The 72,089-nt window shown below is 44.7% G+C and overlaps 2 protein-coding genes across 2 annotated transcripts; both read left to right on the forward strand.

Moving 5' to 3' along the window:
* The first annotated feature begins 16,614 nt into the window (after positions 1 to 16,614).
* On the forward strand, positions 16,615 to 22,767 carry LOC119285459 (pentatricopeptide repeat-containing protein At5g50990-like). Its single transcript, XM_037564735.1, has 6 exons — positions 16,615 to 16,949; positions 17,999 to 19,758; positions 20,604 to 20,670; positions 20,916 to 21,178; positions 21,760 to 21,965; positions 22,537 to 22,767. Exons 2-6 carry the CDS (start codon positions 18,095 to 18,097, stop codon positions 22,674 to 22,676), a joined length of 2,340 nt encoding a protein of 779 aa, XP_037420632.1. The 5' UTR covers positions 16,615 to 16,949; positions 17,999 to 18,094; the 3' UTR covers positions 22,677 to 22,767.
* Positions 22,768 to 27,617: 4,850 nt separating this feature from the next.
* Positions 27,618 to 30,633, forward strand: LOC119285458 (putative zinc finger CCCH domain-containing protein 21). The gene is made up of 2 exons (XM_037564733.1): positions 27,618 to 28,933; positions 29,852 to 30,633. Exons 1-2 carry the CDS (start codon positions 28,319 to 28,321, stop codon positions 30,134 to 30,136), a joined length of 900 nt encoding a protein of 299 aa, XP_037420630.1. The 5' UTR covers positions 27,618 to 28,318; the 3' UTR covers positions 30,137 to 30,633.
* Positions 30,634 to 72,089: the final 41,456 nt, after the last annotated feature.

The following is a 72,089-nucleotide window of genomic DNA, read 5'->3' on the forward strand; positions in this document are numbered from 1 at the left end:
TATTTTCCATCATACAAGTTTCCAATATACTTTATTTTGCAATCTTTACTTTCAATCTATATCATAAAAATACCAAAAATATTTATCTTACTATTATCATGTCTATCAGATCTCACTCTTGCAAGTGGTCATGAAGGGATTGACAACCCCTTTATCGCGTTGGTTGCGAGGTTCTTATTTGTGTGTGTAGGTATGAGGTGACTCGCGCGTGGTCTCCTACTGGATTGATACCTTGGTTCTCAAAAACTGAGGGAAATACTTACGCTGCTTTACTACATCACCCTTTCCTATTCAAGGGAAGACCAACGCAGTGCTCAAGAGGTAGCAAGAAGGATTTCTGGCGCCGTTGTCGGGGAGGCTCACGCCAAGTCAAGTCAAGATTTTATCTCCCGCCAACATGCGATTTCTGGCGCCGTTGCCAGGGAGATCTACGCCAAGTCAAGACATACCAAGTACCCATCACAACTCTTATCCTTCGCATTACATTATTTGACATTTGCCTCTCATTTTCCTATCCCCCACTTCACCCTTGCCGTTTTATTCGCCCTCTTTTCCTTTCGCCCTCTCTTTCCGTTCGCCTCTTTTCGCTTGCTTCTTGTTTGCTTGTGTGTTGGATTGCTTGCTTGTCACGATAGCTCAAGATAATACTAAATTGTGTGACTTTGCCAATACCAACAATAATGATTTTATTAGCACTCCGATTGCTCCTCTTACCGATGTTGAATCTTGTGAGATTAATATTGCCTTGCTGAATCTTATCATGAAAGATCCGTTTTCTGGCCTTCTTAGTGAAGATGCCGCTACCCATCTAAACAACTTTGTTGATTTGTGTGATATGCAAAAGAAGAAAGATGTGGAAAATGATATTGTTAAGCTGAAGCTATTTCCATTTTCGCTTAGAGATCGTGCTAAAGCTTGGTTTTCGTCTTTGCCTAAAAATAGTATTGATTCATGGAATAAGTGCAAAGATGCTTTTATCTCTAAGTATTTTCCTCTCGCTAAGATCATCTCTCTTAGAAATGATATTATGAATTTTAAGCAACTTGATCATGAACTTGTTGCACAAGCTTGGGAGAGGATGAAATTAATGACACGTAATTGCCCTACACATGGATTGAATTTATGGATGATTATACAAAAAATTTATGCCGGATTGAATTTTCCTTCTAGAAATCTTTTAGATTCGGCCGCGGGAGGCACTTTTATGAAAATCACTTTAGGAGAAGCTACCAAACTCCTAGATAATATTATGGTTAATTATTCTCAATGGCACACTGAAAGATCTACTAGTAAAAAGGTGCATGCAATTGAAGAGATTAATGTTTTGAGTGGAAAGTTGGATGAACTTATGAAATTGTTTGCTAATAAGAGTGCTCCTACTGATCCTAATGATATGCCTTTGTCTACTTTGATTGAGAATAATAATGAATCTATGGATATGAATTTTGTTGGTAGGAACAATTTTGGTAATAACGCGTATAGAGGTAATTTTAATTCTAGGACGTTTCCTAGTAATTCCTCTAATAATTATGGTAATTCCTACAACAATTCTTATGGAAATTATAATAAGATGCCCTCTGATTTTTAATCTAGTATTAAAGAATTTATTACTTTGCAAAAGAGTTTCAATGCTCTGATTGAAGAAAAATTGCTTAAGATTGATGAGTTGGCTAGGAACATGGATAGAATTTCTCTTGATGTTGATTCTTTGAAACTTAGATCTATTCCACCTAAGCATGATATCAATGAGTCTCTCAAAGCCATGATAATTTCCACTGATGAGTGCAAAGAAAGAACCGCTAGGATGCGTGCTAAGAAAGATTGCTTTGTGAAAGCGTGTTCTTCTAGTTTTCATGATAATAAGGATGAAGATCTAAAAGTGATTGATGTGTCCCCTATTAAATCTTTGTTTTGCAATATGAATCTTGATAATGATGGGACTGGATATGAGTCAACTTTACTTAGAAGGCGTCCCAAAAATTCAGAGTTTTTAGATCTTGATGCAAAAATTGTTAAAAGTGGTATTGAAGAGGTTAAAACTTTAAATAGCAACGAACCCACTATCTTGGATTTCAAGGAATTTAATTATGATAATTGCTCTTTGATAGATTGTATTTCTTTGTTGCAATCTGTGCTAAATTCTCCTCATGCTTATAGTCAAAATAAAGCTTTTACTAAACATATCGTTGATGCTTTGGTGCAATCTTATGAAGAAAAACTTGAGTTGGAAGTTTCTATCCCTAGAAAACTTTATGATGAATGGGAACCTACAATTAAAATTAAAGTTAAAGATCATGAATGCTATGCTTTGCGTGATTTGGGTGCTAGTGGTTCCATGATTCCAAAAACTTTGTGTGATTTGCTAGGTTTCCGTGAATTTGATGATTGTTCTCTAAACTTGCACCTTGCGGATTCCACTATTAAGAAACCTATGGGAAAGATTAATGATGTTCTTATTGTTGCAAATAGGAATTATGTGCTCGTAGATTTCATTGTTCTTAATATAGATTGCAATCCTTCATGTCCTATTATTCTTGGTAGACCTTTCCTCAGAACGATTGGTGCAATTATTGATATGAAGGAAGGGAATATTAAATTCTAATTTCCATTAAGGAAAGGCATGGAACTCTTCCCTAGAAAGAAAGTTAAATTATATTAATCTATTATGAGAGCCACTTATCGATTGCCTACCAAAGATGGCAATACCTAGATCTATTTTCGCTTTTATGCTTACCTAGGGGCGTTAAACGATAGCGCTTGTTGGGAGGCAACCCAATTTTATTTTTATTCCTTGCTTTTTGCTCCTGTTTAGTAATAAATAATTTATATAGCCTTTGTTTTGGTTGTGTTTTTTGTGTTTAATTAGTGTTTGTGCCAAGTAGTACCATTGGGAAGACTTGGGGAAAGTCTTTTTGATCTTGCTGTAGAAAACAGAAACTTTAGTGTTCACGAGCATTGCTGCCATTTTTTATTGGAGAGTGCTATTTAGTCAATTATTTTTGCAGATGATTAATAGATAAATTACTCACGTCCAGAAATTTATTTTAGAATTTTTGGGGTTCCAGAAGTTTGTGTTAGTTACAGATTACTACAGATTGTTCCGTTTTTGACAGATTCTGTTTTTCGTGTGTTGTTTGCTTATTTTGATGAATCTATGGCTAGTAAAAGAGTTTATAAACCATATAGAAGTTGGAGTACAGTAGGTTAACACCAATATAAATAAAGAATGAGTTCATTACAGTACCTTAAAGTGGTGTTTTGTTTTCTTTCGCTAACGGAGCTCACGAGATTTTTCTGTTAAGTTTTGTGTTGTGAAGTTTTCAAGTTTTGGGTAAAGATTTGATGGATTATGGAACAAGGAGTGGCAAGAGCCTAAGCTTGGGGATGCCCATGGCACCCCAAGGTAAAATACAAGGACACTAGAAAGCCTAATATTGGGGATGCCCCGGAAGGCATCCCCTCTTTTGTCTTCGTTCATCGGTAACTTTACTTGGAGCTATATTTTTATTCGCCACATGATATGTGTTTTGCTTGGAGCGTCTTGTATGGTATGAGTCTTTGTTTTTTAGTTTACCACAATCATCCTTGTTGTACACACCTTTTGAGAGAGACACACATGAATTAGAATTTATTAGAATACTCTATGTGCTCCACTTATATCTTTTGAGTTATATAGTTTTTGCTCTAGTGCTTCACTTATATCTTTTAGAGCACGGCGGTGGTTCTATTTTATAGAAATAATTGATCTATCATGCTTCACTTATATTATTTTGAGAGTCCTTTAGAACAACATGGCAATTTTCTTTTAGGCATAATAAAAACTTTCATATAAGTGCATTGAATACCAAGAAAAGTTTGATACTTGATGATTGTTTTGAGATACGGAGATGGTGATATTAGAGTCATGCTAGTTGAGTAGTTGTGAATTTGAGAAATACTTTTGTTGAATTTTGTGATTCCCGTAGCATGCACGTATGGTGAACCGTTATGTGATGAAGTCGGAGCATGATTTATTTATTGATTGCCTTCCTTATGAGTGGCGGTCGGGGACGAGCAATGGTCTTTTCCTACCAATCTATCCCCCTAGGAGCATGCATGTAGTACTTTGTTTTGATAACTAATAGATTGTTGCAATAAGTATGTGAGTTCTTTATGACTAATGTTGAGTCCATGGATTATACGCACCCTCACCCTTCCACATTTGCTAGCCTCTCTAGTACCGCGCAACTTTCGCCGGTACCATAAACCCACCATATACCTTCCTCAAAACAGCCACCATACCTACCTATTATGGCATTTCCATAGCCATTCCGAGATATATTGCCATGCAACTTTCCACCGTTCCGTTATTATGACATGCTTCATCATTGTCATATTGCTTTTGCATGATCATGTAGTTGACATCGTATTTGTGGCAAAGCCACCGTTCATAATTCTTTCATACATGTCACTCTTGATTCATTGCATATCCCGGTACACCGCCGGAGGCATTCACATAGAGTCATATTTTGTTCTAAGTATCGAGTTGTAATTCTTGAGTTGTAAGAAAATAAAAGTGTGATGATCATCATTAGAGCATTATCCCATGTGAGGAAAGGATGATGGATACTATGATTCCCCCACAAGTCGGGATGAGACTCCGGACGAAAAAAAGAGGCCAAAACAAGAAGGAGGCCCAAAAAAGAGAAGAAAAAAATGAGAGAAAAAGAGAGAAGGGACAATGTTACTATCCTTTTCCACACTTGTGCTTCAAAGTAGCACCATGATCTTCATGATAGAGAGTCTCCTATGTTGTCACCTTCATAAACTAGTGGGAATTTTACATTGTAGAACTTGGCATGTAACATCTAATGATGGGCTTCCTCAAATTGCCCTAGGTCTTCGTGAGCAAGCAAGTTGGATGCACACCCACTTAGTTTCTTTTGTTGAGCTTTCATACACTTATAGCTCTAGTGCATCCATTGCATGGCAATCCCTACTCACTCACGTTGATATCTATTAATGGGCATCTCCATAGCCTGTTGATACGCCTAGTTGATGTGAGACTATCTTCTCCTTTTTTGTCTTCTCCACACCCCCTGGGCGCGCCCTCCACCCTTGTGGGCCCCTTGTTGCTCCACCGACCTACTTCTTCCTCCTATATATATATCCATATACCCCGCAAACATCCAGGAGCACCACGAAAACCTAATTCCACCACCGCAACCTTCTGTACCCAAGAGATCCCATCTTGGGGCCTTTTCCGGAGCTCCGCCGGAGGGGGCATCGATCATGGAGGGCCTCTACATCAACTCCATGGCCCCTCTGATGATGTGTGAGTAGTTTACCTCAGACCTTTGGGTCCATAGCTAGTAGCTAGATGGCTTCTTCTCTCTCTTTGGATCTCAATACGAAGTTCTCCTCGATTCTCTTGGAGATCTATTCGATGTAATCTTCTTTTGCGGTGTGTTTGTCGAGATCCGATGAATTGTGGGTTTATGATCAAGTTTATCAATGAACAATATTTGAATCTTCTCTGAATTCTTTTATGTATGATTGGTTTATCTTTGCAAGTCTCTTCGAATTATCAGTTTGGTTTGACCTACTAGATTGATCTTTCTTGCAATGGGAGAAGTGCTTAGCTTTGGGTTCAATCTTGCGGTGCTCGATCCCAGTGACAGAAACGGAACCGACACATATTGTATTGTTTCCATCGAGGATAAAAACATGGGGTTTACATCATATTGCATGAGTTTATCCCTCTACATCATGTCATCTTGCTTAAGGCGTTACTCTGTTCTTATGAACTTAATACTCTAGATGCATGCTGGATAGCGGTCGATGTGTGGAGTAATAGTAGTAGATGCAGAATCGTTTCGGTCTACTTGTCTCGGACGTGATGCCTATATACATGATCATGCCTAGATATTCTCATAATTATTCGCTTTTCTATCAATTGCTTGACAGTAATTTGTTCACCCACCGTAATACTTATGCTATATTGAGAGAAGCCACTAGTGAAACCTATGGCCCACGGGTCTATTTTCCATCATACAAGTTTCCATTCTACTTTATTTTGCAATCTTTACTTTCAATCTATATCATAAAAATACCAAAAATATTTATCTTATTATTATCATCTCTATCAGATCTCACTCTTGCAAGTGGCCGTGAAGGGATTGACAACCCCTTTATCGTGTTGGTTGCGAGGTTCTTATTTGTGTGTGTAGGTACGAGGTGACTCGCGTGTGGTCTCCTACTGGATTGATACCTTGGTTCTCAAAAACCGAGGGAAATACTTACGCTGCTTTACTGCATCACCCTTTCCTCTTCAAGGGAAAACCAACGCAGTGCTCAAGAGGTAGCATCGATCCATCCAAGAGTTCGTACTAAAATAACATCAAATAATTTCAGATTCATAATACTCAATCCAACACAAAGAACCTCAAAGAGTGCCCCAAGATTTCTACCGGAAAAACAAGGACAAGAACGTGCATCAACCCCTATGCATAGATTACCCCAATATCACCTCAAGAATCCGCAAGTTGAGTGCCAAAACATACATCAAGTGAATCAATATGATACCCCATTGTCACCACGAGTATTCATTTGCAAGACATATATCAAGTGCTCTCAAATCCATAAAAGTATTCAATCTGATAAAATGAAATCTCAAAGGGAAAACTCAATTCATCACAACAAGATAGAGAGGGGAAAACACCATATGATCCGACTATATTAACAAAGCCCGCGATACATCAAGATCATGACATCTCAAGAACACGAGAGAGAGAGAGAGAGATTAAACACATAGCTACTGGTACAAACACTCAGCCCCAAGGGTGGACTACTCCCTCCTCATCATGGTGGTTGCCGGGATGATGAAGATGGCCACCTGATGACCCACAAGTATAAGGGATCAATTGTAGCTCTTTTCGATAAGTAAGAGTGTCGAACCAAACGAGGAGCGGAAGGAAATGACAAGTAGTTTCCGGTAAGGTATTGTGTGCAAGTGCTGAAATTGTAAGTAGCGAGTAGTTTGATAGCAAGATAATTTGTAATGAGCAAGTAACGATAATAGTAACAAAAGTGCAGCAAGGTAGCCCAATCCTTTTGAGGCAAAGGACAGGCCAAAACAGTCTCTTATGATAAGCAAAGTGTTCTTGAGGGTACACGGGAATTCCATCTAGTCACTTTCATCATGTTGGTTTGATTTGTGTTCACTACTTTGATAATTTGGTATGTGGGTGGACCGGTGCTTTGGTGTCGTTCTTACTTGAACAAACCTCCTACTTACGATTAACCCTCCCGCAAGCATCCGCAACTACGAGAAAAGTATTAAGAATAAATTCTAACCATAACATTAAACTTTTGGATCCAATCGGTCCCTTACGGAATAGCGCATAAACTAGGGTTTAAGCTTGATTTGTGTTCACTACTTTGATAATTTGATATGTGGGTGGACCGGTGCTTAGATTATGTTCTTACTTGAACAAACCTCCTACTTATGATTAACCCTCCCGCAAGCATCCGCAACTACGAGAAAAGTATTAAGAATAAATTATAACCATAACATTAAACTTTTGGATCCAATCGGTCCCTTACGGAATAGCGCATAAACTGGGGTTTAAGCTTCTGTCACTCTCGCAACCCACCATCTAATTGCTACTCCACAATGCATTCCCTTAGGCCCAAATGTGGTGAAGTGTCATGTAGTCGACGTTCACATTACACCACTAAGGGAATAACAACATACATACTATCAAAATATCGAACACATATCAAGTTCACATGATTACTTGCAACATGATTTCTCCCGTGACCTCAGGAACAAAAGTGACTACTCACAAATGATAAACATGTTCATGATCAGAGGAGTATTAAATAGCATAATGGATCTGAACATATAATCTTCCACCAAATAAACCATATAGTAATCAACACTACTAGTCACCCACAAGTACCAATCTATAGTTCTGGTAACAAGATTGAACACAAGAGATGAACTAGGGTTTGAGAGGAGATGGTGCTGTTGAAGATGTTGATGGAGACTGCCCTCCCCAAGATGGGAGAGTTGTTGGTGATGATGATGATGATGATTTCCCCCTCCGTGAGGGAAGTTCCCCCGACGGAAACGCTCCGCCGGAGGGAAAAAGTGCTCCTGCCCAAGTTCCGCCTCGAGGCGGCGACGCTTCGTCCCGAAAGTCCTCCTCTTATTTTTTCTAGGTCAAAACCACTTATATACCAGAAGATGGGCACCGAAGGTGGGCCGAGGAGGCCACAACCCACCAGGGCGCGCCCAGGTGGGTTGTGCCCACCTGGTGGCCCCCCTCCGGTGTTTATTGGCTCTAGTATTTCTCAAATTATTCATAAAAATCTCCGTAAAGTTTCAGCTCATTTGGAGTTGTATAGAATAGGTGGCCTGACGTAGCTTTTCTAGGTCCAGATTTCCAACTGCCGGAATTCTCCCTCTTGGTGTGTTCCTTGCAATTTATGAGAGAAAAGGCATTAGAATTACTCCAAAAAGTATTATTATGGATAAAAACATTATAAATAATAGTAAGAAAACATGATGCAGAATGGACGTATCACCACCGGTGATGATTTCCCCCTCCGGCAGAGTGCCGGAACGGGGTCTAGATTGGTTTTCAGTGGCTACAGAGCCTTGCGGCGGCGGAACTACTGATCTAGGTTAACCCCGAGGGTTTTTGGAATATTTCTGAATTTATAGGGTAAAGAGGGGGTGTGGGAGGCCATCGAGGTGGGCACAACCCACCTGGGCGCGCCTGGGCCCCCAGGCACACCCTCGTGGGTTGTGCCCCCCTCGGGGCACTCCCCAGGTGCTTCTTTAGCCCACTGTTGGTCTTCTGGTCCATGAAAAATTCACAAAATGTTTCGTGGTGTTTGGACTCCATTTGATATTGATTTCCTGCGATGTAAAAAACAAGCAAAAAACAACAACTCGCACTGGGCACTGGGTCAATAGGTTAGTCCTAAAAAATGATATAAAGTTGCTATAAAATGATTGTAAAACATCCAAGAATGATAAAATAACAGCATGACTACTTCATAAATCATAGATACGTTGGAGACATATCAGCATCCCCAAGCTTAATTCCTACTCGTCCTCGAGTAGGTAAATGATAAAAGAAATAATTTATGAAGTGTGAATGCTAGCAAAGTGCAGAAGTTTGAGCAATGACAATTTAGATCACTTTTCCTAGCATCATAACAACAATTCTTTCTCATAAATTTTCTCATGTTAAAGTAGCAACCAATTCACATGTTAAGGTTCAAACAAAATTCTCTTGAAACTCAACAACCTATGTTCTCAGTCACCAAGCAATTGCAATTCAACTTATTCGACAGAGTTTAAGTAAGAGCTCCACATACTCAACCATCATATAGTCTTCTACGATTGCTAACACTCACCTCGTACACATGAGCAAAATGTTTTAACCGGACACATAGAAAGATAGAGGCTTATTGTTTTGCCTCCCAACGTATTCACCTCATGGGTGATGTCAACAATAATAACTCATGCTACCCATATCCAACTGGATATATGTGCCTAGATCTTTCCTCACCACATGATGCTTGCCAAAAGAGAAAAATAAAAAGGAATAGAGAGAAGAACTTTGACTCTTTGCATAAAATTAAATACATAAAATTAAAAGATAGGCCCTTCGCAAAGGGAAGCAGAGGTTGCCATGCGCTTATTTATTTGTATGCTCAACCCTTTAGTGCAAAAAACGTCACGGTATATTTCCCCTTATGATAGCAACCTTTATTATGCAGTCTGTCGCTTTTATTCTTTGCCATCACAAGTTCATGCAATGCTCAATTTTCTCTTACACTAAATGATCTCACACTTTTAGAAACAAATTTTATTGCCTTATTGCACCAATGACAACTTACTTGAAGGATCTTGCTCAATCCTTATGTAGGTATGGTGGGCTCTTGAAAATAATATTTGGGTTTAAGGGTTTTTGGATGCACAAGTAGTATCTCTATTTGATGCGGAATTTTTGGCTAGCAAAGATGGGGGGCAAGCACCACATGTTGAAGGATCTACGACAATATAACTTCTATGTAAATATGAACAAACATAAACCATTACGTTGTCTTCCTTGTCTAATGTCAACAATTTTGGCATATAATATTTTGATGGGGGCTCACAATCACAAAATATTTCCATGATAGTGTATTTATATGTGAAAGTTCTCTTCCTTATACTAATTATTCGTGAATTGCTTGTATGACCAATATTGTGATTGTCAAGCCTCAAAAGATTTCACTTTATAAACCCAATGTGAAGCTATCACTAGGGATGATATGATTTCAACTTCATGACATTCAATTTATTCAACAATTTACTCATAGGATATAAGTTAAGCACAAGAGTAATTCCATAGAAAAGAGCTTCGTTGATGGGATGTGAATGCCACTTACCTAGCCTCCCTGGTAACTATTTGAGGACTCTATTTTATTTAAAAACTTTTAGATCTAAGTATTTTATTAAAACAGCAAGCAAAACAAAACAAAATGACATTCTAAGAATAGTACACATCATGTGAAGAAGCAAAAACTTAGGTTCAACTGATACTAACCGATAATTGTTGAAGAAGAAAGGTGGGATGCCTAGAGGGGCATCCCCAGGCTTAGATGCTCGAGACTTATTGAAATATTATCTTGGGATACCTTGGGCATCCCCAAGCTTGAGCTTTTGTGTCTCCTTAATTCTTCTCATATCACGGTTTCCTAAATCTCAAAAGCTTCATCCACACAAAACTCAACAAGGACTCGTGAGATAAGTTAGTATAAACCAATGCAAAAACCTTATCATTCTCTACTATAGCAAATCACTAAAATTATTTTTCTACATTGCATACTAAATGCCTCTGCATATTTAATACTCATATCCTCAAATAGAATCAGTAAACAAGCAAACATACGCAAACAATGCAAACATAACAGCAATCTGCCAAAACAGTACAATTTGTAAAGAATGCAAGAGTATCAATACTTCCCTAACTCCAAAAGTTATGAAAATTTACCACACCGTAGAAAATTTATCAGAGCTTATTTTGCAAAAAGGTTTAACATTTTATCACATTCTGACTTTTTACGGAATTTTTTGCAACATCGATAAACTTTCTGTTTTGAAACAGCAACATGTAGACTTGCAAAATAAGCATGGCAAACTATAATTTATATTTTTATTGAAAAGAAAGATGCAAAATATTATTCTAAATAACAGCAAGCAAATCCAAACAAAATAAAATGACGCTCCAAGCAAAACTCATATCATGTGATGAATGAAAACATAGCTCCAAGAGAGGTTATCGATAATGTTGAAGACGAAAGAGGGCATCCCCAAGCTTAGTTGCTTAGATCTTCCTTGAATATTACCTTGGGGTGCCTTGGCATCCCCAAGCTTAGGGTCTTCTCACTTTTTATTTTCCTCATATCGACATCTCACCCAAAACTTGAAAACTTCAATCACACAAAACTTAACGGAACTTTGTGAGATAGGTTATTATGATAAAGAGCAAACCATTTCACTTTTGGTACTGTCAAAGACAAGATTCATAATTGTTCTCACAGATTCCTACTGTAGAATATCATTTCCATAATTTATATTGAGCATTATAAGCCATGGGAATTAGAAAACAAGCAAACTATGCATTGAAAACAGAATCTGTCAAAAACAGAACAATCTGTAGTGATCTGTACTACAATCATACTTCTGCTACTCCAAAAATTATGAAAAATTAGAACAGTCTGGGAAATTTGTCTATTAATCTTCTGCAAAAAGAATCAACATTTTATCATGCTTTTGTTAAAAATTAGAATTACTTTCCTAAGCACAAAAGTTTCTGTTTTTCAGCAAGATCAAATCAACTATCACTGTAAGCCATCCCAAAGGTCTTACTTGGAACTTTATTGAAACAAAAGCTATAAAAAATGATTAATACAGTAGCATAATCATGTGAACACACAAAACAGTAGGTAAAAGTGTTGGGTTGTCTCCCAACAAGCGCTTTTGTTTAATGCCTTTTAGCTAGGCATGATGAGTTCAATGATGCTCACATAAAAGATAAGAATTGAAACATGAAGAGAACATTACGAATCACATGGGAAGCACATTTAAGTCTAACCCACTTCCTATGCATAGGGATTTTGTGAGCAAACAATTTATGGGAAAAAGAATCAACTAGCATAGGAAGGCAAAACAAGTGCAACCTCAAAACTTTCAACATAAAGAGAGGAAACTTGGTATTATTGAGATATGTAAAAGCATAAGTTCCCCTCTCATAATAATTTTCAGTAGCATCATGAATGAATTCAACAAAATAGCTATCACATAAAGCATTCTTTTCATGATACATAAGCATAGAAATTTTCTCACTCTCCACATAACCAAATTTATTCTCAGGAATAGTAGTGGGAGCAAATCAACAAAATAACTATCATGCGATTGAAAATTAAAATCATGATGACAAGTTTCATGGTTATCATTATTCAATATAGGATACATGTCATCACCATAATCATCATAGATAGCAACTTTGTTGTCATAATCAATTGCAACCTCTTCTAAAATAGTGGATTCATCATTAAATAAAGTCATGACCTCTCCGAATCCACTTTCATCAATATAATCATCATAAATATGAGGTGTGCAATCATCATAATAATTTTTCTCATCAAAACTTGGGGACTAAAAATACCATCTTCATCAAATATAGCATCCCCAAGCTTATGGATTTGCATATCATTAGCATCATGGATATTCAAAGAATTCATACTAGCAACATTGCAATCATGCTCATCATTCAAAGATTTTTTGTAAAACATTTTATAGAATTCTTCTTCTATCAATTGAGCACAATTTTCCTTTCCATCATTTTCACTAAAGACATTATAAAGATTAACAATATGATGCAACCTCAATTCCATTTTTTTGTAGTCTTCTTTTATAAAACAAACTAGTGATAAAACAAGAAACTAAAAGATTCAATTGCAAGATCTAAAGATATACCTTAAATCACTCACCTCCCCGGCAACGATGCTAGAAAAAAGAGCTTGATGTCTACTATGCAACTTTATTCTTGTAGACACGTGTTGGCCCTCCAAGCGCAGATTTTTGTAGGACAGTAGCAATTTTCCCTCAAGTGGATGACCTAAGGTTTATCAATCCGTGGGAGGTGAAGATGGTCTCTCTCAAACGACCCTGCAATCAAATACAAGAAATCTCTTGTGTCCCCACCACACCTAATACAATGGCAAGTTGTATAGATGCACTAATTCGACGAAGAGATGGTGATAAAAGTGTAATATGAATGGTAGAAATATATTTTTATAATCTGAATAAATGAAAACAGCGAGGTAGCAATTAGTAAACGGGCACAAAAATGGTATTGCCATGCTTGAAAATGAGACCTAGGGTCCGTACTTTCACTAGTGCAATCTCTCAACAATGCTAATATAATTGGATCATATAACCATCCCTCAACGTGCGATGAAGAATCACTCCAAAGTTCCTATCTAGCGTAGAATATAAGAAGAAATCGTTTGTAGGGTACGAAACCACCTCGAAGCTATTCTTTCTGATTGATCTATCCAAGAGTTCGTACTAAAATAACACCAAATAATTCCAGATTCATAATACTCAATCCAACACAAAGAACCTCGAAGAGTGCCCCAAGATTTCTACCGGAGAAACAAGGATAAGAACGTGCATCAACCCCTATGCATAGATTACCCCAATGTCACCTCGGGAATCCGCGAGTTGAGTGCCAAAACATACATCAAGTGAATCAATATGATACCCCATTGTCACCATGAGTACTCATTTGCAAGACATATATCAAGTGCTCTCAAATCCATAAAAGTATTCAATCCAATAAAACGAAATCTCAAAGGAAAAACTCAATTCATCACAACAAGGTAGAGAGGGGAAAACACCATATGATCCGACTATATTAACAAAGCCCGCGATACATCAAGATCATGAAATCTCAAGAACACGAGAGAGAGAGAGAGAGAGAGAGATTAAACACATAGCTACTGGTACAAACCCTCAGCCCAGAGGGTGGACTACTTCCTCCTCATCATGGTGGTCCCCGGGATGATGAAGATGGCCACCGGTGATGATTTCCCCCTCAGGCAGAGTGCCAGAACGGGGTCTAGATTGGTTTTCAGTGACTACAAAGCCTTGCGGCGGCGGAACTTTTGATCTAGGTTAACCCCGAGGGTTTTTGGAATATTTGTGAATTTATAGGGTAAAGAGGGAGTGCGAGAGGCGATCGAGGTGGGCACAACCCACCTGGGCACGTCTGGGCCAGGCGCGCCTAGGTGGGTTGTGCCCCCCTCGGGGCACCCCCCAGGTGCTTCTTTAGCCCACTGATGGTCTTCTGGTCCATAAAAAGTTTCGCGGTGTTTGGACTCCGTTTGATATTAATTTCCTGCGATGTAAAAAACAAGCAAAAAACAACAGCTGGCACTTGGCACTGGGTCAATAGGTTAGTCCCCAAAAATGATATTAAGTTGCTATAAAATGATTGTAAAACATCCAAAAATGATAAAATAACAGCATGAATACTTCATAAATTATAGATACGTTGGAGACGTATCACTCATCACAAACAGTTCATTCGAGTGCACTGTATGCCGTATATCGCACACGCCTTCATCTGGCTACCCGTTTCTATTCTTCTTTCTCATCGCAAACAGTTAATTGAACTGAATCGTATGCCCTGCATCGGACATGCAACTAAAAAGAGAACCGTGTTTGATGGCTCCGCCATCGCAAACGTTTTGCATCTTTTTTGACGTTTTTTACACCATTGTTTGTGATTAATGCATCACACATCGTTTCGTCAAAGGGTCTTTGATCGTAGTGTCGCGTTAGCAACATTCTGCAGTAGTGATCTAGCATGCTAAAGTTATACAATATGAAAATTTAAGTCATGACACATGTACTGATGTTTATTTCATATTGTGAATGTTGGTATTTTGTTCTATAAAGTTGGTCAAACTTTACGAGGCTTGACTTTAGTAAAATCTTATATGCGAACTAAAAAGATTCGGAGGGAGTACAACATGCTTAACAGCAACCAAATATAGTCACTCATAGAGCTATCGTTAAATTTGGTATTGATGAAATTGAACTGCACAATTCATACTAGCACATATAGAACATCACACCGTTAATAGCTGAAATAAACAAGGCATACTACGAACAACCAAAGATGGCAATTGAAACTGGACATATGCTGCGTCAGCCGTGCCTAGTTTTTCTTTGTGGTTTTTTATCAGAGTCAGAGCTGTGCTGTCCGGTCGCCGGTGGTTGGGTCTGGCGCGGATCTTCATGCATCTCCACAAGGCCTTTTCAGTGCGGATTGAGTCGAAGATCGCCTACGTGAAGTCTGCTCAGGATTTAGGGATGGTGGTGACGCCTCTAGGGGAGGAGTGATGATAATGATGCCTCTAGGAGAGGAGTGATGATGATGACGCCTGCGTGCTGTCTTGGCGAGACTCTCTGGAGTGATATGTGTTGGATATCTTATGCGTGTCATTCAACGGTTGTGATGATTTTCGCTCGGTTCTTCATAATGAATTGGGCAAACTGATTTGCGTTGGTTTTTCCTCAATTAATTGAGCAAGTTTCTTCTTCTTAATGAATACAAGACAATTATTATTTTGAAAAATTAAATAAAATAAACCGAGGCACCCAACCGATCGGTTCTGCTTAAGAGCATCTCTAGCAGATCATGCAAATCGGGCCATCGGGTATAATAACCACTGGTGTGCGGGATGGAGCACGTAAACCCATCTCAAATAGATCCCCTAAATCCGACCGCCTCGATATTTTTTTGGATCCCGAGCTGCGAGGCCATTTCCTCCATATATACGGGATTGGAAGCATTTTTTGCAGGGACCTGAAAAATAAAGGAGGTTGGCGGGAGGGAACTTTCAGCTCCTGCCACGATCTTCCCCGAGCACGACCTCGTCGGAACGCCTCGATGCCGGCGATCATCAGACCCTAGCCCCTGCTCCACGAGCTGCTGCCGCCCGCAGAGTTGTTGACGCCTGCGAGCTGCGGCCACGAGCGAGCTAGCTACTGCCGCTACTGTCGCCACCGTGAGCTAGCTAGCCGTCGCTGCCGCCGCCACCGCAAGCTAGCTGCTGCCGCCGCCGCGAGCTAGCTAGCTAGCTGCCTGCTCCTCCCGTCCGCCCCGTGGTGCTCATCTTGCTCCACGGCGGCGCTGTCACGGGCAAGATGCGTGCTCCTTCTCTGTCCTTGACGAGATCCTCACGGTGGGAGCAGTCGGGATGGATTCAATTATAATTTAACGGACACTTTTAGAGGGGTTTATGCGATTTTGCCGGGACAATGAAATATTTTACGGAATCTGTTCTGCTGGAACAAAAGTTACATTGTAGAGTTAGAAAAAACGTTTTGCTATATCCTTAAAATACGAAAAAATATATCACATGACACATGTGATAAGCAATCCAAACAATTTAAAAAAATACGAAAAAAGCGATTTGCGATACCCTTTTAAATCGATTTTTACGGGGTTTACCGGATCTGCATGCTCTAACCGAATGCCGTGGCCTTCTCACCCCACGCCGCAGAGGAGTGGCCATTTGCCGGAGCGCCACTCTCACCTTCCCACCCCACGTTCCCACGCTTGAGGTGCGGTTGATCCGCCAACACCGGGCGCCCTCTCCGTCCCGCCCTCCGGTTGTCCCGAAGCCCCCACTCTCTCCCGCCACCTCCGCCGCTCCCCCCCATCCACGCCGCCCACGCCCCTCCCGCCCACACGCTGACAAGCCTTCGCATCTCCGCAAGGCATATACCTTCCGTGCTCGCTCCCTTCCTTCTTGTTCCCAATTTCGCCAGCCGCGACGCTCTTTCTCCATTCCATTGGATCTCGGTCAGCCGGCCGGATGCTCAGGTACCTCCTTTTTGTTTTCCGTGCTCATTGATTCGCTGTTTTCGTTCATTTCCTGGCGAGGCATTTCGTCGAGCAGGGCTGCTGCGTTGCCGTGGGTGACGTTGAGCCTTGTTGAAACAGTTTGCTTCAGTTTTTTGGCGTTTCCGTTGCCGTGTCGATGCACTATGGTCCGTCTTATACTGTTTGGGGGATTTGGTGGCGCGGGTTTGTTCGTCTTGAGTAGATGAATTATCAGGTTTGATTTCCTAGATTTGAAGGCCCATGGAAGGAAGTGTCATCGTGGACGAATTTGTGGTCGCCACGCTTACCCGTAGTGAAATTTCTAGTACATGTTGTTATCCAGTAGTTAGTACTTTTGGTATAAATGTATATCCTCTCACATGATTATTTATTCTTAGACAGCTACCTGGCATCTGTTATTTAGAACGGGACAATATTTCCATTTGCAAGGTCGTACAGGAAAACTAAAAATCCACAACATTTTTTTCTCGAAAAGGGGATAGCCCCGGCCTCTGCATTATAGTGATGCACAATGAGGTTATCAATATCCATATCAATGCCGATAGACCTTAATATGTTCTGTGCTGGTTCTTGGATTTCCTTTAGTTTGTTTGGCAATGTTGTTGTCATAGAGCCGCAAGCTGCACGTGAATATAGGAAGGACTTCATGGCTCAAGGCCTAAATCATTTCCGTTATCAAGCATTATTATTGGCTGTTGGGATTATCTTAAATCATCCTTTATAATGAGAGCTTGATTAATGTTTTACATACATGGTAGATTGGTAGTATCATGTAGAATTTTTACCATGAGATTTGCTAGTAGATGTATTTTGTAATGAAGCACATTTGGCCATACCTGTGCAAAGGTGCAATATATTTAGCATACTTTCTATGCGCTAGCGCTAGCATTGGTAAATTCATGCACAAGAAGTAAAGAATCAGTGATGATCTTAATTTTTCATTTCCGTAGCTATAAGCATTCATTTTGGATAATTATCTTAGTTAACATTATGTGTGCATCAGGCTGCTGAATATTTTATATTGATAGGCTGCTAGCTGCCCGGTGTTAATGAACTGCAAGCTTCAGAAAATATAAATTTTGTGCCTGCATTCTAGGAAATCACTTCAGCAGCTCATTTGCACTATGTCCTACACAAGCTGTTTGAAGAAACATCCCCTGAGACTAATCTTTCCATATGCCAATTCCATCCTCCGAGCGTCTTTGGAAAAAGGCTCCCCACATAAGTCACTGATGGACTATAGCACTATGCTCCATTTTACCACATTTTGCCCTGATTACAGAACATATGTTCTCCTCCTCAGAGCTTGTTCAAAATGTTCAGACATCTATGCTGCCATGCAAATTCATTCACATCTCACTAAAGCTGGGTTGTTATGTAATCAAGATATAATAGCTCCACTTTTGAGGTTGTATATCGATCATGGTCGCATGATGGAAGCATGTGAACTGTATTGGCCAATGCTTGAGTGGAGTACCGATCCTTTCCATGGTAATTTGATGCTTATGGGATTCTTGAAGGGAGGACAGCTAGACAAAGCATATCAGATTTTCAAGAGGATGCCTGTCAAGGACCTGGTCTCGTGGAATTCAGTGATTGCAGGTGCAGCAAGGAGCTCCCACCTGAAAGATGCAATGAATCTTTTCAGCAGGTTGGTCAATTCAGGCCTTGTGCCTGACGGTTTTTCATTCTCTTCAGTCCTGTCTGCTTGTGCTCGAGCTGGTGCCCGATGTTATGGTATGTGGGTTCATCAACTGATGGATGAGCTGGGGGTGGAGAAGAATCATCTTTTAATCTCAGCACTGGTTGATATGTATGCTAAATGTGGAAGGATTGATGTGTCAGTTGAGATATTCAACAACGTTAAGAGAAAACACCTGTCCACATGGAACACGATGATTAGTAGCCTGGCAGGGCATGGTCTTGGATCTGATGTGGTGATGCTGTTCCACAGGATGGAACTTTCAGGTGTGGTTCCTGATGGGGTTACATTTATTGCACTATTGACAGCATGTAGCCATTGTGGTATGGTTGAAGAGGCTCGTCAGTACTTTGAAACGATGTCTACAAAGTATTCAATCACTCCAAAGGTTGAACACTACGGCGCAATGGTGGATACACTGTCACGAGCTGGGCTGCTGGATGAAGCATACAACTTGGTGAGGTCAATGGCCGTGAAGCCTGATGCTGTGATATGGAGGGCATTACTTAGTGCTTGTCGTAGGTACCATCAAACCAAATTAGGTGATGTCACTATTGAACAGATAACATGTCAGGGCAGCGGTGATTATACGCTTCTTTCAAATATCTACTCATCAATAAACAGGTGGGGTGATTCAGAGGAAGTATGGAAAGAGATGAAGAAAAAGAAGGTACGTAAGATCAAGGGCTTGAGTTGGGTTGAATTAGGGGGGAGCACCCATGAATTCAAAGCTGGTGATCGATCTCATCCTGATTCTGATGATATCTACAGAGTGCTGCATGGCTTGTTGAAAAAAGCGAAGGCTGAAGGTTATACCCCATCCACTGAATTAGTAACAAAAGATGTATCACAGGAGGAAAGAGAAGAAAACCTCAGCTTCCACAGTGAGAAGCTTGCAGTGGCTTATAGTGTTCTTAAGACTGGTCCAGGGACAGAAATATTGGTGTCAAAGAATCTGCAGGCATGCGGTGACTGCCATGAATGGATGAAGATAATTTCAAAGGCACTTTGTCGTGTTATAATTATGAGGGATAGAGTTCGATTTCACCGCTTTGAAAGCGGGTGCTGCTCCTGTAAAGATTACTGGTGAGCACTTGATGAAGCAACACAGAAATGATCTGTACAGCGTCCTATCAGGAGTTTGAAGAAGCCATAAGTGGACTAAATAATATTGCTATGTTCCGCTTGGATGCATGGAGCTTAGGTGGTGCACAGCACTGAGCCAAGGACAAACATGAGCTCTGTAAAATATTTTGTTATCAGTGTAGCTTTTAGATAAGCGTATGCAGACACAGAAATGTATTGTGTACACTTTTAGCTGGTCCACAAGATTTTCTCTATTGAGTGACAACAACAACAAACAACAACAAAGCCTGAAGGACTGGGGTATCACCAAAGAGCCTATGGACAGGGGTATCAACAAAGCCTATGGACAGGGGTGCGTGGAAGCTTGCTATCCATGTGCCAGAGCCATGAGTTGGTCGCGAGATCTTATGGGTTTCACCTCTAGCCTACCCCAACTTGTTTGGGTCTAAAGGCTTTGTTGTTGTTCTCTATTGAGTGACACACTTCAATTAATCCTACAGTGTTATAACTGCGATTTGTGTGATCTAGACCAACAGATTATCTGCTAAATTTGTGCTTTCTCTAAATATTCTGTTTTTTATGTTTTTTTAATGTCTTAAGAAAATTGTTACCGTAGTACTGTCTGGTCTGCTATCTTGTTTTTGGATGCTTATTTGTGCTGACATTACACGTGGTGAGATATATGTGATGACTCCACCGTTGTTAGTTTAGTTACATTCTTGCATATCTCCACTAGTTTTAAGTTTGACAAATGCCAACTAATAATGATTGTTTGTTCATCATTTCAGGAGTAATAGAGGTGGCGTTGAATATTCTGTTATCTAAACTTTGTACCAAATAAATAGGTCCAACAAAACCTTTGATGCCCTTTTCTACTCCATTTTACAATGTCCTTATATTCTATTTGCTGTGGTAACTTCCACCAACTAAGGAACTCAATAGGACACATTTGTAGTATCAGATTTCTCAAGTATCACAGCACAATAAGCTCTGAAAATGTACTTCAGAACAGAAGACATAAAACTAGACCTTTTAGTGCAACAGTACTAGTGAGAAATGCAAGAAAAGGAAGTAAGCAATCCTTCAGCAATGACCGCCATCTACATGGTGGATCAGTTGAATCATCGATTGAAGTGTTCAAGCAGTCTGATCTGCAGCACCTGAAATCACTCCAGTGCTACGATATTCAGGAAAAGGTTTCTGGAGGCAAGACCGACTGCCCTGCAACTATCCTTGTCTTTGATATTGAAACTACTGGCTTCTCACGCCGTGGTGATAGAATTATTGAGTTTGCTGTACGTGATCTTATGGGTGGAAAGAATAGCACTTTTCAGACACTTATAAATCCTGAGAGAGAGGTAAAAAATGCAGCTGTTCATGGTATCAGCACCAAGATGGTTTGCAGTTCTGATATCCCAAGGTATTGTTTTTCACAATCCTTCAGCAACAACAGATATTTTTCCTTTTTTATTACCTTCTTATTCATGGAACCCATCATGTTGTAAGAGTTTAATGGAGAAATAAAGATCCATGAGAAAATAATAGAAAACTAAATGCAGAGCACAAGTTATATTTCTCCTTCAGCTAAGAGTTTTTCTCTCCTTGCAATCATTATTCATTCATCTGCCATTTAAAAAAAATTGTGATACTTTTATGCAAAAAGAAGGTTCTCTGAGGTTTTCCACTCCTACATGTTGTGGTCAATTTGAGGAAAGCCACAAAAAACATGAGAGCATGAGATTGCTGCAGTACATTCTGAAAATATAGTTCTGCAAGGACAGAAATATGAACTGGGATCAAACAGCCGTTTGTTACTTGTGGTGTGCAACCCATGCCTCTTTTATAATGATCCTCCATTCCTGCAGCGTGCAAGGATTTTGAAATTTGGTTACTGTTCATTTATTTATCTTTTAGTGAGGACACCCTTTTTTTTTCTTTTGGTGCATTCCTACTTGAAATCTTTGTTTTTTGTAATTAGAGTTTTCATCTCTGGCTATGCAGATTTGGGGAGTTTATCCCCATTCTACTACAATACGTTTGGAGTCGTCAAGTTGCTGGTAAACCAGTTATGTGGGTTGCTCATAACGGGAAAACCTTTGATGTGCCCTTTCTCATCTTTGAGTTCCAACGTTGCAAACAAGAGATGCCTGCTGACTGGCTGTTTGTGGACACACTTCCTATTGCAAGACAGTTAGTTGATTCCGATGGTATGTTCTCTCGCCGAGTGTTCTGTTTACTTGCATAAACATAATATTCAAGATTGTTTTCAGTGCTAGAAAAAGGCGTAGTTTACTCTAGTGATAACAGCTAACTAGGAACTAACATAGTCTTCGTGTTACAGATGCCACTCCTGTATTGACATGATCTAGTATTCATGCTATTTTATGTATATTTATATTTCTGAGGCAGAAATTCCGCAAACCTGGGACGTTCATTGACTTCCATCCAGAGCTGTAACCGCCTCCTAGGAGGATTGTAACTATTTACCCCCCTTTTCAATACAAAGAAACGCAAGCTCTTTTGCGTTTTCTCGAAAAAAAGAAATGGGGCTAGGTTAACAACATTAGGCTGCACCAGTAACCTCCACAGTTTTTGTGTACTAGTCATCAACCTGTGAGCCGATACAGGCTAGTAATTTGAATGGCAAAGGTAATGTGTTCTAGTAACGTTTAGAAACATGAATTCGAAGTACACATGCAAATTAGGATTTTTTTTCATTTTTGTTAGATTGTTAATTAAAAATTAAAACATATAAAATAATTGCTTTTTGACAATGAGGTCACGGGTCTGAGTCTTGGAAAGAACCTCTTGCAGAAATGCAGGGCAAGACTGCGTACAAAAGACCCAAAGTGGTCGGACCCTGCGCAAGTGGGAGCTACGTGCACCGGGCTGCCCTTTCTGTTTTTTTTATAAAATAATTGCTTAGTAGTTCATGGACAAATAAGGAGTTATATTCCTCCAACTGATTCACAATTAAACATTTTGCTTGTGCATGATTTTCCTACTAGTATAACAGAAAGTGCAAGCAAAGTCTACCCTATAATATACGATGCTCCAATCATTGAACTACAAAAGTTACATTTAACACAGAAAAAAAAGGCAATTAAGGTTATTGCATCGAAGCTGCCATCCGCAGAAGCAAAGTTCATCATCAACTTAATCCCTGAGATGTTGAGTAATAAAAATGTTCATGTCAAATAGGAATACTGAATTCAAAACATATCATATCGGATATAATCATACAATAATTTTAAGTATATTCTCTTTTAATAGAGTTATCAAACAGGGATTTTTTATAATTCCCCTCATTATTCATGTACTCATGCGTACATGTGCATATGTGACTAAGACTAAGAAAATATGGTAAAATGGTAATTGGTTTCTTAACTTCTGAAAAATCTTCCTGGCATCTTGGGCAAATGAACAAAACAACAAAAACAACAAAGCCTTTAGTCCCAAACCAGTTGGCGTAGGCTAGAGGTGAAACCCATAAGACCTCGCAACCAATTCATGGTTCTGGCACATGGATAGCAAGCTTGCACACACCCCTGTCCATTGCTAGTTCTTTGGTGATACTTCGGTCCTTCATATCTCTCTTCACGGACTCCTCCCATGTCAAGTTAGGTCTACCCCGACCCCTCTTGACATTCTATCCCCATCCTTCTTGGGATAGAATCTCATCTTGGGATAGAATCTCATCTTGGGCGCTTTGATTCAATGGTTCACATCTTCATCGATATCCCCATCCTTCTGCAGCATTGACTCCAAATATCGAAAGGTGTCCTTTTGAGGTACCACCCGCCCATCAAAGCTAACCTCTTCCTCCTCGTGCCTAGTAGTACTGAAATTGCACCTCATGGTTCTCAGTTTTAGTTGTACTAAGTCTAAAACTTTTCGATTCCAAGGTTTGTCTCCATAGCTCTAACTCCCCATCCGACTATCATCGACTAGCACCACATCATCCGCAAAGAGCATACACTATCTCCTTGTATATCCCTTGTGACCTCATCCATCACCAAAGCAAAAAGGTAAGGGCTCAAAGCTGACACCTGGCGCAGTCCTATTTTAATTGGAAAATCATCAGTGCCGCCATCACTTTTTCGAACACTTGTCACAACATTATCGTTCCAAGGCCCACACATGACATTCCGCGGTATCTTATCATAGGCCTCTCCAAGTCAATGGACATCATATGCAGGTCCTTATTTTGCTCCCTGTATCTCTCCATATGCAGGTACCAAGAAAATGGCTTCCATGGTTGACCTCCTAGGCATGAAACCAAAATGATTTTTGATCACGCTTGTCATTTTTCTAAACCGGTGCTCAATGACTCCGTCCCATAGATTCATTGTATGACTCATCATCTGAATTCCACGGTAATTAGTACAACTCTGAACATCCCCCTTGTTCTTGAATATTGGTACTAAACTACTAATATACTCCATCTCCATTCTTCTGACATCTTGTTTGCCCGAAAAATGAGGTTGAAAAGCTTAGTTAGCCATACTACCGCTATGTCTCCGAGGCCTCTCCACACCTCAATGGGGATACAATCAGGGCCCATCGCCTTGGCTCCTTTCATCCTTTTTAAAGTCTCCTCCAGTTTAATGGTAGAGCTCACATTCTCTCCATTGAACAACTTGTCGAAGTACTCCCGCCATCTATGCTTAATCTCCTCGTCCTTCACCAGGAGCTGGTCTGCTCCGTCCTTGATGCATTTGACTTGGTCGACATCCCTCGTCTTCCTCTCTCGGATCTTGGCCATCTTATAGATCTCCCTTTCGCCTTCCTTCGTGTCTAACCACTGGTAGAGGTCCTCATATGCCCGACCCCTTGTTTCACTCATGGCTCGTTTTGCGGCCTTCTATGCCATCTTGTACTTCTCTACGCTGTCTGCACTCCTACCCAGGTAAAGGGGTCCGAAACAATCTTTCTTCTCCTTAATAGCCTTCTGGACATCATCACTACAGCACCAGGTATCTTTGGCACACTTATCCCGCTGGACATGAATCCGAAAGCAGAAGTCAGCCACCACGAGCTTATGCTGAGGGACAACACTCTCTAGGTATCACCTTACAATCCAGGCGCGGCCGCCTGTCTTCTCTTCTCGAGAGGATGAAAGCAATCTGGCTAGAGTGTTGATCACTACTAAAAGTTAGTAGATGTGATTCTCTCTTTCTAAAGAGGGTGTTAGCTACGATCATGCAGTAGGCTAGAGCAAAGCTTAAGACATCTTCTCCTTGATTCTTGATGCCATAGCCAAAGCCCCCATGCACTCCTTCAAAACCTGTGTTAGATGTACCCACGTGGCTATTGAGGTATCCTCCTATGAAGAGCTTCTTGCCAACAGGTACGCTCCTAACCATGTCCTCCAGGCCTTCGCAGAACTCCCTCTTGGTGTTCTCATTGTGGTCCACTTTCGGGGCATACTCGTTGATAACATTGAGAATTAAGTCCCCAATAACCAGCTTGACCACGATAACCCGGTCCTCACGTCTCCTTACGCTGATAACTCCATACTTGAGGCTATTGTTGATCAAGATGCCTTCTCCATTTCTGTTTGCAGTCGTCCCCGTGTACCACAGCTTGAAGCCGGTATTCTCCACCTCCTTTGCCTTCTGTCCCCTCCATTTGGTTTCTTGGACGTTAAGGATATCAACAACTCTCCTCACCACTGTATCTACTAGCTCCCGATGCATACCTGCCACCTGTCAGGGACCATAAGGTCCAGCTATCTAAGCGGATCCTCCTAGGCTCGGCTAGCTTCCTTACCTTTCGCACTCGCCGAGTCAAATGCGAAGACCCTTGCTCATTTTCCACTACACCCAAGCGTCGATCTAGCAGGCCACTAAGGATGCGACAACCCGATCCTTGCTCACCTGCCACCGTATCCAGATCAAGATACGGCGCGGCACCATGGGTGTGATGGCCCGGCCCTTCCCCATTTGACGCCACACCCGGGTTCTGATGTGGCACGTCGCTGAGAGGGTTACGCCCCAATGAAAATCTTTTGGGTTTCATCTCCATAAGAGTGGCAGAGTTTTGACGTTGGCTCGCCAAGCCTATCACAACCCTCCTTTACCCGTGCTTGGGACCAGCTATGTTGAGACAACATAGGCGGAGTTCAAATGAACAAAATAAACATTGGGAAAAATATTATTTAGTAACAAAAAGGATCAGGAAGGTTTGATTTCATGTACTTATACAAAGATGCAGACATCCCAGTTTAGTCGGCAGACAAAGCAAAGCAAAGTTTAGGAAGTTCTCAAAGTACATATCTAAACAGCAGCAAGAGAGTGTAAAAGAAAATCCTGTATTGACTTTTATGTATTTACATATATATACATATATCCAGATGCGTAATAACTAACAACAGTCCGTGGCTATGACAATGTAAAAGACAGTAAGGCAAAAAGGCAATGCCAATCCACCAAAAAAAATCATAACACGAGCCTGTCCATGTAATATAACAATTAACTCTGGCACTATTACCAACCCTTACAAAAAAATCATTATTGCCAATCACCTTCTCTGGATATTCCTTGGATTGAAGCAGCAATGAAGTTATATTTCTAGATCACTCAGGACTAAAAAAAATCAAGCAAACCACATATAATGTAGATAGGAAAACATGTACTATAAATCTAAAGCTAATTGGCACCTGAAGAATTAATTGATCAACCGGAAGGTTGACATCACCGTATAAATATAAGATTGAAGTAGTAAGTGGTAACTTGCCGCCGGTTTGTTTAATTCTTGTGTTTTTCAAGGGATTGCATGCCCCATCATTGCACATAATAATTACATAAAAATAAATATTATCCTAGGTACATCAGGCCTACTTAGCAATATATGCTATAACTTACTGAGCATATCGATGATTTCAAACAGAGACGATAATAAATCTTAAACCTACACTTCTTGCATATGCATCGACACCCTAAATCACCGAGGCCACCAGCTAGCCCTAGGCATGGGAGTGGTCACCAAGTGCTTGCCATTATCTCGCCCTTTTCAGATGAAAGCAACACAGTTAATATATACTAACATCATACACCCCGTAGGGAAAAGGCAAGTGTGACTGTACTACAGTAGATAATAGTCAGATTATTGTAGAGTCCCAGCAGAAGGGGTCTCGCTAATGCTCCAGCTGATAGCTATGCCAACTTTGCGTGGCAGCGAGGGCGCAAACTTTAGCGGATGCTGCCACAGGGAGGCGCTCAGTCTGCAATATGGGGAGGCAGAGGCGGCCTCCACGCAGACATAACCCCAACAAATTGAAGGCCTGTTGGAGGCTGGGGTGGCTGCCGGATTGAATTCATCGCTGGTGACTGGAGATGTTTTTCTTGTCTTCTCGAGGGAGGCTGGGATACAGAGGAAGAGATGGACTGTGTCTGTTGGAGAGGGCCGATGGTGAGGGCGCCTCTGCTACTTCATCTGACGGCAAAACATGCATCATATGCAGATCAGACGGACAGAAATCTCTAGCTGCCTAGGATTGATGTGGAGCCTCCAATTAGTAAATAAGTATAAGATTGATCCTTGTTTCTTGTTTTTGCATATAACTGAAAAAAAGAAGTTTATTTAACTGAAGCAAATCATGCGACTCAAAAGCTTAACCTCATTTCTCTTCCACCTCAGGGGAAAAAATCAGCTCCGCGTCGATGAAGACACTGGTAGAGCGTTACAAGATCCCAGTCGATGGCAAAGCGCACCGTGCAATGCATGATGTGACTGCCCTGTGTTATGTACTCCAGAAGTTGACGTTCGAGTTGAAACTAACCGTTCCGCAGCTCCTCGAGAAGTCGTTCCGGGTCTCTGATATCACGACGACACCCCCTAAAAAATGACTGCTAACACCCTCACCTGAAGAATATCTAGAAACTCTGGATTATTTCATTGGCATTGTATTACAGAGCCTGTTATTTGCAGACCCTAGCTCTGATTTCTTGCTGTTTCAACAACAGAACAACAATACCTTCCTTATTGTTACATTGATATTTTGGTCAGTAGTTCAGTGCTCAATATTACTGATACTTGCTGGCCCTGTACACCATCTGAACCATTATATGCGCGATGCTAAATTCAGAGCTGCGGCATAGATTCTGTGTGGTGTCCAACGGTGACATATGCAGTGCTCTTTACTGTTCCTTCAGGAACGCTCTAAACGAAATGAAGCTACTGTACGTTTTAGCAGTAACTGGGAGAAAAGTCGGTTCTACCCTTGTTGAGTTGAGCATGCGCTGCACAAGGAAGGGAAATCTGGTCATTTTCACTTGATTCATTTCTACGGCCTTATACTTGTTCAGCTTAGTGCAGGAGCTGGTCGCGTCAGATAAACAAGAGAAAAGTCGTTCCTGCCCTTGGTCTTAGTGAGATGAACGGTGGCTCTATATAAGGCAGGGCAATCAAGTCACTTGGACCTGTCTCTCAAACCGCAACTGCTTCCCTCCAATTTCCTTCCGAACCCGACAGGCGACACGAAGGTAACCGCCCCCGAGCTCCTCATCGTCTCGCTCTCTGCTACCCTGTTCGCAGCTCGGGCTCTCCAGTGGAGGCCATGGAGGGGGAGCTCGGGTACCTGTCGCCTGCGGCGTCGTCCTGCGTCTCCTCCGAGGGCTTCGGCTCGTCGCCGCGGGAGAAGCTGCTCGACTCCACTCCCTCGTCGCACGTATCCGACGGCCGCAGCAAGGGAGGCCTGCTCCGTTCGCCCACATGGGGGCCATCACCGACGGGGACGCAGCTCCACTCGCCCTCATCGTGCGTCTCCGAGGGCCGCTACGTCTCTCCGCTCCGCATGTCGGCGGAGCAAGCGAGCGAGGTGCGGGAGGCGGAGAGGCTCCTCCGCGCGATCGCCGACCGCTACGACGACTGCTTCCTGCGCCTGCGCGACGCCACGGCCGAGGTCGCTGACCTCCGCCTCGAGCGCCTCCGCCTCAGAGCGGAGAACACGCACCTGTCTCTCCTCCTCGAGGAGCTCGAGGCCGATCAGGGGAAGCGGGCGATCGCGCCGGCTCCGACACCACCGCCGAAGCCGACGGAGGAGGTAGCAGCACGCGGGGGCGCGCCGAAGAGCATCTCCATCCGTTCCAAGTGCTACCTCTCGCAGGCGAAGCAGCCGCGGGGCGAGGCAGAGGCGCAGCGCCTCCGTGTTCGTCCGCCTCCTGCGATCGAGGTAAGCCCGCAAATCCTACTGCTTACGAATTCACTGCTTTATTCCGCAGTGAATCGCTTTGTTTATCTGCTCGGAACTCGAAAATCTGCGCTGAATTCCTCGAACACAGTTCAATAGTTCCAGTTCCTGCAAAATTCATAGTAATCGTGGAGCAAATTTGTTTGTGATGCAATTAGATGGTGAAATATACTAAACCTGCGATATTAGACGAGCTCTGGTAATACGATGCTCTATTTATAATTTGACGATAGCATCAAGCAGCAGATTATGTTGAATTAGCTAATTTTGTACTCGGATTCGTCATACTCTGCTTTCGGGTTCCGCTACAGAGGCAGAGTCGCTTGATGCAGTGAGTCGAAGTCGCTTAATTGAGGAGAAATTAGGCTTGTGACGCAATTATATGGTTAGCAGGAAAGTTTAAACCTGAAAAATCAGAACTCTGGCAATATGACGTTCTATAAACGATTTGGCAATTGCATTAAGCATCAGGTTGTGTTTATAATTAGCAAATTTTGTAACACTTGACAGTTGTAGCTTTTAACCTACATAGTGTTGGCAGTTCCTTGATGAAGTAAGCCAAACTTACGCCGCAGCTTGATTAGGAATTTCCTAAGTTAAGTTGGAATCACACAAATTCTTATCACGTCATGGCTTTGCTTGGGATTCAATTGCAGGAAGAAACTGTACTGAACTTGCTTAATTTTTCTTCAGGAATAGTATTTTTTTTTGCGGGGGACTTCAGGAATAGTATTGAATCGGCTACTTGTTGTTTGCAATTTCATGTTACAGAGTGGTCATTAATCGAAGAGACAGGGTATTGATTTGGCTAACTCACAAAACCAAAAACTCAATTCGAGAAATATCATTGGGAATTCATATCCGTATGATTGATTTTGTAATGGGGAATGGTGATTGCAGCAGGCAGGGGAGGACGAGGCGAATGGGGATGGAGAAGTGGTGGAGCTGGAGGCGTACAGGCAGGGCACCCAGAAGACGGAGCTGTGCAACAAGTGGGAGGGCGGCGCCTGCTCCTACGGCGGCCGGTGCCGGTTCGCGCACGGCCTGCAGGAGATGCGCCCCGTCATCCGCCACCCGCGCTACAAGACCCTCCCCTGCCAGATGTTCTCTGCCGCCTCTGGCTGCCCCTACGGCCACCGCTGCCACTTCCGTCACTCGCCAGCGCCCACCGCCCAGTCCTACTAGTCCGCCGCCGCGGCCACCAACACCAACTGCTCGTCGTCTCCTACTGCCGTGTAATGGCATCCTTTCCTCCGACCTGCCTTCCTCCCCTCATTGCCTGCGCGCATGTCTGATGTCTTCACCAGGGACTGCTTGCGTGTCATAGAATCAGTAGTAGCATTACGCATTGAGCTCATTTAATCAGTAGCTTAAAGTTTTAAAACAGTTACTAAAATCAGTTAATCAGTAGCTTTTTTATAGAAGAGTTAAAATCAGTAGCTTATAGTAAAATAAAGCGATCTGCTGGTTCAGGGCAGGAAAACAGTAGTGGCAGTGTCTTGCTGGTTCAGGGCAGGAAAACAGTAGTGGCAGTGTCTAGCCACTGATGGGCCAAATGGGCCGTGCATGACTTGTGTGAGCGTTGGGGGAAAAAGCTACTGCAAGTGTATCGTCGGTTCGTCATTATCTTGTTGATCAGAACTAACCCACATAAGCTTTGTATATATGGTGGATGGATATCGAACTAGGCCCAGCATGCCCAACATTTATATGCCGAAGTGTTTTATGTTTCGAGAAAGCTGTTTTCCGACCGATTCTTTAAAAAAAGCTATTTTCCGACCGTTCTGATCTTTATAGATCCGAACGGTCTGGATGTCATCGATTTTCGATCGTGCGGTCTCGCACGAGCCTCCCATAATTCTGATTTCAATTGCGGATTTATTAATTGACCCGATTTAGTATCATGACTCTTAATTAGCACGACTTAATTACACCATATCTTAATTGGCATGATCAATGGGGTCCTAATTACGTGTACTGCCATTTAAAGCTATTTTTTTGTTTTAAGTAAAAGAGTTAATTACACCTATGATACACGAACTTGTACGGTGTGTACAAATTCATACAACAACTTGCAAGATGACACAAATTGATCATATAACTTGAGTTTCGGGGACATTTCAGTACAATTTGGTCACTTACCGTTAGTGCTCCGTTACATTCGTCTACATTGCACGCCAGCGTGGCGCCAGGCCCACACTCTCCTTTATCATAACGCGGGTTCATCCTGTCAGCCACTGGGAGAAATTAGTTTTAACTAAACAATGTTCTGACCAGGTTTCGAGCCTTTCGAGCCAGAGACGTCCGCGCAAATTCCACCTGTTTTGTTTCTGTTAAACAATGATCCAAAGTTATCTATATCCTTTTAGGCTGTGTACGCTGCTTTCTTTTTCATTATGTATTTTTTTCACTGGTAATGTCCGCTGTTTTTCTCTTTTTTTTGCCGGTAGTGTACACTGCTTTCTCAATGCATATATATTTTGGATTTTTTTAGATACATACATATGGCATTTGAGAAACGGACTCCACATAAGTTTTCACATTTTTTTTGATTTTTTTTTTAAAATTTCTAAATATGCTTTCTGATTTTTTAAAGGCTCCAACAAGCCCGTCAACCACATTTTTTTTTGTGATATAGGCAGACTGGTAGAGTTAACGGACCATTTGACGGTGAGTAAACGAAATGTATGAAAATGTTTCCAAAACTCAAGTTAGTGGATTAATTTGTGTCATTTTTCAAGTTGTTGTATGAATCTGTATATACCGTGCAAGTTTGTGTACTATAGGTATAATTAGCTCTAAGGTAAAAAAAACTGTGCATGGGACAGGAATTAATCTCTTCCCCTCATCGTACGGGACATGCAAGATTATGGGTGGAGGCTGCGCCGAATGATGTAACTGTTCTTATGGCCAGCTATGTTGTTGCGCCAGTTGAGTAATGGAATCCAGTGGTTCCAAGTCAAAAAAAAAGAGCTAGCAATTGGATGTGTATGATTCCAACTAATATTTTACTTGCATAGACATCAACTCTAGTTTGTTTTAATTTGGTCCTTTTGAATTGTACAAATTTCTTAAATCCCAGACCTTCATCCTTTAGCATGGTAACACACGCACATCAGAGTTGATAATTCACGTACAAACTTTATGATAACTTTTTGAGCCAGGGAAAAATTATTAAAAAATACCCCAGTAACTTATGTGTAAATAGCATGATAATATACGCACACGAGAGCTGATAACTCATGTATGAACACCGCGATAATTTTTTGACTCAAGCGGAAAAGAGTTGTTGAAAATATACATGGTAACTTCTGTGCAAATAGCACGGTAACACACACAAACACACACACACACACACAACAAAGCTGATAACTCACTACAAACACCACGGTAATTTTTGACCTCCAAGATAAAAGTTTGTTGAAAAACATAACCCGACGACTTCTGTGTAAACAATATGGTAATATACGCACAACATACTTCTTAACTTACTCAGTGTAGACGTGGTGATTTTTAACCTAGGTAAAAAGTTGTTGAAAAATACCACCCTCCCAGCAACTCATGTGTAAATAACATGGTAATATACACCAACAGAGTTGATAACTTACTTTACCCAGACGTGGTAACTTTTTTTACCCAGGATATTTTTCTTGAAAAACACCCCTAACCTTGGTTACTCGTGTGTAAATAGCAACCATTTATTCTACTCACCAACAAGACATCATTTTGATAAACAAAATGATGCGTAGTGATGGTTGTCGAATGAACTGACGGGTATGTCTGCGTCTCCATAGTATGGTGGTGGAGGGGGAAAAGTCTCCCGATAACAAATAGCATAGTATTTTGGGGAACGTAGCATGTAATTTCAAAAAAAATCCTACGATCATGCAAGATCTATCTAGGAATGCATAGCAACGAGAGGGGAGAGTGTGTTCACGTACCCTAGTAGACCAAAAGCGGAAGCGTTAGTGTCTTCGCGATCCAACCGATCAAGTATCGAACGTACGACACCTCCGAGTTCAGCACACGTTCAGCTCGATGACGTTCCTCGAACTCTTGATCCAGCAAAGTGTCGAGGGAGAGTTTCGTCAGCACGCCGGCGTGGTGACGATGATGGTGATGTGCAAGGCCGTCTTCAAAAATTCGGGGCCCCGAGGCGAAAATCAAAATTGGCCCCTAGATATTCGAATAACAAAAGAGCTAATGTAAATAATCTACTATATTGTTATCTCTTCCTATTGTCTATCTATAAACCAAAGAAATGTAATGATTCACTGTTCAAACATGAATTTGACTAATTAGTGTGAACAAAATAAAAATCAATTACCATCACCTAGGTTAAACTAAGGCACTGCACAACACATACATGACGATTTTATAACGCTTCCCACAAAGAAAAATCATGCCTCAAAAATTGATGTATACTGTAGTATAGATGTGTTGTCAAGTAATACTACCGTAATTTCGTCCTGCTAACCTAGGCCCGTTTGCCCGTTTGGCTGTCCTCATTTAATTAATGAAGTAGAAGCAAACTAATTGCCAATACCTGGTAATCAAGGATTAGAGCGGCGGAGGCAGGGAAGCCAACACAACAATCAGCATCCTGGGCGATCGGCTGATCGCCGATCCACGGAAGAAGATAGCCAGCGGCGGCGGCGTGGGCGATTGGGAAATTGCACGGAAGGAGAACCGGCCAGAGTATTGGGGCCTCTGACGATAGATGGAACATGACAGAAAAGAGATGGAAAGGAGGCTTCGTGTGGGCTGGCTTTGCTAGATGGGCTGCTCTCTTCCCTTTAGTTTTTGCTGGGTCAGCCGATGGATATTAACTCAGGCTGATTAACCTATACGTATGTACACGTACTACTACTACTACACTAACGGTCATTTGGGGGCCCCAAATTTTGGGGGGCCCTGTGCGGTCGCCCATCTTGGCCTCCTCCATCGATAGGGCTGGTGATGTAATCCGCGCAGGGCTTCGCCTAAGCACTACGTGAATATGACCGGAGAAGTAAAACGTGAAGGGAGACACGGCTTGAAACAATTGGTGTGTCTCCAAGGGATGTCCTGCCCACGTATATAAAGGAGGAAGAGGGAGGAGGCCGTCCAGGGGGCGCGTGTAACATCCCAATTTTCATTTTGGATGTTATCATTTAGATCATTCATATGCATCCATGATTTATACATTTTTGCCAATTTTTTTATTTGAAAATTTTGATCCTAGAAACCTTAAGCAACTCAAGGACCAATTGAGAGAGTTAGAGGTCTTCTAAAAAATTCATTTTTGAATTTTTAAAATTGACAAATTGGATCAAAATGATTTATTCAAAATATTTTTCCAATTATTTCAAATAAATAAAATAAAGAGAGAAGATAAAAGGACTTCTTCAAAAACAGCAAAGAAATATTGGAAATTGAATTTTGAATAAAAAATCAATTTACTTGATTTTATTTGCAATATTATTTATTTTATTTCAAAGTTTATTTGCACAAAAATGTTTGTTTTTATCTGCGGCATTTAGGTCTAGGAAAATGTTAACGAGGTCATTAATAAGGCCATATAGCTATGTGAATTTTCTGGAATTTTAAAAGAAATATTTATTTATGTTTTACATGTTTTTCTTATTTCTGGAAAATGATTTAAAAAAGAACTTTCGGACCAACCGAACTGGGCCGCGCTCAGCCCAGCCGTCCCAAGTCGCTGCGCGCCTCGTCTCCGAGCTCGGGACAGCATGCGCCGTACCACCGCCGCCTCGGTTTGCCGCCGCTGCCCCGCTTAGCCACCGCCGCCGCCGCTCCACCCGCCGCCGCAGCCGCCGCCGTCGTTCGCCTCGCCGCCGTCGCCGGTAACCGCCGCCGATCCGCCCGGTCTTTTTCTCCAGTTTTTCTCTAAAACCCGGTCGGTTAGTTATTTTAGTTGTTTAGCGAACGTTCATTCGTTTAGGTTCTGTAGTGAACAGATTCATTAGATTAGTTTCGGTAGCGAACGTTCGCTCGGTAGATTTTTCTTTTTCTTTTAGTTTTCTGCCAGGGACCTATTCGTTAGGTTTATTTTACAAAGTAGTCCATGTTTTTCAAACGGTCATAACTTTTTACTCGTTTGTCTAAACTCAATGAAATGAACGTCAATTTCTTCGTTATGATCCCCTCTATCTAGTAAACCAACTCAAACATATTTTTGAAAGATTAAAATTTGAATTCAAACAGATTTGATTTTGAACTTCTTTTGATCATAAGTTGAGTTCCGTAACTTCGATTTAGTTGATTCTTTTTGCAAATTGAAGCTCTTGACCTGAACTTTCTGTTAAGACCTAATCCACATAATTTAGGTACTGTTGAAAATTGTTTTATGTTCGTCGTTATGATCCCCTCTATCCAGTAAACCAACTCAAACATATTTTTGAAAGATTAAAATTTGATTTCAAACAGATTTGATTTTGAACTTTTTTGATAATAACTTGAGTTTTGTAACTTCGATTTAGTTGATTCTTTTTGCAAATTGAAGATCTTGACCTAAAATTTCTGTTAAGACCTAATCCACATAATTTAGGTACTATTGAAAATTGTTTTCTGTTCGCAAGAGTTATTCACTTGTTTTCAAAGTTTTCCGAGATCTTTTCTTTGCATCTTCGTGCTTGAGTGCTTATGTATGCTATTGTTTGTCTACGATAGATTTTCCGGAGTGCGAAGCTTGGTACTACAAATCTCTAGGGTTTACTGATCGTCAGCAAGGCAAGTTACACTTTGATCATACTTTTTCATACCCAATTTTATTACGCATTAGTTACACCCTCAAAGATTGCATGAGTAGAATTGGGAACATGTGGTTATTACTATGTAGTTCATGAGGTAGGAACCTATTACCTTTGATCACCCCGGGAATATATGTTATGCTCATATTGCTTAGCCATGCTCGTAGACGGGGATTGGTATGTGAGAATCATGCAAGTTGTGAGAGTTGATAACTAAGGATAACTTAAGGTGGCAATTTTAATACACATCTGGATGGAGTGGTTGCGGGCACCTGGAGAATCCAGTGTTGTCCTAGAAGATCCCGGAGTACCCGTGTGATCATCGTATGAAATGCCACCCAGGCTCAAAGGGATCATATAATTATTCATGCCTAGAAACTTCCGTGTGCAGCCACAAGCCATTATGGGCTCTGGCATAGTTGAGTAAGTTGCGTGACCTCTTTCAGTGGTGGACTAGCAGATGTAAGGGAAAATAGGTGTATCGGTCTACCCAGAGTAAAGAGTTAATGCTTAAAAAAGACTGTGTCTCGATCTTCCGATCATGGAGGTGGTCGAGTCTTGTGAGGAAAAGTGTGCAACCTCTGCAGAGTGTACAAACTAATCATGATTAGCCATGTCCCCGGTTATGGACATCTTGAGTATCTAGAAGTGAATTATTTGTTAATCTCATCATTTTGTTTAATGAAATTGTTGGGTTAATATTTATACTTGGTAATTTGGGATTGAGTTGGAGGAACCTTCTCAATATTGGTATAAACTTGGTAGTAAATAAAATTTATTCCTTTGTTGTAGGGAAAAATTAGCTTTATGCAAAATTAAACTTAGAGCCTCCACTAGCCAAATATGCATGCAGTGATAGATGTTGTTCATTATTGCTCTATAGTGTGATCTTGCCAGCATATTCCATGTGCTGACCTACACGGCTGCAACGTCTCATGTTGTAGAATTTTCAGACGAGGATTAAGGTGCGATAGGTCGTTGTCGTGCACTCAGTTTTGCCGCGGAGTTGGATGGACTCATTTATCTTCGAAGCTTCCGCGGTTATTTTATTTAGTTGGCCTTCGGCCATATTTATGTAATAAATACTCTTTATGAGTACCTCAATGTAATAAGTGTGTGATTGAACTCTGTTATAAATCCTCGAGTACCGTGTGTGTCAGCATACCGATCTAGAGATGACACTTAAGCACAGAGACTTCGATCCATTGGGATCGGGTCGCTACAACATGATATCACATCACACGCGGATTGTAGGACGCGGCCACTAGGAAAAGCCACATGATACTCTTCTCTACTCATTTCTAATCCTTCTCTATTTCTACGCTATAGATGTCGGACCCCAGGAACAAGTTCACATAGCTTGATGACAACACCCCTTTCGTACGACACTTGAAGGAAGTCACGAGGTACCTGAACATTGGGCTACCAAGCTTCATCGGAACCTTCAATGCAACTTTACCAGAAGAGGAGCGCTGGAAGATCCAAGTTTGTGTTCCTGGAAGGACTTTCGCACCAACTACCGAGCCCATCGAGTTTTCCTTTTATGCACCAACCTGGAGCTTAGGAAAGAGCGTGGCCGCCCACATCACCTTTGGACGCATTTGCAAGGTGTACAACAGAGATCTTGAAGACACCGTCTACCAGATATGTGGACGCCGGGATGAGCAATGGGAGATGATTCGCACCAGGAAGGATGGGTCTATTGCAGCATACATACATGAGATGGATCAGCACATTCGTCGACGTGAGAATCAGATGTGCGCTATCATGAAGAAGACCAAGAAGGTGATGACCCGAAACATGGAGCTATTGGGGAACGTAGTAATTTAAAAACAAATCCTACACACATGCAGGATCATGGTGATGCATAGCAACGAGAGGGGAGAGTGTGTCCATGTACCCTCGTAGACCGAAAGCGGAAGCGTTAGCACAACGCAGTTGATGTAGTCGTACGTCTTCACGATCCGACCGATCCAAGTACCGAACGCACGGCACCTCTGAGTTCAGCACACGTTCAGCTCGATGATGTCCCACGAACTCCGATCCAGCAGAGCTTCGAGGGAGAGTTTCGTCAGCACGACGGTGTGATGACGATGATGATGATGCTACCGACGCAGGGCTTCGCCTAAGCACCGCTACAATATGACCGAGGTGAATTATGGTGGAGGGGGGCACCGCACACGGCTAAAAGATCAATGATCAATTGTTGTGTCTCCAAGGGGTGCCCCCTCCCCGTATATAAAGGAGTGGAGGAGGGGGAGGGTCGGCCCTCTCTATGGCACACCCTAGGGAAGTCCTACTCCCACCGAGAGTAGGATTCCCCCTTTCCTAGTAGAACTAGGAGTCCTTCCAAGTAGTAGGAGTAGGAGAGAAGGAAAGGGAAAAGAGAAGAGAAGGAAGGAGGGGGCGCCGCTCCTCCCCCTAGTCCAATTCGGACTAAGCATTGGGGGGGGAGGGGGGCGCAGCCTCTCCTCTCTCTTTCCCCTAAAGCCCAATAAGGCCCATATACTCCCCGGCGAATTCACGTAACTCTCCGGTACTCCGAAAAATACCCGAATCACTCGGAACCTTTCCGATGTTTGAATATAGTCGTCCAATATATCGATCTTTACGTCTCGACCATTTCGAGACTCCTTGTCATGTCCCCGATCTTATCCGGAACTACAAACTACCTTCGGTACATCAAAACACGTAAACTCATAATACAAATCGTCACCAAACGTTAAGCATGCGGACCCTACGGGTTCGAGAATTATGTAGACATGACCGAGACACGTCTCCGGTCAATAACCAATAGCAGAACCTGGATGCTCATATTGTGTAACGCCCTCGATGCGGCTATATCTCCCACGTGTCGAAGCACGACTTAGAGGCATAACCGCATTGAAAGCAATGTCGCAAGTGAGGTAATCTTCACACAACCCATGTAATACATAAGGGAAAGAGATACATAGTTGGCTTACAATCGCCACTTCACACAATTACATGAATAAAGCATTACATCATCCAGATACAATCAAGGTCTGACTACGGAACCAAAATGAAAGAAGACTACCCCAAATGCTACACAGATCCCCGATCATCCCAACTGGGCTCCACTACCGATCAAAAGAGAAACAGAACAACAAAATGAACACGGTCTTCATCGAGCTCCTCCTTGAGCTCGGTAGCGTCAGCTGCACGGTTTCATCGGCACCTGCAAACTGGTTTTGGAAGTATCTGTGAGTCATGGGGACTCAGCAATCTCACACCCGCGCGATCAAGACTATTTAAGCTTATAGGAAGGGTAAAAGGTATGAGGTGGAGCTGCAGCAAGCGACTAACATATATGGTGGCTAACATACGCAAATGAGAGCGAGAATAGAAGGCAAAAGCACGGTCGAACAACTATGATCAAGAAGTGATCCTAGAACAACCTACGTCAAGCATTACTCCAACACCGTGTTCACTTCCCGGACTCCGCCGAGAAGAGACCATCACGGTTACACACGCGGTTGATGTATTTTAATTAAGATCAACTTCAGGTTTTCTACAACCGGACATTAACAAATTCCCATCTGCCCATAACCGCGGGCACGGCTTTTGAAAGTTCAAATCCCTGCAGGGGTGTCCCAACTTAGCCCATCACAAGCTCTCACGGTAAACGAAGGATATTCCTTCTCCCAAGACAATCCGATCAGACTCGGCATCCCGGTTACAAGACATCCTCGACAATGGTAAAACAAGTCCAGCAAGACCACCCGATGCGCCGACATCCCGATAGGAGCTGCACATATCTCATTCTCAGGGCAACACCGGATAAGCAATCCGTACAACTAAATCCAGCCCTCGAGTTTCCCCGAGGTGGCGCTGCAAGGGGCTCTAGTTTGGACAAACACTTAGACAAGCACTGGCCCCGGGGGGGGGGGTTAAAATAAAGATGACCCTTGGGCTGGCCTAACCCAAGGGAAAAAGAGGCTGGGTGGAAAATGGTAAAACCAATGTTGGGCCTTGCTGAAGGAGTTTTATTCAAGGCGAACTGTCAAGGGGTTCCCATTATAACCCAACCGTGTAAGGAACGCAAAATCCGGGAACATACCACCGATATGACGGAAACTAGGGCGACAAGAGTGGAACAAAACACCAGGCATAAGGCCGAGCCTTCCACCCTTTACCAAGTATATAGATGCATTAATTAAATAAGAGATATTGTGATATCCCAACAATAAACCATGTTCCAACAAGGAACAAACTCCAATCTTCACCTGCAACTAACAATGCTATAAGAGGGGCTGAGCAAAGCGGTAACATAGCCAAACAACGGTTTGCTAGGACAAGGTGGTTAGAGGCTTGGCTCAACAATATGGGAGGCATGATAAGCAAGTGGTAGGTATCGCAACATAGGCATAGCAAAAGAGCGAGCAACTAGCAAGCAAAGATAGAAGTGATTTCGAGGGTATGGTCATCTTGCCTGAGATCCCGCAAGGAAGAAGAACGAGTCCATGAAGAAGACAAGCGGACGTAGACGAATGGGTCCTCACAAACGCGACGTAACTGGAACCAACCCGAAGAAGCAACACCGGAAAGAAGCACACAACATAGTAAACAACCAACACATGAACATGGTATGATATGCGGGATGCGGTATGTGGTGCATATGCATGATTTGGAAAGGAATAATGAACCTGGCCTCAACATGGAAATCCAAGAGTGCCACTGGAAATGGGAGGTGATTTCGGTTGAAATCAATATAAAGAACACCGGAATCAGATGCACAGTTTGGAGATGGCAAGCAAAACAAATATGGCACCGGTCTGCGATAAACAACAAGTAGCCATCTAAATGCATCAAGATAAATATGCTACAACACTCAAACATGGCAACAAAATACATGGCAGGGATCCACTCATGATGCTTGACAAAAAATGAACACTGAGCTACGACTAATTCACTCAATAACAGGTACAAACAAGCATGACAAAAGTGCAAATGATAACATGTTTCAGACTTAGTGAAATTAACAGCAAGTCTGGAATTTATCAACAGGAAGCAATCTTTAGAGCATGAAAACTACATGCTACAGGAACATATCATGGAAAAGCAAGGCATGGCATGAAGCTACTCTAAGCATATAACAAAAGTCCCTTAGTGACCATGAGCCAAAAGGGATCAGAAAATACAATTGCAAGCATGTGAACATAGCAAAAACATAAACAGATTCAGACTTAGTGAAAAACTGGAGCATGCAAACAGATAACGAGTAGGCATGTTTACGAGCTCGATGCACTCACTACAGAGCATGGCATGACAAACTAAGCATACATCCATGAAGAAGACATGGCATAGAAGCTAGACATGGCAAGAACAACAACATAGCATGCACGGAACAACAACAACAAGCTCGGCAAAATTGCTAAACATGTTAACAATCTGCCAGGAACACTTTATAGCAAAAGTAGAGCTTGATTGACTCAAGCTAGGGTGCTCCATAAATGCAAACAAAGACATGGATTGATAGAGCAACACAATATTAACAAAACATCCTTACTGATCATACTCAAAAGAGGCACGAATCACTAGGAAACAACATGAACATATGGCATAAAAATAATGACAGGGCAAGGAGTTAGTGAAATTCTAAGTTCCTGAAATCAGCATCATTGAGTAAGTTACTTTGCATGCTTGTGCTAGTCACCAAAAAGATCACAAAAATACATGACATACACCCCAGTAAAGATGGCATGGCATATTACAAAACACATATAGAGCTCAGGATCATAGCATGCACACATTAATCATGGCAAAAATGACAAAAGGCTATTTGCTGAAACAGATTTGACATAATCATCACATAGCCCTCTTCCAACAACATTTCGGGAAAAAGATGAGCTCAAATGAAAATGATGCAATGAGATGAAATGATGTACTCGTCGAGGCGAACATTTTGATATGCTATACGCACAAATCGGAGCTACGATGAGAGAGTTATGATGCGATGCAAAATGCATAAAATAACTGGGATCTGGGGACTTGGTGAGATTTTTACCCCGCGAAAAAGTCAACAGACCGGATCTGGAGCTGGACCGGCTCTGGCGCGCTGCGCTGGGCCAGGGAGCTGGGCCGGCCCATGCGGTAGGTCAACGGGGTGAGGTAGGGCTCCTCCTGCTCGACCCCGAGCACAACCATGGCGGCGGCGACATAGCAGAACTCCGGCGACGGAGCGAGGCGACGGCGAGGCATGGGAGGACAAGGGAGGCCAGGAATGGGTGTGGTGGAGGGCGCAAAGTGCAGATCCGGGCTTGACTCCTCTGAATCCGGTCTCGGAGGTGGTCGACGGCGAAGAACGGCGAGCCGGGGAGGTTCGGTGGCAAGGAGTTGGAGGCGGTCCGGCGAGAGGGAGGAGGCCGGCGACGAGGGTCGAGGCGGCGGCACGCGGCGTCCACGGTGAGAGGCGAGGCGGCGGGGACGGGCGCACACCTGCGGGCGGCGGCGACGGTGACCGGGCCCATGCGGGCCGGATCTGGGCCCCGCGGGCTGCGCGGTGGTGGAAGGTGGCGGCGACACTTGGCCCTGCGGGATTGGGCGCGACGGACGGTGGTGATGACGTGTCGCCTCCCGGTTGGTCGGGGCGACATGGCGGCGGGGTGGACGCGTTCGCCGGCGAGACGGACATGTCCGGCGGCGCTGAGGGAGGAGTTTTAGGGTTTCGGGGAAAAGATCCGAAAACGAAAATGAAGGGGTCTAATTATAGAGGTAGAGGGAGATAGGAAGCTCCAAATGAGGTGCGGTTTGTGGCCACGCGATCGTGATCGAAAGCTCTAGATGATGGAACAGGTTTAAGTGGGTTTTGGGCCACTTTGGAGAGGTGTTGGGCTGCAACACACACGAGGCCTTTTCGGTCCCTCGGTTAACTGTTGGAGTATCAAACGAAGTCCAAATGGCACGAAACTTGACAGGCGGTCTACCGGTAGTAAACCAAGAACGCATGACAAGTCTCAGTCCAATCCGAAAATGTTTAACACCAGCACACGAAAAAGAGGTAGAAAGGGACACCGGGTGACATAGAAACGTCTGATTGCAAAACAGACAACGGGGAAAATGCTCGGATGCATGAGACGAACATGTATGCAAATGAAATGCACATGATGACATGATATGCAATGCATGACACACAAGCAATGACAAGGCAACAACAACGAATAACTGGAAGGCACCTGGCACATCGGTCTCGGGGCGCTACATATTGGCTCCTACATATTCTACGAAGATCTTTATCGGTCAAACCGCATAATAACATACGTTGTTCCCTTTGTCATCGGTATGTTACTTGCCCGAGATTCGATCGTCGGTATCTCAATACCTAGTTCAATCTTGTTACCGGCAAGTCTCTTTACTCGTTCGGTAATACATCATCCCGCAACTAACTCATTAGTTACAATGCTTGCAAGGCTTATAGTGATGTGTATTACCGAGTGGGCCCAGAGATACCTCTCCGACGATTGGAGTGACAAATCCTAATCTCGAAGTACGCCAACTCAACAAGTACCTTCGGAGACACCTGTAGAGCACCTTTATAATCACCCAGTTACGTTGTGACGTTTGGTAGCACACAAAGTGTTCCTACGGTAAACGGGAGTTGCATAATCTCATAGTCATAGGAACATGTATAAGTCATGAAGAAAGCAATAGGAACATACTAAACGATCAAGTGCTAAGCTAATAGAATGGGTCAAGTCAATCACATCATTCTCCTAATGATGTGAACCCATTAATCAAATGACAACTCTTGTCTATGGTTAGGAAACTTAACCATCTTTGATTAACGAGCTAGTCAAGTAGAGGCATACTAGTGGCACTATGTTTGTCTATGTATTCACACATGTATTATGTTTCCGGTTAATACAACTCTAGCATGAATAATAAACATTTATCATGAAATAAGGAAATAAATAATAACTTTATTATTGCCTCTAGGGCATATTTCCTTCAGTCTCCCACTTGCACTATAGTCAATAATCTAGTTCACATCGCCATGTGATTTAACACCAATAGTTCACATCACCATGTGATTAACAACCATAGTTCACATCATCATGTGACCAACACCCAAAGGGTTTACTAGAGCCAATAATCTAGTTCACATCGCTATGTGATTAACACCCAAAGATTACTAAGGTGTGATCATGTTTTGCTTGTGAGAGAAGTTTACTCTACGGGTCTGCCACATTCAGATCCGTATGTATTTTGCAAATTTCTATATCAACAATGCTTTGCACGGAGCTACTCTAGCTAATTGCTCCCACTTTCAAAATGTATCCAGATTGAGACTTAGAGTCATTTGGATCAGTGTCAAAATTTGCATCGATGTAACCCTTTATGACGAACCTTTTGTCACCTCCATAATCGAGAAACATATCCTTATTCCACTAAGGATAATTTTGACCGCTGTCCAGTGATCTACTCCTAGATCACTATTGTACTCCCTTGCTAAACTCAGTGTAGGGTATACAATAGATCTGGTACATAGCATGGCATAGTTTATAGAAACTATGGCTGAGGCATAGGGAATGACTTTCATTCTCTTTCTATCTTCTATCGTGGTCGGGCTTTGAGTCTTTTTCAATTTCACACCTTGTAACACAGGTAAGAACTCTTTCTTTGACTGTTCCATTTTGAACTACTTCAAAATCTTGTCAAGGTATGTACTCATTGAAAAAACTTATCAAGCGTCTTGATCTATCTCTATAGATATTGATGCTCAATATGTAAGTAGCTTCACCAAGGTCTTTATTTGAAAACTCCTTTCAAATACTCCTTTATGCTTTCCATAAAATTCTACATTATTTCCGATCAACAATATGTCATTCACATATATTTATCAGAAATGCTGTAGTGCTCCCACTCACTTTCTTGTAAATACAGGATTCACCACAAGTCTGTATAAAACTATATGCTCTGATCAACTCATCAAAGCTTATATTCCAACTCTGAGATGCTTGCCATAGATGGATCGCTGGAGCTTGCACATTTTGTTAGCACCTTAGGATCGATAAAACCTTCTGGTTGCATCATATACAACTCTTCTTTAAGAAATCCATTAAGGAATGTAGTTTTGACATCCATTTGCCAGATTTCTTAAAATGTGGCAATTTCCTAACATGATTCGGACAGACTTAAGCATCGCTATGAGTGAGAAAATCTCGTCGTAGTCAACACCTTGAACTTTGTCAAAACCTTTTTCAAAAAGTCTAGCTTTGTAGATAGTAACACTACTATCAGCGTCCGTCTTCCTCTTGAAGATCCATTTATTTTCTATGGCTTGCCGATCATCGGGCAAGTCAACCAAAGTCTACACTTTGTCCTCATACATGGATCCCATCTCAGATTTCATGGCCTCAAGCCATTTCGCGGAATCTGGGCTCATCATCGCTTCCTCATAGTTCATAGGTTCGTCATGGTCAATTAACATGACCTCCAGAACAGGATTACCGTACCACTCTGGTGCGGATCTCACTCTGGTTGACCTACGGGGTTCGGTAGTAACTTGATCTGAAGTTACATGATCATCATCATTAGCTTCCTCACTGATTGGTGTAGGAGTCACAGAAACAGATTTTTATGAACTACTTTCCAATAAGGGAGCAGGTACAGTTACCTCATCAAGTTCTACTTTCCTCTCACTCACTTCTTTTGAGAGAAACTCCTTCTCTAGAAAGGATCCATTCTCAACAACAAATATCTTGCCTTCGGATCTGTGATAGAAGGTGTACCCAACAGCTACTTTTGGGTATCCTATGAAGACGCACTTCTCCGACTTGGATTTGAGCTTATCAAGATGAAACTTTTTCACATAAGCATCGCAACCCCAAACTTTAAGAAACGACGGCTTAGGTTTCTTGCTAAAGCACAGTTCATACGGTGTCGTCTCAACGGATTTAGATGGTGCCCTTTTTAATGTGAATGCAACTGTCTCTAATGCATAGCCCCAAAATGATAGTGGTAAATCGGTAAGAGACATCATAGATTGCACTATATAAAATAAAGTACGGTTATGACGTTCGGACACACCATTACGCCGTGGTGTTCCAGGTGGCATGAGTTTGTGAAACTATTCCACATTGTTTTAATTGAAGACCAAACTCGTAACTCAAACGATCAGATCGTAGAAACTTTATTTTCTTGTTACGATGATTTTCCACTTCACTCTGAAATTCTTTGAACTTTTCAAATGTTTCAGACTTATGTTTCTTCAAGTAGATATACCCATATCCGCTCAAATCATCTGTGAAGGTCAGAAAATAATGATACTCGCCACGAGCCTCAACACTCATCGGACCTCATACATCAGTATGTATTATATCCAATAAGTTAGTTGCTCGCTCTATTGTTCTGGAGAATGGAGTCTTAGTCATCTTTACCCATGAGGCATGGTTCACAAGTATCAACTGATTCATGTCAAGTGATTCCAAAAGCCAATCAACATGGATTTTCTTCATGCGCTTTACACCAATATGACCTAAATGGCAGTGCCACAAATAAGTTGCACTATCATTATTAACTTTGCATCTTTTGGCTTCAATATTATGAATATGTGTATCACTACAATCGAGATTCAACAAACCATTTTCATTGGGTGTATAACCATAGAAGATTTTATTCATGTAAACATAATAACAATTATTATCTAACTTAAATGAATAATTGTATTGCAATAAACATGATCAAATCATATTCATGCTCAACGCAAACACCAAATAACACTTATTTAGGTTCAACACTAATCTCGAAAGTATAGGGAGTGTGCGATGATGATCATATCATTCTTGGAACTACTTCCAACACACATCGTTACTTCACCCTTAACTAGTCTCTGTTCATTCTTCAACTCCCGTTTCAAGTTACTACTCTTAGCAACTGAACTAGTATCAAATACCGAGGGGTTGCTATAAACACTAGTAAAGTACACATCAATAACATGTATATCCAATATACCTTTGTTCACTTTTCCATCCTTCTTATCCGCCAAATACTTGGGGCAGTTCCGCTTCCGTGACTAGTCCCTTTGCAGTAAAAACACTTAGTCTCAGGCTTAGGTCCAGACTTGGGCTTCTTCACTTGAGCAGCAACTTGCTTGCCATTCTTCTTGAAGTTCCCCTTCTTCCCTTTGCCCTTTTATTGAAACTAGTGGTCTTGTTCACCATCCACACTTGATGCTTTTCTTGATTTCTACCTTCGTCGATTTCAGCATCATGAAGAGCTTGGGAATAGTCTCCATTATCCCTTGCATATTATAGTTCATCACGAAGTTCTAGGAACTTGGTGATAGTGACTAGAGAACTCTGTCAATCAGTATCTTATCTAGAAGATTAACTCCCACTTGATTCAAGTGATTGTAGTACTCAGACAATCTGAGCACATGCTTACTAGTTGAGCTATTCTCCTCCATCTTGTAGGCAAAGTAATGTCAGAGGTCTCATACCTCTCGACACGGGCATGAGTATGAAATACCAATTTCAACTCTTGGAACATCTTATATGCTCCGTGGCGTTCAAATTTTTTTTTGAAGTCCCGGTTCTAAGCCGTAAAGCATGGTGCACTAAACTATCAAGTAGTTATCATACCGAGCTTTTGTCAAAACGTTCAAAACGTCTGCATCTGCTCCTGCAATAGTTCTGTCACCTAGCGGTGCATGAAGGACATAATACTTCTGTGCAGCAATGAGGATAATCCTCAGACCACGGACCTAGTCTGCATCTTTGCTACTAACATCTTTCAACTTATTTTTCTCTAGGAACATATCAAAAATAAAACATGGGAGCTAAACGCGAGCTATTGATCTACAACATAGATATGCTAATACTATGAGGACTAAGTTCATGATAAATTAAAGTTCAATTAATCATATTACTTAAGAACTCCCACTTAGATAGACATCCCTCTAATCATCTAAGTGATCACGTGATCCAAATCAACTAAACCATGTCCGATCATCACGTGAGATGGGGTAGTTTTCAATGGTGAACATCACTATGTTGATCATATCTACTATATGATTCACGCTCGACCTTTCGGTCTCTAGTGTTACGAGGCCATATCTGCATATGCTAGGCTCGTCAAGTTTAACCCGAGTATTTCTGCGTGTGCAAAACTGTCTTACACCCGTTGTAGATGAACGTTGAGCTTATGACACCCGATCATCACGTGGTGTCTCGGCACGACGAACTTTGGCAATGGTGCATACTCAGGGAGAACACTTTTACCTTGAAATTTAGTAAGTGATCATCTTATAAAGCTACCGCCGAACTAAGCAAAATAAGATGTATAAAGATAAACATCACATGCAATCATAATATGTGACATGATATGGCCATCATCATCTCGTGCTTTTGATCTCCATCTCCAAAGTACTGTCATGATCTCCATTGTTACCGGCATGACACTATGATCTCCATCATCTTGATCTTTTATCAACGTGCCGTCACATGGTCGTCTCACCAGCTATTGCTTTTGCAACTACTGCTATTGCATAGCGATAAAGTAAAGCAATTACATAGCACTTGCATCTTATGCAAATAAAGAGACAAACATAAGGCTCCTGCCAGTAGCCGATAACTTTAACAAAACATGATCATCTCATACAACAATTTATATTTCATCACATCTTGACCATATCACATCACAACATGCCCTGCAAAAACAAGTTAGACATCCTCTACTTTGTTGTTGCAAGTTTTACGTGGCTGCTACGGGCTGAGCAAGAACCGTTCTTACCTACGCATCAAAACCACAATGATAGTTCGTCAAGTTAGTACTGTTTTAACCTTCACAAGGACCGGGCGTAGCCACACTCCGTTCAACTAAGTTGGAGAAACTGACACCCGCCAGCCACCTGTGTGCAAAGCACGTCGGTAGAACCAGTCTCGCGTAAGCGTACGCGTAAAGTCGGTCCGGGCCTTCATTCAAAAATACCGCCGAACCAAAGTATGACATGCTGGTAAGCAGTATGACTTGTATCGCCCACAACTCACTTGTGTTCTACTCGTCCATATAACATCTACGCATAAACCTGGCTCGGATGCCACTGTTGGGGAACGTAGTAATTTCAAAAAAATCCTACGCACACGCAGGATCATGGTGATGCATAGCAACGAGAGGGGAGAGTGTGTCCACGTACCCCTGTAGACCAAAAGCGGAAGCATTAGCACAACGCGGTTGATGTAGTCGTACGTCTTCACGATCCGACCGATCCAAGTACCGAACGCACGGCACCTCTGAGTTCAGCACACGTTCAGCTCGATGACGTCCCACGAACTCCGATCTAGCAGAGCTTTGAGGGAGAGTTCCGTCAGCACGACGGCGCGATGACGGTGATGATGATGCTACTGACGCAGGGCTTCGCCTAAGCACCGCTATGATATGACCGAGGTGAATTATGGTGGAGGGGGGCACCACACACGGCTAAAAGATCAATGATCAATTGTTGTGTCTCCAAGGGGTGCCCCCTCCCCGTATATAAAGGAATGAAGGAGGGGAGGGCCGGCCCTCTCTATGGCGCGCCCTAGGGGAGTCCTACTCCCACCGGGAGTAGGATTCCACCTTTCCTAGTAGAACTAGGAGCCCTTCCAAGTAGTAGGAGTAGGAGAGAAGGAAAGGGAAAAGAGAAGAGAAGGAAGGAGAGGGCGCCGCCCCTCCCCCTAGTCCAATTCGGACTAAGCATTGGGGTGGGGGGGGGGGCGCAGCCTCTCCTCTCTCTTTCCCCTAAAGCCCAATAAGGCCCATATACTCCCCAGCGAATTCCCGTAACACTCCGATACTCCAGAAAGTACTCAAATCACTCGGAACCTTTCCGATGTCCGAATATAGTCGTCCAATATATCGATCTTTATGTCTCGGCCATTTCAAGACTCCTCGTCATGTCCCCGATCTCAATCAGGACTCCAAACTACCTTCGGTACATCAAAACACATAAACTCATAATACAAATCGTCACCAAACATTAAGCGTGCGGACCCTACAGGTTCGAGAACTATGTAGACATGACCGAGACACGTCTCCGGTCAATAACCAGTAGCAGAACCTGAATGCTCATATTGGCTCCTACATATTCTACAAAGATCTTTATCGGTCAAACCGCATAACAACATACGTTGTTCCCTTTGTCATCGGTATGTTACTTGCCCGAGATTTGATCGTCGGTATCTCAATACCTAGTTCAATCTCGTTACCGGCAAGTCTCTTTACTCGTTCCGTAATACATCATCCTGCAACTAACTCATTAGTTACAATGCTTGCAAGGCTTATAGTGATGTGTATTACTGAGTGGGCCCAGAGATACCTCTCCGACGATCAGAGTGACAAATCCTAATCTCGAAATACGCCAACTCAACAAGTACCTTCGGAGACACCCGCAGAGCACCTTTATAATCACCCAGTTATGTTGTGATGTTTGGTAGCACACAAAGTGTTCCTCCAGTAAATGGGAGTTGCATAATCTCATAGTCATAGGAACATGTATAAGTCATGAAGAAAGCAATAGCAACATACTAAACGATCAAGTGCTAAGCTAACGGAATGGGTCAAGTCAATCACATCATTCTCCTAATGATGTGATCCCGTTAATCAAATGACAACTCATGTCTATGGTTAGGAAACTTAACCATCTTTGATTAACGAGCTAGTCAAGTAGAGGCATACTAGTGACACTATGTTTGTCTATGTATTCACACATGTATTATGTTTCTGGTTAATACAATTCTAGCATGAATAATAAACATTTATCATGAAATAAGGAAATAAATAATAACTTTATTATTGCCTCTAGGGCATATTTCCTTCAGGAGCTAGAGGATGAACTCAAGACAACTCGCGTTGGATACGAAGAGGAAATCGCAGTGCTACTGGAGCATAATGAAGACCTGAGGAAGAAGCTAGGAATGCCCATGGTGAAACCAGAACCTGAAGTGGACATTCATTCGGAAGATTACATCATACTAGATGACACAGACACAGACACCGACAGTGATGGTAAGGACAGTGATGATGAGGACAGTGATGATTATGAAGACGAAGCTGGAGCTGATATTATGGAATCTTCCACCGATCAAAACTTCTAGTCGACCATCATATTTATATTAGAGATCTTCCAAGTAGTTAGAAATCGTTCGCGAGATTTTGTAATAGTAGCTTAGATCGATTGTATGAATCTTGTTTGAAATTGAGTGGTGTGAATTGAATGTGTTTGTCTCATATGCATATGGGTAGTGAAATTTCTCATTAGACCTTATTCTATTCTGTTTTCTCACCCCTCTAACCTATCAGATGTCTCCAAGACGTGACCCCAGATTCACTTTCCTGCCAGAGCTCACCCAGTTGATCCAAAAGCAGAATGCCTTGATGCAGATGCTCATCCAGAACCAAGGCAACAACAACCCACCACCACCACCCCCCAGTTGACAACCTAGCCCGTTTCCTAAGGTTGAATCCACCGGTGTTCTCCAGCAGCACCGAGCCGATTGTTGCTGATGACTGGCTCCACAAGATCGGAAGGGAGCTGACCACCGTTGGATGCAGATGCAGAGAAGGTGCGCTGTGCTGCACATTAGCTTGATGGACCCACAGCCTCATGGTGGGAGAACTACACCACCACCTTCCCCGTGGCCAATGTGACATGGGATCAATTTCAGCAGGTCTTCCGCACCACACATGTCTCAGCTGGAGCCATGAGTTTGAAGAAGCGGGAGTTTCACAGCTTACGCCAGGAAAATCGTACCGTGGGGCAATACGTGGAGGAGTTCAGCAAGTTAGCACGCTATGCCCCAGATGATGTGGCCACAGATGTCGCGAAGCAGGAGAAATTTCTTGAGGGACTCAATGATGAGATGAGTATGCAGTTGATGGTGGCAACCTTCACCAACTACCAGGAGATGGTAGACAGGCCCCTCATGATCGAAGGCAAGCAGCAGCAGATAGAGAACCGCAAACAGAAGTATGGACAAGGGAAATACGACTCTCGAGCTTAGCAGAAGCCCAGCTATTCCCCGTACTCGGGAGGACACACTCATCATACCCATGGAGGACATAACCATGGAGGCCATTCTCACAATGGAGGAAATTCACACAACCACAGTGGCCCTAAGAATGGTAATGGGAGTGGAGGAAACAAAAGTCAGAGTCGTTCCAACCCAGCAAACCCGCCAAGAAGGATCTGAGTCACATTACTTGTTTCAAGTGCGGGAAGACCGGACACTATGCCACCGAGTGTCCTGAGACAAAGAATGGTAATGGCAATGGAAGATCATGAAAGAAGCCCAATCCCTTCACCACAGGGCAGGTGAATCACGTCAACATGGAGGAAGTTGACGAGCAGCCTGACGCAATTATTGGTAAGTTTTTGATTAAGTCATTTACAAACCTTGTTCTTTTTGACACTGGTGCATCACATTCATACATATCAAGGGGATTTGTGGACAAGTTTAAGTTGCCAACCGTAGCTCTTAGGTCACCTATGTTAGTGAGCTCACCAGGAGCGGAGTATATGGCTAACCAAGGATGCTTTCGCCATGACTTTTTCAACGCCGTTGGCCGTCTCGATGCTCAGCTCGTAGAGCTGCAGGAACTCCGCGGGGTCGAGGGTGCCGTCGTAGCGCGATCCGGCTTGAACTTGCCTGGCCAAACGATGGTGCGCAGCTTGGGAGCAAAGGCGTGGCAGCCTGCAGTGGCCACCAGGGCCCTTAGCAGGGGCGGAGTCTGCCCTTGATGTCCGCACAGCACCGCCACAGGTAGCACGCGGTCTTGTCGTGGTGGCGCAGGGAGCGCTGGAGCATTTTCTTGCGGCCGGGGAACCTGTTGGCAGCTTCCTTATTTGTGCGCGGGCACACGGCATGGCGGATCACGCCGCGGGACCGTGCGCCTTGGGGCGAGGACACCGTGAGCTGCGCATCTCGTCGCAAGGGTGCCATCTTGATGCGGAGGCGGCGGAGGCGCTCCGTGAGCTACATCGCCCGCGGCTGGAGGTGGGCGAGGCAGCGAGAGGGATGGTGCAGGGGAGCCCCCAGTGGCCCTGACGAGCTCGGTGATGCGGTCTACAGGAGCTCGTGTGCCATGAGCAGCGCAGCTGTGACGCCCCAAGACCGGAGTTCCAGATGCCTTCCATGTTTTTTGAGTTTCGTTGTGTGTTTTGTTTTTTGCTTGTTGCATTCTTCATTGCATCATGTGCATTGCATCATGTCATAATGTCATTAATCTTTGCATCTCAACTCAACTAGTAAATTGCATAGATCTTTTGATCTATTTAAATCGAGGGACATTCACAATGGTGATTTCTCTTTATAACATATATCCTCCCAATATTTTAGGGAGCTATATATAAAATATTCCATTAGTTTGGAATCAACCGCAACAAACTTGCATTATAAATCCCTCTCGTTTCTAAACTATTTTTGCATCCATGATCTTTCCTCCAAGGCCCTTCTCCAAGTGCAAACCATTTCACTTCTTCCTTCTTTCAATTTTTCACCCATTTATTGCAAGGGACATTCTCCTCTTTCTTTAAAATGTTCAACTTTTCCCTATTAATACTAGACCGTGCCAGGACCACCTCCTCCAATTTTCAGGTCTTTTGGAAGTGTTTTGGTTAGGCTAAGGATTTAAGCGGATTTGAGTTATTTTCAAACTTGCATAAAAATTGCAGCCTCTAAAAATTGCCAAGGATTTTTTTCAATTACTAGATAAATCCAAGAGCACAAGGGGTATGTTTATATCCCTCCTTTTCCTTTCCAATTTTGCTGGCCTTTTTCCTTCTCTGAACCTAGGATTTCCAAATTTTTTAGAAAAGAGAGGAGAGAGGAGCCAGCCCCAGCTAGGCCTCCAACCTCCTGCACCGGCCCATTTTGGTCCAACCTTCACTGGGCCATCTGCGCCTAAGGCCCAGCCCGCACCGGCTCTAACCCTAGCAGCCACTAGGCCCGACCGAAACCACCCTCTCCTTCGATCTCTCCCTCCTTCGTTCCCACGCGCGCCGCCATCTCTCTCCCTGCTCGATACCCCCCACCTCTCGCTCCCGTGCCCGATCGACCAAGCGCCTCCAAGGGCGACGCCCGATTCCCTCGGCCCTGACCTCGGCCTCGGCCATGGTGCCGCACCATCGACCACCAGCAGGACGCCGCCCAAGGACGCGCCCATCTCCGAGCAGCGATCCTCCTCGTCCTCCAGCCCCGCTACCGTCGCCGGCTATCGAGGAGCCGCCCCGCTCCTTCCCGTCCTCGCATGTGCCAGGGGCCGAGCTCCTCTTGCTGCGCCTCTGTTGGCTTCGACATCGACCAGATGCGCCCGACGAGCTCCCCGAGCGAGCTCGCCTGCGGCCCTGCGTTCCTCCCGACCCCGCTGTCGCTCCGTCCTAACCTCGCGGGACTCCTTCTGTAGCAGACGCTGTCCAGGGCCATTGCCGCTGTGCCCACCTGGATCCTTCGCCGGCGTCTAGACTCCGCTCCGTCCTCGCGTCCCCGCTACCCCTCGCCGTCGTCCTCTGCTCAGAAACAAGCACGACGCTCGCCGCCTCCTCTGCTCGTCCCGAGCGGCAGCGTTCCACCTCGCTGTGGAGCTCCCATGCCAAATCGCCATCTCCAGCAGTGCCTCGCGCCTTTTCTCCCACCACCCGTGTTGCCTGATGAGGTCCTGCCCGAGTCCTCCTTCCTGCATCACCATTGCTTCCTCATGCCAGAGAAAGTTCTCGACCTCTCTATTGACCTTTGTCGCAAGTCCAACAAGCAGCGCCTTCGGGGTTTTTCGCCAAGTCCCTCTCCGACTAGTGTACCACTACCGTCAACGAAGACATGTGCACCGCAAGCGTCAAGTTCAACTACCGTTGACCGCGAAGGGCTCGGAGTCATCAAGCACCTCTCTGAATGAACGGGAACGACTACCGTCACAAAGATCGAGAGTACCTCTACGAAAACGCCAAGTACCCCTTCATGTCGGCAAGACCCGCAAGTCGGACCCCGAACGATCGACGACTCATGGACCATGTACAACTTCAGGCACCGAACACCCGGGTAGCACAAATGCCAAGTACCCCAGAGACCACTTGGACGTCAAGTGCCGTCAAACCACGAAGACTCCATGGACGTCAAGTTCCTCGCGTGACCCTGAACATCTATGGAGACTTGTGCGTCTAAGAACGTGAACCACTACCGTCGAACCCCGAAGGACTCGGATTCGTCAAGTTCCCCTTCGAACCAGGAACCACTACTTCCGCTAACATCGAACCTGAACCGTCCGAAAACGCACGCTTTGAAGGTATAACCCCGAGACGACCGCCCGTGAACGAATGCATGTGATGTATGAGATGGTCGTGGTTGCACCGTGTCCGAGTTGTTCTTTGCGAGTTCCTCGTTGCCTTGCGTCGACATGTGGGAACCCGGTATCTGGGAGCACCCCACCATTCATCGCATGACACGCTCCCGTCACATCTTCTTTTGCATCGGTATCTCAATCAAGTTACCGGAACCGGAATGTTGTCGTGGCACCGTTTTCGTTATCGTTGCCGTGGCACCCCTTTTGTTTCCACCACGATGACAAATGCTTCATAACATGCTCTTGTCAACATTTTCATAAATACTGCTTAAAACTTGCACATGTCATCCGCATCATGATAATAACATTTAAAATGTTTAAAGTTGTTGTTGCATTAAATTGCTAATGCACATGGGGATTTACCGGATTTGTTGTTTGTTATATCCGGCCCCATTTAAATTGTTTAGATAGTATAGTTTTGTTATGCTTCACCTCTTGCCATGTTAACCAACATTTAATATTGTTGAGTACCTAATCGGGAGTGAACTAAATAATGGAATGTGGTGTTTTGTGAATATGCATCCCGGTGCATATTGAGCTCCAATTAATGTGTAGTTTTGTTTGTTGCACTTTGCCATGCCATGCCTCATTAAACCGGACACACATCATACTTGGTTGTGCATCATGCCATGTTCATGTGTTGGTTGTTAATATGTTGCTTGCTTCTTTCCGGGTTGCTTCTCTCGTTAGCTTCGGTTTCGTTCCGAAGTCGTGAGGACCCATTCGACTCCGTCCGTTTGTCTTCTTCATGGACTCGTTCTTCTTCCTTGTGGGATCTCAGGCAAGATAACCATACCCTCGAAATCACTTCTATCTTTGCTTGCTAGTTGTTCGCTCTATTGCTATGCCGCGATACCTACCACTTGCTTTATCATGCCTCCCATATTGCCATGTCAAGCCTCTAACCCACCTTTCCTAGAAAACTGTTGTTTGGCTATGTTACCGCTTTTGCTCAGCGCCTCTTATAGCGTTGCTAGTTGCAGGTGAAGATGAAGATTGTTCCATGTTGGAACATGGATTTGTTGGGATATCACAATATATCTTATTTACTCTAATGCATCTATATACTTGGTAAAGGGTGGAAGGCTCGGCCTTATGCCTGGTGTTTTGTTCCACTCTTGCCGCCCTAGTTTCCGTCATAACGGTGTTATGTTCCTTGGTTTTGCATTCCTTACACGGTTGGGTGTTATGGGGACCCCTTGACAGTTCGCTTTGAATAAAAATCCTCCAGCAAGGCCCAACCTTGGTTTTACATTTGCCTCACCTAGCCTTTTTCCCTTGGGTTTCCGGAGCCCGAGGGTCATCTTTATTTTAACCCCCCCCGGGCTAGTGCTTTTCTAAGTGTTGGTCCAACCTGAGCGATGTCCGGCGCCCCCTGGGCAACCAGGGTCTATGCCAACGCGACGTCTGGCTCATCCGGTGTGCCCTGAGAACGAGATATGTGCAGCTCCTATCGGGATTTGTCGGCACATTCGGGCGGCTTTGCTGGTCTTGTTTTACCATTGTCGAAATGTCTTGTAACCGGGATTCCGAGTCTGATCGGGTCTTCCTGGGAGAAGGAATATCCTTCGTTGACCGTGAGAGCTTGTGATGGGCTAAGTTGGGACACCCCTACAGGGTATAAACTTTCGAAAGCCGTGCCCGTGGTTATGTGGCATATGGGAATTTGTTAATGTCTGGTTGTAGAGAACTTGACACTTAACCTAATTAAAATGCATCAACCGCGTGTGTAGCCGTGAAGGTCTCTTCTCGGCGGAGTCCAGGAAGTGAACATGGTTCTTGTGTTATGCTTGAACGTAAGTAGTTTTAGGATCACTTCTTGATCACTTCTAGTTCACGACCGTTGCGTTGCTTCTCTTCTTGCTCTCTTTTGCGTAAGTTAGCCACCATATATGCTTAGTGCTTGCTGCAGCTCCACCTCATTACCCCTTTCCTACCCATAAGCTCAAATAGTCTTGATCTCGAGGGTGTGAGATTGCTGACTCCACGTGGCTCACAGATACTTCCAAACAGTTGCAGGTGTCGACGATACCAGTGTAGATGATGAAACCTAGCTCAAGTGGGAGCTCGATGAAGATCTTGATCGTTGTTTTGTTTCGTTTCCTGTTGATCAGTAGTGGAGCCCAGTTGGGACGATCGGGGATCTAGCATTTGGGGTTTTCTTCTTTTATTTTGGTTCCATAGTCGGACCTTGATTGTATTCTGGATGATGTATATTTAACTTGTATTTGTGTGAAGTGGCGATTGTAAGCCAACTCTTTATCCCTTTCTTACTTAGTACATGGGATTGTGTGAAGATTACCCCTCGTGCGACAAACCTACCATGCGACTATGCCTCTAAGTCGTGCCCCGACACGTGGGAGATATAGCCGCATTGTGGGCGTTACAGCAGCCTGCCCGTCAGTGGGTGCACGGCGAGCGTGAGACGATGAGCCGGTCGGAGTCAACAACAGGGTGGCGTTGTGGCCGTCCCGCCGCACGAAGGGGTGCAGTGATGATGGTTGCTGCTCATTTGCTGCCGGGCCGGTAGCGGCGTTGGCAACAAGAGACGGAGAATGACGGGAAGGCCCGCTGACAGGGGCTGTCTGAGTGACACGGGCGGCAAGGGCAGCCCGGCGCTCGGCGCGGGCTCGACGCGCGTCTGACATGGATGCGGTGGAGCGGCGAAACACGGATCAACGGAAGGAAAGCTTCAGCGCACCCCTACCTGGCGCCCCAAATGTCGGATTTTGGGTTCTGGCAAAACCCTTGAGGTTCGAACACTGGAGTGCGCATGAAGATCTCTCCTCCCTCTAGCTCACGCCCTCACCACAATCTCAAGGTTCAGCGCGTCGAACTCGCATAACAAAGGGACACCAGATTTACACTGGTTCGGACCACCGATGTGGTGTAATACCCTACTCCGGTGTGGTGTGGTGGATTGCCTCTTGGGCTGAGGATGAACAGTTACAAGGAAAGAACAACCTCCCGAGGAGAGGTGCTCTTGTGCTTGGTGAGTGTGGTGGCCTTGGTGGAATGGATCCGGTCCAAGATGAGATGCCTCCCTACGGTGGTGGCTAGTCCTATATATAGAGGCTCGGGTCCTCTTCCCAAATATTAGGCGGGAAGGGATCCCACAACGGCCAATTTGAAGGGGGACAACTAGTACAAGCTATCCTGACAAAAGATGGTCTTCGCCTGCCAAAGGCTCTGGTGGTGGCGCCGTCCTGGGCTCCACGGTGACCTCCCTCCTGCCGTCCTGCTGGTCTTGGTCTCGTTGCACCGATATGGAAACCTTTGCCTGATGCCTCGAGACTCCTCGCTTGCGCCTGTCCCTTTAGCACCAAAGAGGAAACGAGGACAATGTGCGCTGGCGCCCGCCTGGTGCCCGCCTGGCCTCGGTCGTCATGGCTTGCGTCACAGGAACCTCGCGAGGTGCCTCTTGCCTTGATCTCTCCACCCCTCGCGAGCAAGCCTAGTGAGGTCGCCCCCGAGGAGGTCTTGCGTCGTCCGCCTCGCGAGGCTCGGCCCCTCGCAAGGGTCTTGAGTGTTTGCTAGTGAAGATGGGTCGTACGGGGCCGCTGGCGGAGCCACGCAGTGGGCCGCAGGCAGGCAAGTCTGGGGACCCCCGTTCCCAGGACGCCGACAGTAGCCGCTGGGCCCAAGGCGCGCTCAGACATGGCTTCGAGGCAAAGCCAAGGGGCAAATGCGGAGCGCCGCGGGCCCCAACAGCCTGTGGCCTCGGTTGACGCGTGGCGATTGATGAGACGTGGATGTCTCCGCTTCCCCATGTCGCCTCGACAACTGCCCGACTTGACGAGTCCCTACTGCATGCAGAAAAAAGGTCATTAATCGTGGAGGCTGGCGGTTGGCATCCTCTTGGCTATAAATGGGAAGGGGGAGCGGAGCCCCCGCCACCCATCTCTTCCTTCGCTCCTCCTACTTCTTCCTCTTCCTTGCTTTGCTGCTGCACCACGTCTCCCATGGCGCTAATTCAAAGGTTCTCGGCCACAGAGAAGGGGAAAAAACCTTGACAAGCCTGGGCCACTTCCGCCAAAGAAGAGGCTGGCCCACTGCCGCGACATAATCGTGAGGCCAGAGGTGTCGAGGCCTTGGTGCAAGCGGCCACCTCTCGGGTATCCGCTGCCTCTGTACGCCCAAGCCGAGGGCTCCAGAGGGAGATGCAGCAAGCGGCGCCGCCCACGCCGTGGCTGTGGTCGCCGCGCCATGGTGACACACGCCGTCGCCCCAGGAGCCCATGCCGCGGACTCCTTGCATGAACTCGTGATGTGGGCGGTGATGCCTCCGCACACTTGGATTCGCTTCCCACAGTTCTTCTTCGTCAAGATGCCGCCGAGGGGCCCCCTTGAGCTTTGGCTGCAACACGCCGACAATGACCCCCTCTATCCAGTAAACCAACTCAAACATATTTTTGAAAGATTAAAATTTGAATTCAAACAGATTTAATTTTGAACTTCTTTTGATCATAACTTGAGTTTCGTAACTTAGATTTAGTTGATTCTTTTTGCAAATTGAAGCTCTTGACCTAAACTTTCTGTTAAGACCTAATCCACATAATTTAGGTATTGTTGGAAATTGTTTTCTGTTCGCAATAGTTATTTGCTTGTTTTCGAAGTTTTCCGAGATCTTTTGTTTGCATCTTCGTGCTTGAGTGCTTACGTTTGCTATTGTTTATCTATGATAGATTTTCTGGAGTGCGAAGCTTGGTACTACGAATCTCTAGACTTTACCGATCGTCAGCAAGGCAAGTCACACTTTGATCATACTTTTTTATACCTAGTTTTATTATGCGTTAGTTACAGCCTCAAAGATTGCATGAGTAGGATTGGGAACATGTGGTTATTGCTATGTAGTTCATAAGGTAGGAACCTATTACCTTTGATCACCTCAGGAATATACGTTATGTTCATATTGCTTAGCCATGCTCGTAGATGGGGATTGGTATGTGAGAATCATGCAAGTTGTGAGAGTTGATAACTAAGGATAACTTAAGGTGGCAACTTTAATACACATCTGGGTGGAGTGGTTGCGGGCACCTAGAGGATCCAGTGTTGTCCTAGGAGATCCTGGAGTACCCGTGTGATCATCCTATGGAATGCCACCTAGGCTCAAAGGGATCATATAATTATTCATGCCTAGAAACTTCCGTGTGCAGCCACAAGCCATTATGGGCTCTGGCATAGTTGAGTAAGTTGTGTGACCTCTTTCAGTGGTGGACTAGCAGATGTAGGGGAAAGTAGGTGTACCGGTCTACCCAGAGTAAAGAGTTAATGCTTCAGAAAGACTGTGTCTCGATCTTCCGATCATGGAGGTGGTCGAGTCTTGTGGGAAAAAATGCACAACCTCTGCAGAGTGTACAAACTAATCATGATTAGCCATGTCCCCGGTTATGGACATCTTGAGTATCTAGAAGTAAATTATTTGTTGATTTCATCATTTTGTTTAATGAAATTGTTGGGTTAATATTTATACTTGGTAATTTGGGATTGAGTTGGAGGAACCTTCTCAATTTGGTATAAACTTGGTAGTAACTAAAATGTATTCCTTTGTTGTAGGAAAAAATTAGCTTTATGCAAAATTAAACTTAGAGCCTCCACCAGCCAATATGCATGTAGTGATAGATGTTGTTCATTATTGCTCTATAGTGTGATCTTGCCAGCATATTCCATGTGCTGACCTACATGGCTGCAACGTCTCATGTTGCAAAATTTTCAGGCGAGGATTAAGGTGCGATAGGTCGTTGTCGTGCACTCAGTTTTGCCGTTGGGTTGGATGGACTCATTTATCTTCGAAGCTTCCGCAGTTATTTTATTTAGTTGGCCTTCAGCTATATTTATGTAATAAATACTCTTTATGAGGACCTAGATGTAATAAGTGTGTGATTGAACTCTGTTATAAATCCTCGAGTACTGTGTGTGTCAGCATACTGATCCAGGGACGACACTTAAGCACAGAGACTTCGATCCATTGGGATCGGGTCGCTATAGCGCACCATAAGGGGGGAGTCCTACTAGGATTCCCAGTCCTAGTAGGATTCGGCTCCCCTCTTATTCCTTCTCATGGATGGGGAAATGGGGGAAGGAGAGGGAGGAGGAGAAGGAAAGGGGGGCGTCACCCCTCCCCTAGTCCAATTCGGACTCCCATGGGGGGTGCCCACCCCTTGTGGGCTGCCTCCTCTCTCCCCTAAGGCCCATAGTGGCCCATTACTTTCCCCGGGGGGTTCCGGTAACCTCCCGATACTCCGACAAATACTCGAAATGATCCGGAATCGTTCCGGTGTCCGAATACTATCGTCCAATATATCAATCTTTACCTCTCGACCATTTCGAGACTCCTCGTCATGTCCGTGATCTCATCCTGGACTCCGAACAATCTTTAGTCACCAAAACACATAACTCATAATACAAATCGTCATTGAACGTTAAGCGTGCGGACCATACGGGTTTGAGAACTATGTAGACATGGCCGAGACACATCTCCAGTCAATAACCAACATCGAAACCTGGATTCTCATATTGGTTCCTACATATTCTACGTAGATCTTTATCAGTCAAACCGCAATGACAACATACGTCATTCCCTTTGTCATCGGTATGTTACTTGCCCGAGATTCGATCATCAGTATCCTCATACCTAGTTCAATCTCGTTACCGGCAAGTCTCTTTACTCGTTCCGTAATGCATCATTACTTGCAAGGCTTATTGTGATGTGCATTATCGAGAGGGCCCAGAGATACCTCTCCAATACTCGGAGTGACAAATCCTAATCTTGATCTATGCCAACCCAACAAACACCTTCGGAGATACCTGTAGAGCATCTTTATAATCACCCAGTTACATTGTGACGTTTGATAGCACACATGGTATTCCTCCATGAAAGTGCAACTATCCCTGGGTGGTTTTGGTAATTCCTAACAACATATAACTCATTGAGCTAATTCTATTTGAAGATAAATATTTCAGGAAAGCTCAATGATTGGCATGGCATGGATTAGAAAGTGGACCCGTCAAAATGATAAGGACAAAAGATTGGCTCAAGCTCAAAGCACAAGACTCTACATCTTACTTTTAGTGATCCATGATCACATTGAGTCCATAGGAAAAGCCAATACTATTAAAAGGGGGTGAGGTGTTGCTTAATGAGTTACTTGCTCAAAATGCTTAGTGATATGCTCCAAAAACCCTCAACTTCTTTCTCATATCCACATATGTCCCAAACCAAAGTCAAACTCGGCCCTACTGAAATCTTCTATCCGGCGCCACCGATTTCACTTGACATAGCCACTGCCAGAAACCCTAGTCACTTTGGTCTCACCGATAGGGATCTCGGTCTCACCGAGATGGGATTGCAAACTCTCTATTTCCCTTCGTAACGTTTCAGTCCAATCGAGATGAGCGATCAGTCCCACCGAGATTGCAATGCAAACTCTCTGTTTCCCCTTCGTAACGTTTCAGTCTAACCGAGATGAGCGAATCGATCCCACCGATTTTGCCTGACCAACTCTCTGTTTGTCTATTACCAAAATTGGTCCCACTGAGTTTGTGTAATCGGTCTCATCGAGATTACGTTATGCCGTAACCCTAATGGAATCGGTCCCACCGAGTTGACACGTCGGTCCCACCGAAATGCCTAACGGTCACGGTATGAACCAAATTGGTCTGACCGAGTTTTACGATTCGGTCCCACCGAGTTTGGTGATTTGTGTGTAACGGTTAGATTTTGTGTGGAGGCTATATATACCCCTCCAACCACTCTTCATTCATGGAGAGAGCCATCAGAATAGGCCTATACTTCCAACATACATTTTCTGAGAGAGAACCACCTACACTTGTGTTGATGTCAAGATATTCCATTCCAACCACATAAATCTTGATCTGTAGCCTTCCCCAAGTTGCTTTCCACTCAAATCATATTTCTACCAAATCCAATCCTATGAGAGAGAGTTGAGTGTTGGGAAGACTATCATTTGAAGCACAAGAGAAAGGAGTTCATGATCAACACACCATCTATTACCTTTTGGAGAGTGGTGTCTCCTAGATTGGTTAGGTGTCACTTGGGAGCCTCCGTCAAGATTGTGGATTTGAACCAAGGAGTTTGTACAGGCAAGGAGATCGCCTACTTCATGAAGATCTATCCTAGTGAGGAAAGTTCTTCGTGGGCTGAGGGAGTCCTGGGTTAGGGGGTATCCGGACAGCCAGACTATATCCTTTTGCCGGACTGTTGGACTATGAAGATACAAGATTCAAGACTTCGTATCGTGTCCGGATAGGACTCTACTTGGCGTGGAAGGCAAGCTAGGCAATACGGATATGTATATCTCCTCCTTTGTAACCGACCTTGTGTAACCCTAGCCCCCTTCGGTGTCTATATAAACCGGAGGGTTTTAGTCCGTAGGACAAGATACAATCATACCATAGGCTAGCTTCTAGGGTTTAGCCTCTCTGATCTCGTGGTAGATCAACTCTTGTAATACTCATATCATCAAGAATAAATCAAGCAGGACGTAGGGTTTTACCTCCATCAAGAGGGCCCGAACCTGGGTAAAACATCGTGTCCCCTACCTCCTGTTACCATCCGCCTTAGACGCACAGTTCAGGACCCCCTACCCGAGATCCGCCGGTTTTGACACCGACATTGGTGCTTTCATTGAGAGTTCCTCTGTGTCATCGCCGTTAGGCTTGATGGCTCCTACTATCATCGATAGCGATGCAGTCCAGGGTGAGACTTTTCTCCCCGGACAGATCTTTGTGTTCGACGGCTTCGCACTGCGGGCCAACTCGCTTGGCCATCTGGATCAGATCGAAAGTTACGCCCCTGGCCACCAGGTCAGGTTTGGAAGCTTAAATTACACGGCCGATATCTGCGGAGACTTGTCCTTCGACGGATTCGAGCCCCTGCCTTGTGAGCCACGCGGTTACGATGAGTACGATTTAGCTCTACCATCGGACCATATTCTGGAGATCGCCTAGGCAGCCGCTCTGAGCCTCAATTCAGAGCCAATTGCGCCATCCATGGACGGGTGGATAGACCCCGTCACAGAGGCCGTATCCTCAGCGGCGATCGAGCCGAATATCGACCTTACCCTTCACGAGAGCTGTGTTGCCAAATAGCCGGATCCTTCTCCGGCCACGAACTCCGAACCACCTGCACCCGTTCCTATCGAATCCGATTGGGCACCGATCATGGAGTTTATCTCCGCGGATATTTTTCAGCACTCGCCCTTCGGTGACATACTGGACTCATTAAGGTCTCTCTCCTTGTCAGGAGGATCCTGGCCGAACTATGTCCAGCAGGATTGGGATGCGGATGACGAAGAAATTCGTCGCCCACCCACCACCCACTTAATAGCCACTGTCGACGACTTAACCAACATGCTCGACTTCGACTCCGAAGACATCGACGGTATGGACGACGATGCGGGAGACGAAGAGGAACCACTGCCCACAGGGCACTAGACAACCACCTCATCATACGATATATACATGGTGGACACACCCAAAGAAGGCAATGGCGACGAGACAACGGAGGATGACCCATCCAAGAAGCAACCCAAGCGCCGGCGTCAGTGGCGCCGCTCTAAGTTCCGCCAAGGCAAAAGTGGTGATACCGGCACAGGAGATAATAGCACTCCGGACAGTGCCGAAGACGGCAACAATCCCCTCCAGCAAGATTTAGGGCAGGAGGATGGAGAAGCCAGCCCTCCAGAGAGAGCGGCAGATGGAGAGGCAGAGGATGACAATTACATGCCTCCCTCCGAAGACGAGGCAAGCCTCGACGATGATGAATTCGTCGTGCCAGAGGATCCCGTCGAACAAGAGCGCTTCCAGCGCCGGCTTATAGCCACGACAAATAACCTAAAGAAAAAGCAGCAGCAGCTTCAAGCTGATGAAGATTTGCTAGCTGACAGATGGATTGAGGTCCTGGCGGCTGAGGAATATAAACTCGAATGCCCTTCCAAGAGTTACCCAAAGTGTAGGTTGCTACCCTGACTGGAGGAAGAAGCACCATCCCCGGCGTATGATGCGGCTGATCGGTCACCTCGCGGCCGCGACAGAGAGGCATTCCAGCCGAAAGCTCAGCCCGCACCCCGACGCCACTCAAATAAAAAGGCAGGGGGAAATACACCAGACCTGCGAGACGTATTGGAGGACAAAGGAAAACACGCAAGATCGATCTACGGATCACGAGGGCGTGCCACTATGCGAGATGATAATCGTCACGCCGGATACAGTAAAAGTAAGTCTGGCCGGGCCGAACACAGCGGACAAGACTCATTTGAGCTGCGTAGCGATATAGCCCAGTACAGAGGCGCCGAACACTCCTTATGCTTCACAGACGAAGTAATGGATCATCAAATCCTAGAGGGTTTCAAACCCGTAAATATAGAATCATACGACGGCACAACAGATCCCGCGGTATGGATCAAGGATTTCCTCATGCACATCCACATGGCCCGCTGCGATGTCCTACACGCCATCAAATACCTCCCACTCAAACTCAAAGGACCAGCTCGACATTGGCTCAACAGCTTGCCAGCAGAGTCCATTGGCTGTTGGGAAGATCTGGAAGCCGCATTCCTCGAGAACTTTCAGGGCACTTATGTTCGACCACCAGATGCCGATGACTTGAGCCACATAATTCAACAACCAGAGGAATCGGCCAGGCAATTCTGGACATGGTTCCTAACAAATAAAAATCAAATCATCGACTGTCTGGATGCAGAGGCCCTAGCAGCTTTCAAGCACAACATCCGTGACGAGTGGCTCGCCCGGCACCTTGGTCAGGAAAAGCCGAAATCTATGGCAGCCCTCAAGACACTCATGACCCACTTTTGTGCGGGAGAAGACAGCTGGCTGGCTCGCAGTAATAACATATCAAAGAACCATGGTACTTCGGATACCAAGGACGGCAATGGCAGGTCACATCGCAACAAACATAAGCATCGCATTAACAGCAAAAATACCGAGGATACGACAGTCAATGCCAGATTCAAAGGCTCTAAACCCGGTCAGCGGAAAAAGCCATTCAAAAGAAGCACTCCGGGCCTGTCCAGTTTGGACCGTATACTCGACCGCTCATGCCAAATACACGGCACCCCCGACAAGCCAGCAAACCACATCAACAGGGATTGTTGGGTGTTCAAGCAGGCCGACAAGATAAATGCCGAAAACAAAGATAAGGGGTCACATAGCAATGACGAGGAGGAGCCCCGGCAGCCGAACACCGAAGGACAGAAGAGGTTCCCCCCACAAGTGCGGACGGTGAACATGATATATGCAACCCACATCCCCAAGAGGGAGCGGAAGCGTGCGCTCAGGGACGTATATGCGTTGGAGCCAGTCGCCCCAAAGTTCAACCCATGGTCTTCCTGTCCGATCACCTTCGACCGCAGGGACCACCCCACTAGTATCCGTCATGGCAGATTCGCCGCATTGGTCCTAGACCCAATCATTGACGGATTTCACCTCACTCGAGTCCTTATGGATGGCGGCAGCAGCCTGAACCTGCTTTATCAAGACATAGTGCGCAAAATGGGTATAGACCCCTCAAGGATCAAACCCACAAAAATGACCTTTAAAGGCGTCATACCAGGTGTAGAGGCCCATTGCACAGGCTCAGTAACACTGGAAGTGGTCTTGGGATCTCCGGATAACTTCCGAAGCGAAGAGTTAATCTTCGACATAGTCCTGTTCCGCAGTGGCTACCATGCACTGCTCGGGCGAACCGCATTTGCGAGATTCAATGCGGTACCGCATTATGCATATCTCAAGCTCAAGATGCCAGGACCTCGGGGGGCCATCACAGTTAATGAAAATACAGAGCGCTCTCTCCGCACGGAGGAGCACACTGCAGCCCTCGCAGCAGAAGCGCAAAGTAGCCTCTTAAGGCAATCCACTAGTTCGGCGATTAAGGACCCGGACACCTTCAAGCGCGCCTGGAGTAATCGGCAACAGGACCGCCTGGCACATTCCGAGCTCGCATAGCAATGCGGCCCCCACCACGGTCCCAGCCAAACGGCGAAATATGTGCCACGCGTACATAATTACGCATTAAAAATACCATGGGCACATGCAGGGAGGGCGCACGACTGCGGCACGCACCAAGTCGCGGCTTAAACCGCACTAGGGCTTCCCGCCTTGTTATTTTTCTCTTTCAAGACTTTAATCTCTGGAAACCCTGTCTGGCAGCATGATTGCCGAACACATGATGCAGCGACCAAGGAGGCAGAAAGCTACATCACACCATGGAACTCCCTGGTGGATTACGATAATGAGTGAAATATTTGCTTTAATACTATTCCTCAGCTTGCCCTTGGAAGGGACATGTCACACAGTCCTACTTTTTGCTTATCGCACTACTTGTATCATTCTGCTTTAACGCACCTTTTTGAATAAAACAATGCATAGCATTAAGACTATTATTGCATTCTTCCTTTACATATATATGTTCATTCATGACATCTAGCACCCGTACACTCTGGTACGGCCAATACGCCAGGGGCTTAAGCATACCCCATAATGCGACGTGAGAAGTCCGAGCACTTTCGACAGTGCGGCACCCCGAACTTATATCATTATATGCATCAGCTCCGAATCATGTCTTGGGTCAATAGTTGGGTTTGCCCGGCTCGTACCTTACGTTCCGCTATATCGGCTAAGGTAGCACTAGGAGAACTACTGCGACTGTGCCCCGGTTCTGCTGGGCTAAGCACCTTAGTAGAGAAAGCTAAAATTGACTGTCATGATAAGGCAAGAGACTGGTCGCTGTTCGAGAGGTTTCAAGTCCCTAAAGACTTATGCCGCTTAGAGCGAGGAGTCGGCCCTATCCGGCTTAAGGCGTGTATCACGCCCCAAATTCGGCCTTCCGAATACTATGGGCTTCGCCGAAATTTAAAATTATAGAATTCTATGGCTAAGTGAGAGTGATAACGCATTATAGTCCGATTGCCTTGTTCGTTGTGCTGAGCACCTCCCTCGAAGGACCCAATAATGGGAACAAGAGTGCTCGGGTTTGCCCCGAACACCCCAGCACTCGTGGCGTGGGGGCAGAAGCCGACGACTAGCCATCTCTCAGATTTGATAAACAGCCAAACATAAGGCAATATTTTAAATTCAAACAAGCGTTGCATAGCGCATATGAACAAGTTTTCATAATTACACGAGCAAGTTTACTCAAATATTACATCTTTCGCACACTTTTCCGCTACAAGACGGGCACCTTCAGGACACCCTCATAGTACATATCGGGGTGGCGATGCTCCTTGCCCTGCGGTGGCCCTTCCTTCACCAGCTTCACGGTGTCCATCTTGGCCCAGTGCACCTTCGCACGGGCGAAAGCCCGGCGTGCACCTTCGATGCAGACGGACCACTTGATGACTTCCAGCCGTGGGCAGGCATCCAGAAGCCACATCACCAGGCCGAAGTAGCTGTTGGGAAGGGCGTCACCAGGCCACATCCGGACTATAAAGCCCTTCATGGCCTGTTCGGTCGCCTTGTGCAGCTCAACCAGTTGCTTCAGCTGGTCGCTCAGAGGCATCGGGTGTTCGGTCTCAGTATACTGAGACCAGAACAACTTCTTTGTTGAGCTTCCCTCCTCGGCCTGCTAAAACTGTGCGGCATCCGACACGCTGCAGGGAAAATCTACGAATGCTCCTAGAGAGCTCCGGATTCGGGTAAGTAACAAGTAATTTACTTTCACATGCTTGCTTTGCATATAGAATGCCTTACCCGCCGCTATCTTCTTCATCGCATCAATCTCCTGCAGAGCCTTTTGGGCTTCAGCCTTGGCACTCTTTGCACTCTCAAGGGCCGCGGCAAGCTCGGACTCTCGCGTCTTCAAGTCAAGCTCCAACGCCTCGTGCTTCGTCACGAGAGCGTGGAGCTCTTGCTGCACCTCGCCCACCCGTGCCTCTTGTTTTTCCTGCTCGGTGCGCTCCTGGGCCGCTTTGTTTTCGGCCTCAGATAGCGCTTGCTTCAGGGTTGCCACTTCGGCCGTGGCCCCTGGCAGATTAAAGATGATCCTGTCATTTTGCAATTGCATTCTTTTTATATATATCCATAGACTATGTACTACTTACCTTTGTTCTCCTCGAGCTGCCTCTTGGCAAGGCCGAGCTCTTTCTTGGACCCTTTGAGGTCCTGCTTCAGTACGGCGACCTCCGCAGTCAGTGCGGCAGAGGTCAGCAGTGAAGCCTGCATACGCATATAGACATACTTATATTAGACTCCTGCAGATATTAGTTGATCCTCTATTTGGTTTTTCTTTTTGAACACCAAACAGAGCATCAGGGGCTACTATCTATGCGGTAATATTTTTCCTATATTTCAAATACTTACCTCAAAGCCAGAAGGCTGGCACATGCTTCAGTCAGTTCGCTCTTGGCGGACTGAACCTTCTGGATCACCGCACTCATAATAGTGCGGTGCTCTTCGTCGATGGAAGCGCTGCGAAGCGCTCCCAGCAGATTGTTCGGTGCCTCTGGATGGACAGAGCTCACCGGCACAGGCGTCTTGCCCCTTTTGGAAGGAGGCCACCTGCCTGAGTCCGGAACCACTGGAGGTTCCGGCGCGGTGTTCGGCTGAGGGCCGAACTCGGAGCCCTCAGGAGCCTCCCTCCCTCTGCTCCTGGAGTCTGGAAGGTCGCCTTGAGGTGCCTCCGGGATTGACTCCCCTCGACCCGGTGCCTCTTGAGACAATACCTCGGCATTGTCCGTAGGGCAAGGGGAGGTGGCGGTCGGAAGTGGATCGCTATCCATATCCGACGAGTCCAAGGAGCCGCCCGACGAAGATACGTCGATACGGGATTGGGGCGGTTTGCATAATCATATTCGGCGTTAGGAGAAGCAGTGCGACAAAGGTATGCTATGAGTTGCTCTGGTATCCGAATACTTACGACTTCGCCAGGGGCTTGGCCCTGAGCAGCCACTCGTCTCCGCCTTCAGCGGCGGTGGTGGAGTAGTCCGGAAGGAGGGTCCTCCCCTTCGTGGACCCTTCGGCCCCCCCGGTCGGGGAGGCCTTCCTTTTCTTGTCTCCCTCGACTGAAGGAGGAGCATCTTCATCTTCCTCCTCGTCTTCGGGGGAGGAGTGCATCGCGGAGTTATCGGACGATGAGTCCGATACCACCTGGCGCTGGGAATTCTTTTGGGTTCCCTTGGCCTTCTTGGTCTTCTCTGGCACCTTGTAAGGAGCCGGAGTCAGCATCTCCGTCAGGAAAGCGTCCGCAGTGTCTTTGGGCAGAGGGGTCGGACAGTTAATCTGCCCCGACGTCTCCACCCAGTCCTGTCAAAGGCATGGAGCTCAGTCCCCGCACATGGTTAAGCTAGGGGAAATAAATATCCTACCGGATGTATAGAACTCACCGAATACGCTAGGCGCTTCGTGCTTAGCCCATGGTCCTCGGTAAGAGAAGGAGGGACCTCGACGCCCTTGAACAGCACCCTCCAGACGTCCTTGTGCGTCGTGTCAAAGAGCTCGCTTAGAGTCTGGTGCTGGGCCAGGTCGAACTCCCACAAGTTGAAATCCCGTTGTTGACACGGGAGGATCCGGTGGAAGAGCATGACCTGGACTATGTTGACAAGCTTGAGCTTCTTGCTTGCCATATTCCGGATACATTTCTGGAGTCCGTCCAGCTCCACCGATGAACCCCAGGATAGGCCCTTCTCTTTCCAGGAGGTGAGCCGCGTGGGGATTCTAGATCGAAACTCGGGGGCCACTACCCAGTTGGTGTCGCGCGACTCGGTGATGTAGAACCACGCCGATTGCCACCCCTTTATGGTCTCCACGAAGGAGCCTTCAAGCCATGTAACATTGGGCATCTTGCCCACCATGGCTCCGCCGCATTCTGCTTGTTGGCCTCCCACCACCTTCGGCTTGATATTGAAGGTCTTTAACCACAGGCCGAAGTGGGGCCGGATGCGGAGGAAAGCCTCACACATGACGATGAACGCCGAAATGTTGAGGATGAAGTTCGGGGCCAGATCATGGAAGTCCAGCCCGTAGTAGAACATGAGACCGCGAACGAATGGATGGAGGGGAAACCCCAGTCCGCGAAGGAAGTGGTGGAGGAAAACTACCCTCTCATGAGGTTCCGGGGTAGGAACGATCTGCCCCGCAGCGGGCAACCGATGCGTGATATTCGCGGCTAAGTATCCAGCTACATGCAGCTTTTTGATGTGGCCCTCCATGATGAAGGAGGCCATCCACTTGCCTCCCGCTCCGGACATGTTTGGAGAAGGTTGAGGAGAAGGATGTGGACATGGGCGTTGGAGCTCGAGTGCGCAAGAATGGATGAGCAAGGAGGAAGAAGGCGTGGGTAGAGAAAGGTTAAACCTTATCCCCTTATAAGGGTGGCCGAAACTATGCGCCCCCACTAGCCTGGTAAAACTTGCTTATCCCCCAAGCACCGTAATTGATGGCGCGGTTGGGTTACCCATGCCCGTATTGATGAGAATCCCGTAATAAGGGGGACACGATCTCTGCTTTGACAAGACGTGTCAAGAAACTGCCTCGCATTATGTGCGGGGCTGGTTAAAGAAAAACGGCTTGAATAATCATCGAGCCATGGCATGATGTCATGTTGCCAAAACATGTCAGCGGATTAGATTTGTGGAAATATTATTCTCTCTACGGTGGTATATGGAACTTATTTTGCAGGGTTGGACACTATCCTGTTATTCAAACTCTTATGTGGTGTATCCGGAGGAGGAACCCGCCTTGCAATGCCGAAGACAACACTACATGCCGGACTCATCATCATTGAAGCCTGGTTCAGGGGCTACTGAGGGAGTCCTAGGTTAGGGGGTATCCGGACAGCCAGATTATATCCTTTGGCCGGACTATTGGACTATGAAGATACAAGATTGAAGACTTCGTCTCATGTCCAGATAGGACTCTACTTGGCGTGGAAGGCAAGCTAGGCAATACGGATATGTATATCTCCTCCTTTGTAACCGACCTTGTGTAACCCTAGCCCCCTTCGGCGTCTATATAAACCGGAGGGTTTTAGTCCGTAGGACAAGATACAATCATACCATAGGCTAGCTTCTAGGGTTTAGCCTC

The sequence above is a fragment of the Triticum dicoccoides genome, chromosome 4A (assembly GCF_002162155.2).
Source record: "Triticum dicoccoides isolate Atlit2015 ecotype Zavitan chromosome 4A, WEW_v2.0, whole genome shotgun sequence".
In the NCBI taxonomy this organism is placed as follows: domain Eukaryota; kingdom Viridiplantae; phylum Streptophyta; class Magnoliopsida; order Poales; family Poaceae; genus Triticum; species Triticum dicoccoides.

Excerpts from the sequence above, each read along its gene's own strand:
- LOC119285458 (XM_037564733.1), top strand. The coding sequence starts at position 28,319 with ATGGAGGGGGAGCTCGGGTACCTGTCGCCTGCGGCGTCGTCCTGCGTC. Across the intron at positions 28,934-29,851 it reads GTCCGCCTCCTGCGATCGAG|CAGGCAGGGGAGGACGAGGC; the intron begins GTAAGCCCGCAA and ends TGGTGATTGCAG.
- LOC119285459 (XM_037564735.1), top strand. The coding sequence starts at position 18,095 with ATGTCCTACACAAGCTGTTTGAAGAAACATCCCCTGAGACTAATCTTT. Across the intron at positions 19,759-20,603 it reads TGCTCCTGTAAAGATTACTG|GTCCAACAAAACCTTTGATG; the intron begins GTGAGCACTTGA and ends CCAAATAAATAG. Across the intron at positions 21,966-22,536 it reads ACAGTTAGTTGATTCCGATG|GTCACGGGTCTGAGTCTTGG; the intron begins GTATGTTCTCTC and ends TTTGACAATGAG.